Consider the following 72,089-nt stretch of genomic DNA (forward strand, 5'->3'; position numbering starts at 1 on the left):
CATTTACTGTTTTGAGAGTTCAAAATCAGTTTTATTGTCCTCTAGTTCATTTATTTTTTCTTCTGCCTCTTCAAATCTACTGTTTTTTGTCTACAGTGTATTTTTTACTTGGTTTACAGAATCCTTAATCTCTGTGATATCTGCTATTTTTCTATTTATTCTTTCAAATTCCTCTTTATACTCTTCTAGTGTCTTCCTGATCTCCTTTATATCATTATCCATCCCACTGATGTTACTTAGTAGAAGTGCCAGATGTGGGAACAGGGTGCTTGTGCCAAGGGTTTGGGACAAATTTGCACATTTGTGATGCAGGGGGTTGGGGTACAGGAGTCAAGAAGTCTGTGCAGGAATGTGTGGGCATCCAGTGGCAGGAAGGATGTGATTGTGTGGGTGTGCACGTCTTTGGCACATGGCCTTGGCTTGTGTTGGTGTATGGGGAGGGTTCCTCATGTGCACATGTGTAGAGTTCAGGTCAGTGGCCGGTTTTTCACGTAAGTGGGCTTGGGGCAGTTATGGTCGTGCCGCACAGGTCAGCACTTGTCAAGAGCCGGAGGCATGGCTGTGGGCCATGCACATCATGTGCATTTGGGGAGGGCTTTAAATTGAGTACACATGAGAAAAGCTCAGGAGGTCAAGGTGAGGTTGTGTAACTGTGTGGGCTAGGGGTGGGTGTAGCCTCGGTAAGCACTCATAGCCTTTACATGCTGGTGACAACCTCCATGGGTCAGGGAGGGAGAAGTGGGTCTTGGGAGGGGTGGGGTGGTATTGTTCTTACAGAGGAGAGATGGGTTGGGCTTAGCCACGTGTGCATGCACTTGGGATAGTGTGGAATGGATATGCATAGGAGTGGGTGGTAGAACAGGATTTTGGAACTTGTGGAGTCAGATGATGGGGTTCAAGTGCATGGGTATGGGGTAAGTCCTGGGTCATGGGGCTGTGCCAGTGAAGATAGCTTGTTCAAGGAATACAGATTGACTCTCTTCCTATTCCACGTCTCCCTGTCTTTGCAATTCTCAGGACTTTGGGCTTCTGTTGGAATGGGACATCTTAGCCTGTCCCAGCCAGGGTGGTCTCTATTTCTCTGCATCTCAGTTTTTCAGCTTTTGCAACCATGGTTTCCCTTTGTGGTATAGAAGACACTCTCATAACGCTTACATCCTAGAATCACCATCTTAGTCACTTTCTTGTCCCTTCTCTAGCTGTTGCTTGAAGCAATTGTGAACTTAACCTATTCCATTCCATCATCTTCCCAAAATTCTCCATCACCATACTTTTAAGTTCAACCTCATTAAGTGATGGTTTAACCATCTCTAGCTTCTGTATATGCTCTTCTAGGTTCTCTATATTCTGAGATTACATTTATTGGCTTATATTAGCAAAATCATACAGAATCTATCTTTTTGTGTCTAGCTTATTTCACTCAGCATTATGTCCCCAAGTTTTATCCATATTGGCATATGCTTCAGGACCTTATTTCATCTTACTGCTCCCTAATATTCTATTGTGTCTATATATCAAATTTCATTCATCTATTCTTCTGTTGATGGGCACTTGGACTGTTTCCGTCTTTTGGTAATTGTAAATAGTACCACTATGAACATTAGTGTGCAAATGTCTGTTCATGTCACTGCTTTCTGTTCTTCTCAGTATACACCAAGTTGTGGTCTTACCGGTTCTCGGAGCAAATTGATATTTAGTTTTTTGAGGAATTGCCAAACAGTCTTTCACAGTTGCTATGCCATTATATATCCAAGTGAAGTATTCCAAATTCTCCATATCCTCCCCCAAATTTATAGTTTCCTGTTTGTTTAATAGCAGTCATTTTTATAGGTTTGAGATGATATCACAAGTGTAGCTTGATTTGCTTTTCCCTTACGTTAATAAAGATGAACAACTCTTTTTGTGGTTTTTTGGCCATTGGTATTTGCTCTTCAGGAAATTTTCTATGAATATTTTTTGCCTATTTTATAATTGAGTTGCTTGCTCTTTTGTTGTTGAATTTTATGATTTTTAAAATATATACTGGACTTCAAACCTGATTTGATATGTTGTCTCTAAATATTTTCTCCCATTGGTTTGGCTGCCTCTTCACTTTTGTGATAAATCCTTTGAGGTACAGAACATTTGACTTTAAAGAACTCACATTTATCTTTTCTTTCTTTCATTGCTTGTGCATTTGGTTTAAAATTTAAGAAACTACCTCCTATAACTAAGTCTTGAAGATGTTTCTTTATATTTCCTTCTAGGATTTTTATGGCACTGCTCTTATACTTAGGTGTCTGATCCACTTTGAACTAATTTTTGTATAGGGAGTAAGGTGGATGTCCTCTTTCATTCTTTTTGCTTTTGATATTCAGTTCCTTCACACCCATTTATTGAAAAGACTATTCTGTCCAAGTACAGTGGACGAAGGTCTTGGAATATCAATTGAGCATAGATTTGGTGGTCTATATCTGCACTCTTAATTCAAGTCCATTCGTCATATGTCTATCTTTGTGCCAGTATCATGTTGTTTTGAGTACTATGGCTTTATAGTAAACTTTAAAGTCATGAAGTGTTAGTCCATCCACTTCATTCTTCTTTAGGACATTTTTGGCTCTTCAAAGTCACTTTACCTTCCAAATATATTTGATCACTAGCTTTTCTGAGTCTTCAAACTAGGTTCTTGGAATTCTGTTTCCTACTGCATTGAATCCATAGATCAATTTGGGTAGAATTGACATCCTGATGACATTCAACCTTGCTATCTGTACTGATTCAAAAGGCTTATATATCATAGAAAAGCCATGTTATAATCTTGATTCCATCTCATGGAGGCCACTGTTTCTTTTAATCCTTACTCAGTACTGTATGTTGGAAAATTTATTAGGTTTTCCCCAGAGATGTGGCTCACACAATTGTGGGTATTCATTTTTAATAAGAGGGTGATGTGACTCTACCTATTCCAGGTGGGTCTTGATTAGTTTACTGGAATCTTTTAAAAGAAGAAGCATTTTGGAGAAAGCTTCAGAACAATGACAAATAACATGAGAACCAGCAGAATTCATGTAGCCATAGACCTTTGGAGATGAAGAAGGAGCATGCCCCTTGGGGATGCTAATGAAAGAAGCCTTGAGAGAAAGCTAGCAGATGTCACCATGTTCACCATGTGCATCCCAGTTGAGAGAGAAAACCTGAACTTCATCAGCCTTTCCTGAGTGAGGGTAACCTCTTGGTGCCTTAATTTGGATATTTTTATAAACTTGCTTTAATTGGGACATTTTCATGTCCTTAAAACTGTAAACTAGCAAATTAATAAATTCCTCTCTTTCCAAAGCCATTCCAGTTCTGGCATTTAGTAGCTGTGCTAGAGGGCAAACTAAATCATGCTCCTCACTATGATGCCATCTTGCTGTGCATCTCTAGTATATTTTTAAGCTCTAGTATTGTGACTTTCATCTCTATAATTTATTTTTCTCTTTATACCTTCATATTTACTTTTTTGCACATGCATTATATTCTTAATATCCTTTATCTCTTTATGCATATTTTCCATAGATGTCTTGCCAGCCTATTATTTTGGTGTAAATCTTAAAGTCAGTTTCTCTCTCTTCTCTAGTTTCTGTTCTTGATAGGCTTTATGCTTTGGCTCTATTTTGATGCTTCATCCAGCTTATTCTGGAGCTATAGAATATCATGTGTTATATTCAGATTTTCTAAACTCCTCTAAATTTGATTCTTGCCCTGGATTCTTGGTAAAATTTTTAAGGTTGTACTCTATGCACAGTTATCTATGTCCAAGAGAAAGCTTGTTTTCCTCTGTTACTTCTCCAGGAATAATGATTTATTCCATTTGTTACCTGCAGAATTTTCTTTCCAGCTATTATTATTTGTTTAAATTCTCTCACTCACTCAGCGCTCTTTTTTCCTTACACTTTTCAGTTCTGTGCACCATCCTGCCTTATGGGTTTTTTTTTGTTTGTTTGAGGCTTTTCTCCTTCTGGATTATTCCCATTAGAGTTTCCCACCCCAGAGACCCAGATGATGTCCCTCCACATAGCTGGGTCACTGCAGAAGTGTCAGTTGTGTATTTCTATGGTCCAGCTTCCAGAGGCTGACTTGCATATATACACCTCTTGCCAACAGTTCCACTGCAGTCTCTCTTTTTCTGTACTCATTGGTCCTTTTGTAGGCAGCATTCCTCAGTGGTTTACATTCCACCCTACATCTCTGAGGACTTGTGTGACTGTGCCTGTATGTAGTGGGATTCTAACTTGACACTATAAGAAGCTCTATATTGTGTATCTGCAGCAGGAAGGACCCGGGTCATGCTACATCTATGCATCTCCCAAGCTGTGTTTGGACTGAGAGGTCAGATATAGAAATATCCTACCTCATCTTAGAGTTTTTTTTAATTCAGTATTTATGGAGACTTTATCCAGTCTCTGTTGTCCTGCAAAGTTCTAAGAATTGGGAATTTTTCCTCTCATTGATTCTGACAGGTGAAATTCTAGAAGATGTCTCATGTAACCATGTTGAAGATGTCACTCTCCACTACTATATAATTTTATTATTATAAAATTATACCTACATAGGTTTGTATCCTTGGCCAGTTTGTCAACAATATCCTGTAAGTATGATGTGTCCTGAATGCAACATATCAGAAGGCACAGGATTGCAATTTTTCCCATCAGGGGTGACATTAGCTTGATATCATGTGCTTTCTGATATGTTGCACTCATAAGAATGCATCATTACTTTGTTCACTTGGTTAAATACTCTTTACCAGATATCATATCTATAAAGTTAATATATTATTCTCATAATTAACAAGTATCTTGTGAGGATTTATTGAGAGATGTACATAGTCATCGCATTTAATATGAAAATTCTTTTGCTTCCTTTGACTATCTGCACTTGTATTTTGCTTTAGGAAATGAAAACTGTCACTTTCGCTTACTGGAAATAATGATTTTTGCAAGTGGAGGTTCTGAGATAGTTAATTTCAGAACCTCCACCATTACTATAACTATCAATTGAATAGTTAATATTTAATTACAGTACTAAGAATCACCATCTCCTATTTTAGGTTACATTTCCATGCATGCTTATCTGTTTATTGTCTTTAAAAAAGCAAAATAGTGATCTAAAATTTCTACAAAATTGGAAATATGCTTCAAACAACTTCAATATTAATGAAAATTTTCTGCTCAGTCAGAAAATTTAGTTCGCATATTTTGAATGTTTTTATGCATAAAATCACAATGTTATTCTACCAATACAAAAATGTTGTTGCCTTTAAGTGATTTACATTAATCTTCTAGTATGCAAAAACTGCCAAGAATATCCTTTAAGGATTACACCTGTGTATTGTCCTGTGTGTTCTCTTTAAATAAATTCTCAGTCAGATAAACTGGGGTAGAACACAGGTTTTATTTCTGTTGGGCATTTGACAAAATATGCTCATAGAATAGGAGGAATGTCGCTATTGATCTCATAGATTATTTTTGTGGTTCTGTGCACTATTATGAAACACAAATCACATGATATCTAGAATATTACAAATGTATTTAAATTATTGTTTTTTCTGGTCTTATTATATTTGAACCTACCATTTCTGTCAAAATTCACCAGACCAAAGTAATCGTACACTTTTTTTCTCTGTGTTCTAGATCTTTGCTTTTCAAAAGGGTGGCCTGCCATGACTGGGAAGATTGTCAGAATGCAGAAACTCAGGCACCAGTCAAGAAATTCTGAACCTGAATCCACATTTTAACAAGTTCTTCAGTTCATTTTTGTATCACTAAAATTTTAGAAGTACACTTTAATTCAACATGACCGCTCCCATCTGAGAAATAATAATGTGTGAGTTTGAAGGGATTCAGTTACGCTAGAAAAGCCATGTTTTTATCCTAATAAATCTTGAGGAAGAAACCATTTCTTTTAATTCTTATCCAATAATGTAGGTTGGAAACTTGATTAGGTTATCTTCACAGAGATGTGACTTACCCAACTGTAGGTATTAATTTTTGAATAGAGGGAGATGTGTCTCCGCCCATTCTTTGTGGGTATTGGTTAGTTTACTGGAAGCTTATTAAAGAGGAAAGATTTGCAAAGAGTTCCTTTTGAGAATGAGGAGAGAGGTGAAAAACCTCAGCCAATCCATGAGGCTAAAAGTCCACCAGCCAAAGCCCTTTGGAGATGAAGAAGGAATACTTACCCTGGGAGATCTTCATGAAACAAGAAGCCAGGAGAGAAAGCTAACAGATGCGACCAAGTTCACCATATGCCTTCTCAGTTGGGAGAGAAACCTGGAATTTCATTGGTCTTTCTTGAGTGAAGATAACTTCTTGTTGGTGCTTTAATTTGGATATTTTTATAGACTTACTTTAATTGGGACATTTTTCACAGCCTTAGAACTGTAAACTAGCAACTTATTAAGTTCCCCTTTTTAAAAATGATTCTATCTCTGGTATATTGCATTCTGGAAGCTAGAAAACTAGAACAAATGCCAACTAGCTTTTATGATATAAATATAGCATTATATGTATATATATATGTATATATATATACATATGTGTGTAAGGTCTTAGTTATATATTTTATCTTCCACAAAAGTATAGTATCTGTGATTGATTTGTTGTTCGTATGTCATCCTCTTTCTTTAGAGACAGAGGGACACATTAAGAATATCACTGTCTCAAAAATTACCTTATTGGATAAACCACTTCCCTCACCTTACTCAGAACCAGTTCTTTTAGCTGTCTCCTTTTATCTTGGGTCAAATTACAAACTATTCGGATGCCTCTTGGTGAAATGTGTTTAATTTCAAGGACTGTTGATATTTAGAGACAGGGCCATAGACTTCTCCAGGATGAGTGTGAATGCTTGGATCCTAGTCAGAGGAATTTTTACAGGGATGTGATAGTGGAGAACTATAGGAGCTTTGTCTCCCTAGGGATGCATCACATCTCTCCTGAATTCTTAATCTGACCTCGGGGACATATTTCTTTCCTCTGTTGTAAATCACTGCAGAGCTCCAGTTTTCCTTGCCTGTGTCTCAGACCCTGAGTTCAAGGAAAAGATAAGGTTATTATTGATGTAGAATTAAGCATTTTCTTGTTTCATCTGGACTGTAACCTTTCCCTTTCTTCAGATGATTTTCATCTTCCCTTCTAGATTCTTATAATCCTGGAAATTTGTTTCATAAAACCTTGTGACCTACAAGTTAAAACTCCAATTTTGAAGATCTTGGACATTTTTTTCAGTAATTCTTGAAAGTGAAGCTCAGGAGCTGTGAATTTAAAGTGCTTCCTAATTAGTTTAAAGGCATTGTCAGGGAACAGGCTTAGAAACAATGCCCTAGAAACACTGGACATATTCTGTCTTTGTGGAGCACAATTTGGGTTGGAAAGTGGAAAATCCCCAGCTGAATCATGTTTGTTTTTCTAGTAAGCATATCTTTCTATCTCTAAGCTGGTTGTGGTCACATTTCTCAAGCAGAGAAAGAGCCCTGACGACTTTGCTCCTCCAATGCTTTGGGATATCTGGGAAATTTTGTGCATGTTTCTAAGGATTTTTCTGTCAGTTAGGCCATTTCTACAATTTTGCTTTAGTCTCATGGCAGAACTATGCAAGGGTGGTGTTCTAGTTTACTAGCTGCTGGAATGAAAGATATTAGAAATAGAACGGTTTTTAAGAAGGGAAATTTTTTAAGTTACTAGTCTACAGTTCTAAGCCTGTGAGAAATGTCCCAGTAAAAACAATGAGATAGAAATATCCAATCTAAGGCATCAGGGGAAGATACATTGATTCAAGAAGGCCAATGAAGTTCAGGGTTTCTCTCTCCACTGGAAAGTCACATGGCAAAAATGGGAACATTTTCTAGTTTTCTCCAAAGGCTCCTTTTTTTCATGAAACTCCTTGGGAGCATTATCCTTCTTCATTTACAAAAATCTCTGGCAGTGTGGGCTCTTCAAGTTTCCAGCCTACAGTGACTGATGATAGAGATAATAGAATTATATACCATGGTTGCAGAACTACATCAAAAATCTAAATTTTGAATGCTGCAAAGAGCAAAGGTGAAGGTCTAATCAACAGAGTGTTGGCCAAGAACTCATACTGAAGCAAAAACAAGGACAAAATACTCTTGTTGACCCTTCCCATCCCCCCAGTTATTATAAAATTAATAATGTTAGGGTGGGCAAGCCAATGTCAGGGTTTTCTGTACACCAATTAAAAAAGATAAATTTACAGATTGAATGCATCATGGGTTTAATGATTTTAATACTGGACTGATTTAAAAGAGATAATTAACATTCTACAGTTATACTTATGAATACAGTATTTCTGATGATGATTTTGTATGTGTTTAGTATTTCATTGTCAATATAAGTTCCAGGAATTGGGGATTTTATCTCTTTTATTCACCATTGTGTCCAAATACTATGAAACTTGCTGGCATGGAACAGTTGTTCAGTAAATATTTGTTCAATGAATGAATACCATATACGACATACTCAATGAATGCTATTCTCAACAATTTTCCAAGTATTAAATGCCACCATCTGAAAAATATAAACATGCATTGATAGATTGCATTATTTTCAAAATATTGGCAGCACTTCCTGTTCTGGATGTATCTCTGAAGGGAGATCAGACTCTTCACCTTACTGACCTCAGGCTGAGCCATGTGACTGACTAGAAGGAACATGTTCAACCTATGAACAGAAGCTCTAGGAATCATCATGTGGATCCCATTTCTTTTCTCCCCTTTGCTGTGAGACCAGCATTTCCAACATTTCTTCCTTCTGTCTTAATTCCAAAGTGAAGATGGTATAAAAAGAGCCACAGGCTACCTACCAAGGAAAGAAATGTAAGTGAGAATTAAAACTTTGTTAATGTAAGTCGCTAAGATTTGGGAGCTTTTATTCCTCCAGTATAATCTGGCAAAGGCCCAGCGATACAGCACATAGTACATAAAAATATAGAATATCACACACAAAATAAGAATGTAAAAAATGAATTCAATAAGCATTGACTAAATACAGCTGTACACTTTTCATCCCTTAACAGAAAGAAAGAAATTCTAGTTCAAGATCTGCCTCAAATATCACTTAACTTGAGCAAGATTCTCTGACCACCCCTGTAGTAGTCAGGACTTTCTTGATTGCACAAAGCAGAAACACAACTCTAACTAGTTTTCCACCACACCTCAACCTGCCCCTCTTCAGTTTTCCTTGTCTAAGTACATGGTAACTCCATCTTTCTAGTTGATCAGGTCAAAAATGTTTGAGACATCTTTGTTTGTTCTCTCTTTTATGCCATATCCATTCTGAAAACAAATTGGGTCGTCTGAAAATATTTCCAAAATTTGATCATTTCTCAATACTTGCAGGTCCTTCAGTGGTTCAAGCAGTTTGTCATTTCTCAATAGCTTTCTGATAGTCTCCCCATTTCTACCCTTTCCACCTAGAGTCAATTCACTGCAAAGCAGCCAGTTGATGCTTTCAAACATAAAACATGAGTCAGTTCATGTCACTCCTCTGCTATCCTTCTCACTCAGAGTAAAAGATAAAGTCTTAAAAATGGTCAACAAGGCCTTAATGTGATCTGGTCACATTTTCTTACTGATTTCATATCCCAGCTCTTTATAAATTTCTCACTCTGTTTTAACCACATCACTAGTCTCCTTGAAATGTACAAGGAACATTCCTGACTAAAAGCCTTTTACTTGCTGTTCTTGCTGCCTGGAATGCTCTTTTCCTGATATCCATGGCTTGCTCCCTCACTACCTTTTTTGTGCAATCTCCTTATCATATGTAAAATTGTAATAACCCCTCTCCATTCTCTCTTTTCCCTTTCTCAACTTCAGTTTTCTCCATACACTCAAGTCATCTCTATACTATATTTTTGTCTGCACTATAATTAGTTTATTCTCTCTTTTCTCCCACTAAAATTTAAGCTCCATTGGGGCAAGGGTTTATATCTATTTTTGTCACTGGCATATTGTATTAAATTATTGTCATGGTTAGGGACAGGTGTCAACTTGGCCAAGTTGTGGTACCTGTTCATCTGATTGGGCAAGCACTGGCCTGTCTGTTGCAATGAGGACATTTCATAGGATTAGGTCATGATCACGTTAGCTACATCCACAGCTGATTCCATTTGTAATCAGCCAAAGGGGAGTGTCTTCTGCAATTAGTGATGCTAAATGCAATCATGGGAAGCCTTTTAAGGAGGACTCAGAGGAGACAGGTCGCATTCCTGCTTTGGCTGGTGAGCCTCTCCTGTGGAGTTCATCCAGGCCATCCATTGGAGTCATCGGCTTCGCAGCCTGCCCTGTGGATTTTGGACTCTGTGTTCCTACGGTCACGTGAGACACTTTCAGAAATTTTATATTTGCAAGTGTTCCCTGTTGATTCTGTTTCTCTAGAGAACCCTAACTAATACAATTATCTACTATTGCTATTATCTATTGCTATTGTGGCAAAAAATCACCATGAAATTTAATCTTAAAATGACAATAAGGTCATACTATCTTTAATAATTTCTGCATGACAAGAATCTAAGAGCAACTTGATGACTGGTTCTGGCTTGGGGATTCTCGTGTGAGGGCCTGACCAGAAGTGAAGGATTTGCTTCCAAGAGGGCTGTTTCACATAAAAGTCAAGTTGGTATTGGTTGTTGATGGAGGGCCTTATATTTTTTCTTCATAAGGCTGTTCACACGTGGTTCTGGCTTCTCCTAAAATGTCCAGTCTAAGAGAACAAGACAAAAGCTGCAATGTCATAAAGACTTAGCCTTAGAGGTTATACCCTGTCACTTTTGTTATATCTTATGGCACACAAGCCAGCTCTTATTCGGTGTGGGGGGACTATTCAAGGACATGAACACTGAGTGGCAAAGATCATTGGGAATCAATTTGGAGGATGGCTAACATACCTATTTGTCCACAGAGCCCAGAACAATCCCTGGTATAATGTCTATTCAAAAAATATTTGATGAGTGAATGAGTCACTTGATGGTAATTGATGAAATAATAGAAGTAAAGAAAGATTAGAAGAACAAAGTCTTAGAATAGGCAGGATTTACCAGAAATGGAAATTCTAATAAACTCAGAATACTCTCCGTCTCTTAGGATATTGCCAGGATCTCTGCATTTATATACTTAGAGCTGTATAATAAGAGAGGAAAAGATCTATACTTTTCCAGTTCTAATTTGAAAAACCCCAGAGTAAGACTCTGGCAGGTATACCCCCTATAACCAATTGGTATGGCCAGGAGGTTAAGGCAATGTGATTAGATTAGCTGTAGTAAGCACCTATACCTGTTAATAGAAGAAGAATATGGAAGGGCATATAGACAAACAAAAATAATCCAACTTGTTCAGTCAAGTTAAATACTGTCTTTTTTGTATATTCCCTAATATAATAGAACATATCATGTGCTTATTTGTTCATATGTCTGTTTTCTATACCATACCTTAAGTTCCTACAATGAAATCTGAATGCAAGACCATGCTTTTATACACTAAACAACATGAGATTTGTAGTCAAAAGTCATTGATGCTTGCATTTTTGCTTTTTCTTTTATTATCTCTGTGGCTCTGGACCAAACTTAACTTCTTTATTTTTTAAATGGTCCTAATAATGGCCTGTTATTGCCGACACAATATACAAGCTAAAAATATTAGTTAATGTCCTTCCTCTTAGGCAAGTCCTGGACATAATTGTATGCCTTAAAAATGTTTGTGAATGAAAAAAAGAAAGAAAAGACTGCCTCTACAAGATGGATCATGATTAACACACAGCTTTCTAAGATACATAACCCTTTCAAACTAACATATTACACCTTCTGGACCATAAAAAAGTCATGTTTTCTTTCCGTATAGAAAATATTTTCACTCAATCACAATATCAGAGATCCTTAAACCATTTAAGTAACAAAACAAATAGAACACAAGGTTAAGAGCAGTACAAAGTCTCATCAAAGTCTATTACAGGCATGGTATGTTCTAAGGCAAAATTTTCCTTTGGCTCTGGCCCTGTAAAAATCAGAACAAGTTATTTGCTACCAACACACAAAGGAGGGAAAATCATAGGAGAAATATTCCCATTTCCATATGGAGAAATCAGAAGGAACACATGGATCGCTGGACTGAAGCAGTTTTGAAAATCTACAGGGCAAACTCTTTCAGATTTCAAGGTCTGAGAGTTATTTACCCTCAGGGCTTTAGAAAGCAGCAGTCCCAACCTTTCCAAGTGCCTTTGTAACAGCCTGCCTCTCTCTGAGTGCAACCTTGGGGGGACATTCCGGAGACCACATTTTTCTCAGCCACAGTCTTTTCAAGCATTGAGCACCTGGGCTGTCTGTCATATGTGGGACACACCCTCAACCCCTCCATGTGGTGGCAGCCAGGATTTTCCCAATCTTTGAGAAATGTGGCCTACCCTCTCCAAGGTCTAAGGTGGCACAATTCTTCCACTGTAATGAGGTGGAAGGCGCACCATGTGCTCTCAGGGAAACTCACCTTCTCCAAATGATTGGGTGGGTCCACTCTCCTGGGCTGAGTTCTCTTGACTGTAGATTTTGCTTCCATAGTTCTGCTTCTCAAAAGCTCCATTTCCAATCCTGTTTTTTTTTTCTGAAATGACTGAATGCTTCCACAATTGGCCACATATTCACATAAGGTACTATTCTCTGGGATGTCCTTTCCTGGGAGCCTAGAATTTTCCAAAACATCAATTTCTGGTTTCTTTGTACCCAAAAGTTCAATTCTTAGCTTATCTCTTTCCTGTCACATTTTGCTAGAAGTTGAAAGGATAAACCATACTACACTTTTCTCATTTAATTTGAAAATCTCTTCTGCTGAATATCTGCATTCATGGCTTTTAAAATCTGCCTTCCAGCCAAAGCCACTAGTCAACTTTACCAGATTATCTGCTATTTTAAAACATGAATTATCTTCCTTCCAATTTGCAATAACATGTGCCTCATTTCTGTCTAAGCCTTATCAGAAGTATCTTTAAAGTCCCCATTTCAACCTACAGTCTTTTCAAAGAATTCTAGGCCTTCTCTATCAGGTTCCACACAACTCCTCTGAAATCTTTCCCTGATCCATTTAAAAACCTTTTCCAACATGTTCAATATTTTCAAACTGAAGCACCCCACTTCTCTTGTACCAAAATCTGTTCTTGTTTTCTAGCTGCCAGAATGTGATATACCAGAGGCAGAATTGTTTTTAAGAAGGGGAAATTATTAAGTTGTAAGTTTACAACTCTAAGGACAGAAACTGTCCAAATTAATGCAAGTATATTGAAAAGCCCAATCTAAGGCATCCAGGGAAAGGTGCCTTAGTTCAAGAAGGTTGATGATGTTCAGAGGTTCTCCCTCAACTAGAAAGGCATATGGCAAACATGGTGATGTCTGCTACCTTTCTCTCCAGGCTTCTTGCTTCATGAAACTCCCCCAGAGGTGCTCTCCTTTATTTCCAAAAGTCACTGGCTAGTGGACTCTCTTCGTTCTCATGGTTCTCATGGTACTATTGCTCCTTTCAAAAGGATTTTAAAGGATTCTGGTAAACTAATCAAGACCTTTTTTGGAATTGGCAGAGTCACATCTGCCTCAAATCAAAGGATAATACCCACAATTGGGTGTGTGGTATCTCTGTGCAGATAATCTAATCAAGTTTTCAATCTACAGTGCTGAATAGGGATTGTAAGAAATGATGCCTCCACAAGATGAATGAGGATTAAAACATGGCTTTTCTGGGGTACATAATCCTTTCAATCCAGCATAGGTGATGAAGAGTTAGGAATTTTCTTCAACAATCCCAAGGAAACCATGCATATATGTCCTCAGCTTTATAGTTTCCTATCTTATGTAGGTTTCAGATATGGTCCCTCAGAAATTCAGACTCAGTAATTTCATCAGAGCATAAAACACCTTCTTATACACTGAAAAAATATAATCTTCAAATTTTACTTTTTCTTACTGCTAACTAAGACTATAAATATCAACTCTGTATGTCCCATTTTCTCAACTGTAAAATAGTTTGGTGTATTGATTAACCTCATAAAATTCTTACATATTCCAATGCCTCTGGGGATTTTAGAACATTGTTCAGCACATCACAAGCTCACAAATGATATCTATTTCTGAATAAATATAATTTTATCTTTTTCATGTTTAGTATAAAGCTTACTGAAAATCTCTCTTGTGTGTTTTCATTTGTTCTTAGTGGTAAATTGAAAATTTCTGAAATAGCATGTCCAAATTTACAATGCTTTGTAATGCAGTAAGTTAAGTGATTAATACACCCTCTATATTTATTAAACTGTTTTGTTTTTGGTTAAGTTACTACAGGCAAATATATTCATTGGGATTGCCACACATTTCCCTCAAACCATATCTCAAAGATTGTGTAATTGAATCCTAACTGTTTATTACATATATCACTGAGTCTTACCAAATTTTCACCTTTCATGTTTTTCACCCTCCTTTGATTCTTAAGATAGATTACAGCATTTACATTTTGTATAGTAATAACATATTAAGTAACTAATACAAAGACTCCTAAATGTCATTTAAATGTTTATTCATTAAAAAGTTCTCATTATCACTTGTTTCTGACTGTTATGCATTTCCTGTAAAATTTTACTGTCATATGCCACACTTCAATGGTTCAAAATTTAAGTGATTATGGTAGCAAAATAATAGTTTAAAATGTCATTATCTAGAACATTCATTTTTTGAAAGAACATCTTTATTGTGTTCAAGATTTTATGGTATGCAGTTTCTTTCATTCTTGCCTTGCAATCCATATTACTGAGTTTCTCTTATTAGATAGGCTTTCTGTTTAGGATTGAATAATATCCCCTACAAATGTTTTGCCCAGGTTTCAACACCTCATTCTGTGGTATTTAAATGATTTATAAATAGGATTCTGAAGGTGTGCCAAAGCTGAGTGAGACTGGGCCTTTTCCCTATATGACTGAAGTTGTTATAAACAAAGGAATTGGACAGAGAAGGAGAGACCACAGACAGTCAATAGAATCTATAACAGAAAGCAGAAGCTGTCTCCATGCACATTACCATATTCTGTAAAAGCCCCAAGGAACCCTATAGATTGCAAGTCTTCCAGAAGATAGTGAACCTAAGATAACACAGGATTTCTAGACCATAAGTCAGATTTCTGTTATTAAGCTAACCCATTTTTTAGTACTTATTTTAACACTCCCCAACATCAATTCTCTATATTATATTTTGCATGACAATATTCACGTCAGTGAATTTTAAGATACTGTTGGTTTTAAGTCATATATGATCAACCATACAATTATTGTCAATAAATATATGCATGTGCTTATTTATCTCTACTATTATCAAGTCTTACCTTGTGTATTAAATTTGCTGTGTTCACAAATCAGTAGTAGTTTTATCTTGTCTAGGTGTGTAGCTATTTAGAAAGGTTTTTTTGTTTGTTTTTTATTGTTTTGCATGGGAAATGAACCCAGGTCTCTGGCATGTCAGGTGAGAGCTGTGCTTGCTGAGCTACCATGGCCTTCCCAAGAAAGTTTTAATTTCACTATCTATTTGTTGAAGAATATTTATTTTCTTTGAAAGAGAAAAACATTTTGGATTTGAGGGATATTTTTATAGTGTTTGAAACATTTTTTCTCTATCAGTTAATTTTTAATGTTTTTATATTTTGTTGCACTTCAGCTATATCTTCTTAGGACATCCAAGACTTGCTTCCTTGCAATGAATCTACTTGCAGAATGGTAGATTCATTCCAAAAAGTTATATTGGGAAAATTTTCCAGCTGTAGTAGCCTTGAGTATTTACACTTCAGTTAAGATTCTGGAAGTAAGGGTAGTTGTAAAGGGAATAAATCATGTTATGAGGATGCAAACAAACTGTGACAACTGCTAGTAACTAAAACCTCAGTATGAAAAGATATCAAGGACATAAAATGTCTCAGTTCAATCTTATTTTAAATGAGTTACTTTTTTTACAATAAGCAGACAGAAAATTTATTGAGAAAGCATGTAAGAGAATATGCAGGCACTCTCACAAAGACAGTGGTGAAAGAAGTGAGAGGCAATAGACAATGTGGAGACATTAGATTTTATATATTAGCTTTACTTACTCCTTTTACCCTTTCCTTGTTCAGAGCTCTTTCTTCTACCCTCCTTGCTCTTCAGGGCAGTGCTGTAGTAGATAGTGCATTTGGCCCCACTCCTATCTGTAGAGGACTAACTCAGATATGGGTCATTTGGCTCCAGATGGGTTGGTTGCCACAGGATGTTTCCCCTAAGTCAACAGCTCCCAGACATGTTGCCTTTCCAGGACACAGGCTTTCCTGACCTTGATTAACAATCCTTGCTTAAGGGTCCCTTCACACTTTTTTTCCCTTCCACTCTCTCTCTATTCTAGTCTGCCTCAATGTCCCTCTCAGAGAGTTCTTGCCCCTTAATCTTAAGGGGTGATGGGAGACTGGCATTTGTCTTCTCCTTGTCAGAGGTGCAAATCCTGCCTGATGGGGTACAGAGCCTTCTGGTTATCTGTTTTAAGTTGAGAAGGGAAGGGGTCAAAGAGAAATTGGAAAAACTGAAAATCCTTACATCAGCATTGGTTTAGTGTAAAAGATTTCTAGTCTGGAAGAAATAAATTTGGTGAGGAACCTAAAAATGCAAAGACAAATTAATAGCAAGAGGAGGATAGAAGTAAGCAGACTTAGGAGATGTATCAGTCAAGTGAGATTGGGGAAGAGGGAAGGAAATTATCATCTTTCAGGTCAAAGAGAAAACCTTGTGCCTTCTCTCTAAGCCATCTCAGTGGGTGAACTTACAACCTTCCCTCCTACATGGGAAATGACTCCCAGATGTGTAAATCTTTCTGACAACATTGGACAGTACTCCTGAGCATAAGCCTGGAACTAACATCAGAGGATTGAGAAAGCTTCTTGACAAAAAGGGGGAAGAGAAATATGAGACAAAATAAAGTTTCCATTGCTGAGAGATTTCAAACAGAGTTAAGAGGTTATCCTGGAGGTTGTTATGCATTATGTAAATATCTCTTTTTGGTTTATGGTGTATTGGAGTAGCCAGAGGGAGGTACCTGAAACTATTTAACTGTGTCCCAATAACCTTCATTCTTGAAGATGATTGCATAAATATATAGTTTTTACAATGTAACCATGTTATTGTGAAAATCTTCTGCCTGATACTTCTTTTATAAGGGTATGAACAGATGACTAAAAAGATAAGGATTAAAAAATAAATAAATAATAGGGGGGTAAGGGGTAAAAAACTTGAGTACATTGAAATACCAGTGGTCAATGAGAGGAAGTGGTATAAGGTATGGGATGTATGAGTCTTTTTCTATTATAATTATTTTTCTGGAGTGATACAAATGTTCTAAAAATAATCATGGTGAAGAATAGTCAATATATGATGATATTAAGAGACATTGACTGTATACTATTGATCAACAGTATGTGGGTGATTTCCCAATAAAAATATTTTTTTAAAAAACTGAAATATAAACTGCATTAAAGATAGCTATTTGGGACTTACAGATGCCAGCATTATTGTATTATATTGTTTTGTATGTAACTGAACTTTTTACTTTCCACAGGTGGTGAAATGCAAATGCATAAAATGTAATGAGAAATCTACATTTTGGACATATAATGGACAAAGATATAATTGGTGGGGGAACATAAAGTTATAGGAAAACTATATATGCAGGCTATTGAAATTAATTTATCAACATATATAATTGTTATGTATTTAGAAGGTTAAATTTTAACCCTATGGGAACCACAAGGGAAACTATTGGAAAATATATCCAGATAGAATTGAAAAGGCATGCAAAATGATACAACACAAGAAAGCAAATAAACTAAAAAGTAGGCTTTAAAGGAAGAGAAAGATAAAAAGTTATAACTTCCAAGGGCTAAATAGCAAAATGTCAAGATAAAAACCTACATTATCAGCAGTGACTTTAAATTTAAATGGAGTAATCTCTCCAATAAAAAAGCAGAGATTTATAGAATCAATTAAGAAAGACTGGCCCAACTCTATGCTTTTATGAGACTCACTTTAAAGTCAAAGTTACATGGTAGAAAGAATGGAAAACCTATAGCAAGTTATTGGAAACAAAAGGCATCGGGGGCAACAATACTAGTACTGGATAAAATAGATATTAAGTTAAAAACAGTTTCAAGGAACACAGATAGTCATTACATACTGACAAACAGGAAGATGTAACAATTATAAACATATATGCACCTAACAGGAATACCCTAAAATATATGAGGCAAATGCTGACAGATTTGAAGGGAGAAATTGATTGTATACAAATAGTAGTATTTTTTAACACAACATATTCAATAATGATAGCACATCTAGTCATAAGATCAATAATGAAATACAAGATTTGAATGATGCACATATAGAACATTGCACCCAATAAAAACAGAATGCACATCTTTCTTGAATGCACATGGATCACTCTCCAGGAAGACCATACAGTCTTGTTTAGACCAAACAAGTATAAATAAATTTTAAAATTTTGAAAGCATACAATATATGTTCTCTGACCAAAATGGAATGAAGCTAGAGGGAGAAAAAGAAAATTCCCCAATACAGGGACATTAAACAATATACTCTTACACAACCAATGGGTTAAAGAAGAAATCAGAAGCAAAATTAGGAAATGTTCTGAGGTGAATGAAAATGAAAATACAACATACCAAAAATCATGGATGTGGATGCAAGGGTAGGGTAGTGGTAGAATTCTTGTCTGCCATGTGGGAAACCCAAGTTCAATTCCCAGCCCAGGCACTTCCTCAAAACAAACAGACACAAATTCAACAAATGGTGCTGCCATAATGGGATACTCACATGGAAAAATAATGAAATGTGACCCCACAACACAGCATACAAAAAAACTTATGGAAAGCAGTTAAGGCAGAACTAAGAGAGAAATTTACAGCTTAAGTCCTCCATTAAGAAAGAAAAAAAGACTTCCACTCATATATCTAATCTCAAAACTGGAAGAACTAGAAAAAAAGAGCAAACTAGACACAAAGAAAGCAGAAAGATGGAAATAACAAAGATTAGAGTGATGATAAATGAAATATAAACACAACAATCAAACAAAAACAATAATCAACAAAACCAAAAATTCATTATTTGAAAAGATCTACAATATTGACAAACCTTTAGCTAGTCTGACAAGGATAAAAAGAGAAAGGATACAAGTAAATAAAATTAAAATTGAAAAGTACAGAATTATTACAACCTTCGAAAATAAAAGGGATTATAAGTGGATAGTATAAAAAAATGGTATGTCCACAAATGAGCCTACTTTGAAGAAATGGATAAATTCTTTGAAACACACAAATTACCTATATTTACTCAAGATGAAATAGAACAGATCAACAAAAAAACTACTAGAATAGCTCAACAAACAATAATCAAAAACTTCCCACAAAGAAATCCAAGGATCAGGTGGTTTCATGGGGGAATTCTACCAAACATAACAACAACAACAAAATAACTCCAATCTGTTCAAACACTTCCAAAAAATTGAAAAGGAAGAAGCACCCACTTATTCATTCTATTAGGCTCAAATCTCTCTCATACCAAATCCAGTTAAAGATGGTTCAAGAAATAAAAACTACAGACCAAAATTTCTTATGAATATAGATGCAATATTCCTCCACCAAATACTGTGGCTGCTCAAAAGTGAGTCCCTGCAAATGTGCACCAGAGTCAATTAAATGACACCCACATTTTGAGGAATGCAAAAGTTCATTTAGCAAATGCTAGCCTCATGAGGACAGTAGAATGTTTCCTCAAATCTGTCTCCCTGAGCTGGAGAAACATTCAGTGTTTTATAGCATTCAAACAAAATCAGATAGATTTAGATTATGAGGTTGGAGATAGTCTAATCTCTGAGTATGCACAGGTTGATTACTGGCTTTGCTTACTTGAAGTTTAAGGTTTCAACTATTGAATATATCAGTTGCAGGCCAACTCTGATTAGCACTGACTTGGTCAGTTCTGGGCTGACTCATGTTACTTTGTTAATAAACACTGAGAGTATCAAATTTGAGGGTTACAAAAACAAGATAAGGAGACACATGCTTGAAAATTCATGAGTTAACACGTTATTGTCCAGTTACAGAGTAAAGATGATTACAATTATATTGTAAAACATAGCATCATCATCAAAGAAATAAGTCATCTGGGTTACAGTTTAGTGAGTTATAAACAGTTACAGATAATTGCTGCTGGGTACATCAGAGTATATCAGAAAGTAAGAGAGCATTTAGATAACGATTCTATATTTTCTAGCACTTGTCACAATACTAGCAAACCCAAAACAACAGCATTTTATATGATATATAAACAGAGTTATATACCATGATTACTCTAATTTGCTAAAGCTGCTAAATGCAAATACCATAAAAGAGTTGGCTTTTACAATGGGAACTTACTGGTTTACAAGTTTACAGTTCTGAGGCTGTGAAAATGCCCAAATCAAGGCAATGCATTCTTCCTGAAGGCCAGCTGCTGGCTATCCTGGACTCCTCTATTAAATGGCAAGGTGCATGGTGATGTGGCCAGTCTCTCCCCTGTGCTCTGTGTTCTGTTGCTCTCAGTTTCCTGCTTGCATGTCTTTTTTAAAATCATTTTTGTCTTAATTTCCTTCTATTATAAATAATTTCTGTGAAAAGATTAAGATCCACCCTGAATGAGTTGTGTCACATATAAATTTATGATCCTACCCACCAATACATCTTATTTACAATAGGCCCAAATCTATGGTTGGACTCCCTTTAAGTTTGGAAAGAAACCTTATACATCTAGACAAATGTTTCTGACAAATTTTCTGGAAACAATGTCTCTTCAACAAATGGTTCTGGGGAAATTGGGAAGCCACTTGGAAAAGAGTGTAAATGGACCCCTACTTAACACCATATACCTAAAGTAACTGTGCATGCATTAAATCTTGCCCATAAGAACCTAAACCATGAAAACCCTAGGTGAAAATATATTGATAAAATCTATAACCTTGGATTTGGTAGTGATTTCTAAGATATGACAACAAAGCATGAATAAAAAGGAAAAAAGTTGGTAAATGGACCATATCAAAATTTACAACTTTTTTATATCATATGACACTTTCAAGACAGTGAAAGACAAATTAAAGAATGAGAGAAAATAAATGCTATGTATATGATAAGGTTTTAACATCCGTATTATAAAGAATGAAAGAAAAAGACAGATAACTCAATTTAATGATTGAGTAAAGGATTCAAATAGACATTATTCCAAGAAGATATACAATGGACCAATAAGTACAGGAAGAAGATGCTCATCATTATTGGTCATCATGAAGATGAAATAAAAACCACAATGAGATACCACTTCACACCCACTATAATGCCTATTTCTTTCAAAGGGAGTAAATATTTCCATGAGGATTCAGAGAAATTGTAACTTTACACATTGGTGGTGGTATTGTAAAATGTTGTAGTTGATGTGGAAACTTCCTTGATAGTTCCTCTGAATTTTGAAAATTAGAATGCTATACCATATAATCTGGCAATCTTATGCTTGGTACATACCAAAAATAATTGAGAAAAGGGATTGGAACTACATTTATATACCATGTTTAGTACCTGTGCTTGTTTGAAAGAATGTATGTACCCTAGAAAGCCATGTTTTAATCCTAATCCCATTTTGTAAAGGCAGTGATTTCTTCTAATCCCTATTCAGTACTGTAAATTCAAAACCATAATTAGATCATCCCCCTGGAGATGTGATTCAATCAAGAGTGGTTGTTAAACTGGATTAGGTGGAGATGTGTCTCCATCCATTTGGGTGGGTCTTGATTAGTTTATTGGAATCCTATAAAAAAGGAAACATTTTGAAGAAAGCTGAGAGATTCAGAGAGGGCAGAGAAGAATGACATAGTCAAGAGAAGCAGAGAATACACCAGCCAATGACCTTTGGAGATGAAGAAGTTAAACACTTTCCAGGGAGCTGGAAAAAAGCTAGCAGATGATGCCATGTTTGCCATGTGTCCTTCCAGGTGAGAGAGGAACCCTGACTGTGTTTGCCATGTACCTTCTTACTTGTGAGAGAAACCCTGAATTTCATCAGCCTTCTTAAACCAAGGTATCTTTCCCTGGATGCCTTTGATTGGACAATACTATAGACGTGTTTTAGTTGGGACATTTTCTCAGCTTTAGAACTATAAGCTAGCAACTTATTAAATTCCCCTCTTAAAAGGCCATTCTGTTCCTGGTATATTGCATTCCAGAAGCTAGCAAACTAACTTTAATGTTCATCAACAGATGATGGGTAAGGAAGATGTTGTATATAAATTCAATGTTCTGTAGCTGCTCATTGAAGTGTGCTTTCAAAATTATTGATTTTTCTTTATTTATTTCATTTATATATGTTATATTTTACAACAAAAATGGTTAAAAATCTATAAGCAGTAGTATCAGATAAAATAAATTATTAAAATAAAAAATTTGAAAATACTTAGTAACAGGTCACTACTATAGAAAAGTTGATATTTATAATAACTTTTTACTTGGTATTTTGAGAATGCACACAGTTTTGATACTTAATCAAAGGTATTAAGATAGTTTAATAATTATAATTTAAGAAACTCTGGTGTCTGTATCTACAGATTTTTTCCCTCCTTCCTTGCTTCAATTTTAAATTTGTTTATGGAACATTGTACAAACAGGCTTTACAATGATTGCTTGGATTTTTTTAAATATGCCTAAAGATAAGCAAACAAAGATATACATTTTAGGTGGTTAATATTTCCATATGTTAACTATGAAAATATTTGTATCTTCATATCTTCTTGAAGTTAAGAAAATGTTTAGTAACACAGGTCATTACTACAGCACTGCAGTTATTTGTAAGAACTTTTACTTGATATTTTAAGAACACTCAGTTTTGACAGCTAATCAAATGATATCTAAGTTTTTGTTTAATACTTAGAATTTAAGAACATTGCTATCTGAATTTGTAGGTGTTTTGCTTGTTGCCTTAATTTTAAATGGTTTATGAATCTTACAATGCAAACACAGGTGCTACAATTATTATATAGACACTTTACTTAAATGTGCCTATGGTTAAGCCAACTAAGATATCCATTTTTGGTGTTTCTAGGTGTATTGTTTCTTTTTTCTTAAAAAACTGGAAATGAAAATGAACCACTTAAAATTTATAGATACAATAGGACAGAGTTAATCTATTTAATTATTAATTCATCTGATTATTGCTGACTATCAGTACTTAAAATTGTTCAGCAAAGTTCTTTTCATAAATCTGAGAAGTAAGTGTGAGAGAATTTCAGATGTAGATGTGAATTAATGAACAATATAAGACTTTCAGTGTTATAAGAGACCTTGAATGCACCTTAGTCAACCACTAAACTGATGAGTATAAATTGGTGAACAGGAAATGGATGAGAGAACAAACCAAAACAGAGAACATCCAGTCCAAAGGATGAGAAGAGTTCAAATAAAGTCTGCTAAGCACCCATTTACTATGTGCCCAACAAATATTATTTACAAAATCTTCACTGTGGGTATGTGTGTGTTATAAAATCTATTTTTTTAAATTGAGGAAACTGGGGATTAATGTAAAACTTCTAAAGGGCAAAGCTAGGACTGTATGGCCCCCATACTTACATTCTTAACCAGTTGTACAATGTAGTAGTAGCGTCTCTATGAGATATGCATCTTAGTTGGCATGCAAAACAAACTAATGGGATAAGAATAAAATATTCAAACTCCTATTTGGTTTATTTATTATCTAAAAATAAGAAAAATACTAAGCTCTCATAACATTTAATACACTGATGACAGTGAGGTGTACATTCAGTCCTTTTTGTCACATGTATGATGTACCCTGGAGGAAAGATAAGAGACCATAAAAGCAAAGGCACTGCCAGGCATGCACTCAACATTAAGTTTTGCAGCTTGTGTGTTCTTAATTAAAGAACTCTTCGAAATACTTTTGGATGAGCTGTGCAGTGAACTTGAAAATATTTTTTCACCATGGTAAAGTACCCAAAAGAATTATGAGTCCTAAAAATAACTTAAGTCCAAATTTGCTGACCATTTTTTCTAATAGCAAGTGGCTGTCAATAGTATGCTATCAAGAATGTATTTTTAAAAATTTATTACTCAAACATCTGTCTCTTTCAGGCAAAGGCAGTGTTCAACAATGAGTAAGGAAAGTACTGTTACTCTAAAGAAATTATTGGTTTAGAGTGAATATTTAGAAAATTTAACATTTGGAATTATTCCTATCAGTATATGATTTTATTGCCAAAAGAAAGTGCCTATAATAATTTTCAGTTTTCTAAATGGACTAAAAATCTTCCACATATGAAAAAAAGGGAATGATGTTCTGCTACATGCATGTTCCTACATGGATAAGCCTTGGAGATATCTGTTTTTTAACAATCCAGACTCAAAAAGGCAAATAGTATATGATATCTCTTTTATTAAATACCTAGAGTGAGCAGATTTCACAGAGACAAATAAAGATTGCAGGACAGCATAACATGGGAGGAGAGAAAGCAAAGGGGGCATTATTGCTTAATGACTTCGGAGTTCTTTTTTGAAATATCTTGAAAATATTTTGGAACTGGACATTGGTGATTGTAACATGTTATGTTTATAACATTTTCTCAAAGGACTAACTTTTGGTTTTATTTTTTTTCTGTTGTTCTCCCATTAATTTAACTCTGCTTTAAGCTTTGTTATTTCTCTTCTATTTGCTTTGGGGTTTTGTTGTTCTTTCTCGCGTTCCTACAGGTGAGCAATTAAGTCCTCAAATTTTGCTCATTCTTGTTTTTTTAATGTTAAGGTGCTTAGCACAATAAATTTCCCACTCAGCACAGTCTTTACCAATCACATAAGTTCTGATATGTTGTTTCTTCATTTTATTTTATCTCCAGATGGTTACTGATTTCTCTAGCAGTTTCTTCTTTGACCAATTGATTAAAAGTGTGCTATTTATATTTGTGAACATTTTCTTTTGTTGGTGGTTAATATCCAGCTTCATTCCATTGTGATCAGAGAAAGTGCTTTGAATAATTTCATTGTTTTTAAATTTATAAAGACCTGTTTTGTGCCCTCACATATAGTCTAACCAGAGAATGCTCCATGAGCACTACAGAAGAATGTATATCCTGGTGTTTTGGAGTGTAATGGCCTGTATATGTTTTTTAGGCCTAATTTATTTGTCAAGTTATTTAACTTCTCTATTTCCTTATTGATCATCTGTCTCATTGTTTTGTCTATAGAAGAAAGTGGTTTATTGAAATCTCATGCAACCTCTACTCAATGTCATGCCACCTGATGAAACCAAGGTTCAAACCCTGAATACTGCACTCTCCTCACCATAGCTCAGCTCCTTCTCTTCTTGGCAAATGATCCCACATTCCAAGATCATCCATAATAACACACTGCCATTAAGCAGCTTCTCCTAGGCCCTCCCACCTTCTCCTCTAGCCATCCCCCTTTTGCAGTCCTCATTCTCTCCAATCCAGCTCCTCTTACCTTAATGTTCTTAGATGTCTGCACCATTTCTCCCTAAGCATATATGGCTGTAGCCCTCCTACCCAACTCATATATGTATGAAAACATGAATCTAAATTGGAAACCTAGAGCCTTAGATCATTTCCCATTGGAGAGGGGAGACACTAGCCTTAAAGAGGTAGTTATCACACCTCTCTTCCAGAAGTGTCATGAGGGGTAAAAGTGGTAACTCATAGACAGAGCTGAGCACAGTGGTGGGCACAGAGAAAGCACTTGATGCATATGAATTTGAAACAGTTGTTCTCAATCAGTAATTATGCATCAGGGATAATTTTGCCACCTATGTATGGTTGCAAGAGTTAGTAAAAAAAAAGTAAGCAACAAATAATAAATAAATAAAGTCTATTTTGTCTAATATTAGTATAGCTATTCCTGCTTTCTTTTGGTTACAGCTTGCATGGAACATCCTTTTCCATCCTTTCACTTTCTGTCTCTTTGTATCCTTGTTTCTTGTAAGTAGTAAATATCTGGGCTATATTTCTTAATCCATTCTGCAAATCTGTATCTTTTATCTGGTTAGTTGAGTCCATTAACATTAAAAGTTATTACTGAAAAAGCATTTATTGAATCCATGATCTTATCCTTTGGATTTTGTTTGTCAGATCTATATATTCTTTCCCCTCTATCTTTTTGTCCTTTAAGTTACTCTTAATAGTACTCTTCAATTCTGTGCCCTTCACCAGACCTCCCTCTCCTTTTTTTTTCAACTGGCAGAACTTCTTTTAATGTTTCTTGTAGGGCTGTTCTCTTGACAAATTCTTTCAAGATTCACTTGTCTGTGAAAATTTTAATCTCTCCCTCAGTTTTGAAGGAAAATTTGGCTGGGTAAAGAATTATTGGCTGGAAGCCTTTCTCTTTCAGGTTATTAAATATATCATACTACTGAGTTGTTGCCTCCATAGTGCCAGTAGAGTAGTCTGAATTCAGTCTTATTTGATTTCCCTTGTATATATTAGATTGTTTTTCTCTTGCTGCTTTCAGGATTTTCTGCTTCTCTTCAATGTTTGACAGAGTGTTTAGTATGGATCTTGGGGAAGGCCTATTTGAATGTATTCTATTTGGAGTTTATTGGCCTTCTTTGATTTGCATACTTATGTCCTTTATTATGATTGGGAAGTTTTCCTGTTACATCCTCAATTAATGTTCCTAGACTTTTACTCTTCTCTTCTCCTTCAGAGATGTCAGTGATTCTTATATTTGTGTGCTTTGTTTTGTCTGTCATTTCCCTGACATCCAATACAAATTCTTCCATCTTTTTTTCCATTTGCTGTTTTGAATGTTCAAAATCAGTTGTCCAGTCATCTAGTTCACTTATTCTTTCTTCTCTCTCTTCAAGTCAAGCCCCATTTGGAATGGGGCTGCTATCTCTTTAAGGCCAGTGCCTTCCCTCTCCAATGGGAAATGATCTGAGAAACTAGATTCCTATTTAGATTCACATTTTCATACATATATGAGTTGGGTAGGAGGGTTACAGCCATATATGCTTAGGGAGAAATGGTGCAGACATCTAAGACCTTTAAGGTAAGAGGAGCTGGATTGGAGAGAATGAGGACTGCAAGAGGGGGATGGCTAGAGGAGAAGGTGGGAGGACCTAGGAGAAGCTGCTTAATGGCAGTGTGTTATTATGGATGATCTTGGAATGTGGGATCACTTGCCAAGAAGAGAAGGAGCTGAGCTATGGTGGGGAGAGTGCAGTATTCAATATACAAAAGTATATTTGTGTTTCTAATACACTTTTTTTTTGCATGGGCAGGCACTAGGAATTGAACCCAGGTCTCTGGCATAGTAGGCAAGAACTCTGCCTGCTGAACCACCATGGCCTACCTTTAATATACTTTTGACTTGGTCTACAGTATCTTTAATCTCTGTGATACCTGCTATTTTTCTATTTATTCTTTCAAATTCTTCTTTATGCTCTTCTAGTCTCTTCTTGATATCCTTTAGTCATTAGTCATCCTACTGATTTTATTTAGTAGTATTTTATGAATATCTTTGATTAGTTATCCCAAAGTCTGTGTCTCTTCTGGTATTTAAATTTTGTCATTAGGCCAGACTATATCTGCCTGCATCATGATATGCTTAGCGATCTTCTGTTGTCTTCACAGCATGCAAATATCTGGATTGGTCTACTTTGTAAGGTGATTTCTTCCAGTAGTCTAAAGCTTTGTATTTGCAGGATGGATGTAGAGCAAGATGTAGTGGACTGGGTAGGGCACAACAGTGGTGATATTTTGAGGTCAAGAAGTCAGTTCACAAGTGCATGGGCACATGGCAGTGAGGAGAATGTGGCTCCGTGGGTGTATGGTTTTCAGAGCAGGACACTGGTGTGTGCTGGTCTAAGGGGGTCCTTTCAGAGTTCAAGGGCAGAAGACCAGGGTTGCATCTGTGTGGTCTCAGGGCAGGTGTGACTTGACAGAGCAGGTCACCACTTGCCCAGAGCTGGGGAGTGTGACTGAGGACCAAGCACTTGTATGGTTTTGAGAGGACTATAAATTGATGTACACATGTGCAGAGCTCAGTGGTTTGGGTTGGGTTTGTATGACTGTATGGGTTGTTGGTGGGTGTAGCCTGGATATGAAGGTGAGTGCCTGTGGCCTTTATGAGCTGTAACCACCTGCAGGGTGCAGTGAGGAACATGTGGGCCTTTGGAGGGGCATGGTGAGACTATGCTCATGCAGGAGAGATGGGTTGGGCTGGAAGCCATATATGCACTTGGGGTGAGGGTGGGGGATGGGTACAGGTGGGAGGGCACTTGGAGTGGGGAGAGAGGCTTATAGCATTTAGGTGTGTGGGGTGCTTGTAAGTTATGAGTCATGGGGCTACATCAGTAAATGTAGTGCATTGGAGGAATTTCGCTTGGCTTACTTCTTAGTCCTATCTTCCCATCTGTGCACTCCTGAGGAGTTTCAGAATTCCATTTGGAATGGGGCACATTATGCTGTTTGCACTAGCTGGATGGTCTCTGGTTCTCTTTGCCTTAATTCTTCAGCTTTTGCAATGAGGGCCTTCATATGTGGTGTAGAAGACCCTCCCTGGCCACTTACACACTGGTATCACCATCTCAGTCGCCTTCCCATTCTTTCACTAGCTGTTCCTTTGAGCAGGAGTGAACTCAAAATTTCCTATTCTGCCATCTTCACAGAATCTGTCCCTGTAGTTTTATTTAATACCACAGAATTATACACTTGGAAGCAGTTAAAACTGGATATATTGAAAGTTTCATATACAAGTACTATTAAATATATAGCAAATGTAATGAGTAAAGGGTCTGAATAGTTATTTTCACAGGAAGATAAACAAATGAACATTTTACATATGAAAAATGTCTTAACACCATTTCTCATATTGCACATTAAGGAAATGCAAACAAAAACTGCAATGAGATACCTCTTCACAGCCACTAGAATGGCTGGAATAAAAAAGTTATACAATGGCAATTGTCACCATGGATTTTGAGAAATGAGACCCCTTACACATTTCAGTATAGAAAGTAAAATGGTGTGGCTGCTTTGGAAAACACTGGCCATTCCTCAAATAGTAAAACAGAGGTATAATATGACCCTACAATTCCATACCATGATACAAACACAAGAGAAGTTAAAACACATTTCCATGCAAAATCTTGAACATAAATGTCTGTAGAAGCATAATTTATAATTGTTACCACTCATCATCTGGTGAGTGGATAAACAAAATGTGATATAGGTATACATTGAAATATTTATCAACCATAAAAATGAGCAAAGTATTGATAATTTTGCAACAAGAAGAGCCTTGAATACATTATACTATGTGATAGAAACCAGTTACACAAGATCACATATTATAGTTTTCCATTCATAAGAATATTGACAGGGAATCCTGAGAGATGGAAATTATATTAGTGGTTGTTTTGGGTCACACAAGAATGGAGTGGAAAGTGGAAGAGATTGAGGTTTCAATTATATAATTAATAGATTTTATTTTTAGAACAGTTTTAGGTTTACAGAAAAAATAGCATGAAGTGCTGATGATTTGCATATACCTCTTCTTCTCTCACACAATTTCCCTATAATTCTCATCTTGCATTACTTTGGTACATTTGTATAAGGGGTGGACTGATATTAATACATTATTATTAATTAAAGTCCATAGATTACATTGTTTCACTCTTGGTGTTGTAGAGTTCTATGGTTTTTGATAATTGTTTAATGGCATAAATCCACTACTAAATTATCTTCAGAAAAGCTTCATTGCCATAATTTGCAATCCATCTATACATCATTCACTGCCCCAGAGTCCTGGCAACCACTCATCTTTTGTTCTCTTTGTATATTTGCCTTTCACAAAATTTCATATACTTGGAATCATACAGTATGTAGCCTATTTGTACTAGATTTTTTCACTCCACAATATGTATTTAAGATTCCTCCATAACTTTATGTGGCTCAAAAGGTCATTTATTTTCATTGATCAATAATACTCCACTACCATTGTATGGATGTATGAGAGTCTCTGTAAACACTCACCCATTCAAAGACATAATTGTTGCTTCAAATTTCTAAAAATTGGTGATTCAGTTATAAAAATCCATTGTTTAGGCTTCTATATGGTCATAAGTTTTCAGCTTTGGAATATCCCAGGAGCAAGATTCCTGAATTGCATGTTGTTGAGTTTTGTAAGAAACTGCCAAACTCTTCCAAAGTTCCTGGAACATAGATTTTCCCACTGGCAATAAATGAGCATTCCTGTTTCTTCACTTTATTCCCCATAGTTAGTGCTGTCAGTGTCGGGGTTTTAGCCACGCACAGAGATATGTACTTGCATCTGAGTTTTGTTATGAGGAGACAGAATGTTTCAAAATAGACTATGGTGATGATTTCAACTATCTGACAGTATTCCAAAGTCATTGAATAGTTCCTTTTTAAAGTGTGGATCCATCATTTCTGAATTATAACTCAATAAATCTCTCTAATAAAATAATACAATTTTAATATAATGTGATGCAGAGTAAAATTTTTATAAGAGGAAAATCATTGTTAGGGATTATGTGGAGAAATTGGAGCCCTCATATTTGCTGATTGGAAAGTAAAATGATAAAGCCACTTCAGATAACCTTGGTGGTAGCTTATACTTAGCTTTATAATTACTATGTTACTCAGAAATTTTAATCTTGTGTATATACTCCCAAATTATTGAAAACTGATATTCAATAATTTCTTGTATATTTGTATTCATGGAAGAATTATTCGTAATAGCAAAAAAGCATAAACAACCTTAATATCCATTAATGGATGAACAGATAAATGTTTATAACCATGCAATGGAATATTATTCAGCCAGCTAAAACCAAAGAAGTAAGATGAGGGTAAGAAGGCACCTTAGTGAAGTATGGAATTAGTTCATCTTCCAGTTCATCCTCCAGAGCATACAGTAAATAGCCAGGTGCAGTACAGAACAACTCATGGGGCTACATCAGGCCAGACACACAGTGTACACCAATCTGGACAAGCTGGAGAGCCTGAGACCCCACAAAGAACTGTAAGTCCCCAAGCTGTGGAGGCCAGCAACCCCACCACCACTAGCTTGGCACCCTGGTGCTCTGAAGGTAAAGGAAACAGACTTTACTAGCAAAAAGGGCTTAGCTCAACTAAGCTCCACTTGCAGAAATAATTAACGAATTCTGCCTATGAAAATATAGACCCCCAGCCCAGAGAAAACTGTAATAAGTGTTTAAGGTTCTAGGAGATTTTGTCCTGGCAGAGAAGTGGTTGGTTTGATGGGTAAAATAAACAAAACTTTTTGAGTTGGATAGCACAAAGTACTGCCAAAGGGCTGGACCCAGGTTTCTAGGAAGATAGTGGAAGAGAGGGTTCTGTGAAGAAGGTGGGCTATGATAGATCAAGTTCACCCCTGCTCCAAGGAACAGCTGGAGAAGGGATGGGAAGCAACTGAGACAGTGATCCCATGGTGTACATGACCCAAGAGGTTCTTCACACAACATACAAAGGCCCTGGTTTAAAAAATTGAAGAATTGAGAAGCAGAGAACTGGAGATCGTTGAGCTGATGCAAAGAGCCCCAAAGCTCTCAGGAGCATGGATGGGAGATTGGGACTAGATAAGCTCTACTTCTGTGTTCCACATGCTTCACCCTGCTCCTACACTCCAAGATCTGCCTGAGCAGCACCACATGCACACATCCCCTGCACTGCACATTTACAACCCCACAACATGCACCCCATACTCAAAGGCACCAGTATAGTATCATCAAACTGTGTCTATGCCTGCACTGCAACACATCACCAAACAGATATGCACCACCCAGCATCCCACATTCTGCTCCACATACAGCCCACAAATATAAAGTTTTAGACTACTGAAGGAAATCAACTTACAAAACAAACCAATCAAGATATTTACATGACAGTAAACAAAAGAAGATCACTAAGCATATCATGATGCAGAGAGATATAGCTGAGCATAATGATGAAATTAAAACAAAGGAGGAGACACAGGCTTTGGAATAATTAATCAAAGATGATCATATAATTCTACTAAATAATATCAATGGGCTGGCTAATGACATAAAGGAGATCAAGAAGACCCCAGAAGAGCATAAAGGAAAATGTGAAAGAATAAATAGAAAAATAGCATTTATCACAGAGATTAAAGATACTGAAGACCAAGAAAAAAGTATATTCCAGATGCACAACAGAATATTTGAAGAAGCAGAAGGAATAAGTGAACTAGATGACAGGACAACTGATTTCAAATACTCAAGACAGCAAGTAACAAAAAGGATGGAAAATTTTGAACTGGATTTCAAGGAAATGATAACAAAACAAAGTGCACAAATATAAGAATCATTGGTATCTCAGAAGGAGAAAAGAAGTGTAAAGGGCCAGGAAGATTAACTGAGGACCCAACAGGGGGAAACATCGCAACCCTTATAAAGGACAAAATTGTACAAATCAAAGGAACCCAATGAAATCCAAGTATAATAAATCCAGATAAGAATGGCTGTTATTAAACAAACAGGAAAGTACAAATGTTGGGAAGAATGTGAAGAAATTGGGACACTTATCCACTGCTGGTGGGAATGTATAATGGTACAGCCACTATGGAATTCAGTTTTGTGGTTCTGTAGGAAACTAAATACCAAATTTCCCTATGACCCAGCAATAGCATTACTGAGTATATACCTAGAAGAGCTGAAAGCAGTGACACAAAGAGACATTTGCATGTGATGTTCATAGCCACATCATTCACAGTCACCAAAAGACAGAAACAATCCAAGTACCCATCAACAGATGAATGGACAAATAAAATGTGGCATATATATGATGGAATATTATGAAGCAGTAAGAAGAAATGATATCCTGAAGCATATGTGAAGATGGATGAGCCTTGGGGACATAATGTTAGTGACATAAGTCAGACACAAAAGTATAGATACTGTATGACTCCACTTTTATGACCACAGTAAAGATAAAATCAGAGGCTTATAGTATAAATTATAGGTGATTTAGATATACATAGAAGCTAGAAATGGGTGAACAGTTAATGAGGTAGAACTCGAATGTAAGGGAATAGATAGAAGTGAAGGTGGTTCACTAATATGTCTACAAGTAATAGTATCATATTGAAGGCAAACATGATTGAAAATGAATGTATAGACCTATGGGTCCCATTGATTATCACTACAAATATAAAGAAGTTCTTATGTGAACTACTTCAAAGGTATGATTCTCGCACAAAGAGTGTTTATGTTCAGAGTATATGGGGAAAACTGTTATTGCATGTTATGGGTTATGTTTAATAGGGAGACATCAGTAGTACCAACAGCATCACCAGCTGTAAATAATGGTGGGAGGGACAAGAGCTAAGGGGAGGTTTAGATTTCTTATTTGGTGAGGGTGTGTTTGTTGGTTATCCTTATCTTGGGAAAATGAAATTATCTCAAATTAAGAATGGTGATGGATTGTGGACTTTGGACATTACCCATGAGGCCTAATAAATGCAGGTGATTGAATGGTGCACTGACTGAGAAGTAGATTGGTGAGTGATGGTGTATACACATAATTGAATATTGTGCTACCAAAAAAGTGAGGCATGCAGCCTTGTAAGAGAATCTGTGGGACAGATGGTGATGCAAAATAAGCCAGAAACAAAAGAGCAATCATTGCCATTAGAAAATGTTTATAAGAAAATAAGCACCTGGATTGTAAGCTTTTGTAGTAGTCATATTTAGTCCAGAATGGTAACTATAATTTCTTGATTTTGAGAGGCTGTTTTATACATTTATAACCTGGTTTTCAGAGATAAGAACAAAGGTGATCATGTCAGCATTAAGGTAATTCTGAACACAGGGGTATGGAAGACATTGTCTATATTTTAGAAACTCACCTACTTTTTGAGACCAAAGGAAGAAACTTTTATTTTGTTGAGAACCTAAATTTTCTGTGGAACATAATCTAAGTCAACCTGTCTAGATAGCTGACTTAAACAATTGAAACATATGGAGTGCAGAATAAAAATGAGGGCCTTTAATCCTGTATAGCTTAATATAGTTTCTGTATATATCCCAGAATATATTAAACAGATAATCAAAAAGTATTGGCAAAGTTCCTTGAGGGATGGGAGAAAAAATATAGAACTATTGAACTTTACCACCAGAGAAACTACTAATACTGTGTCAAATATTAGGGACACCCAAATCAATAGGCCAAGTTCTTGATCTTGAATCTTGCTCTTGTAAAGTTTATGTATGTAACAGAAGAGCTTAGCTTACCTATATGTGTGCCTAAGAGTCACCTTCAGAGGACCTCTTTTGCTGCTCAGATGTGGCCCCACCCTCTCTGAGCCCAAATTTACAAGTGAAATCATTGCCATCCTCCTTGTGTGGGACATGACATCCAGGGTGAAAGTCTCCCTGGCAGCATGGGAGATGACTTCCAGGGATGAGTCTGGCCCTGGTACCATGGGACCATTAATGTTACACTGCCCAAAAGTGGAAAAAGAAGAGTAAGAAATAAGGTATCAGTGGCTGAGAGAGTTTAAATAGAGTTGAGAGGCTTCTCTGGAAGTTGCTCTAATGCAATCTTCAAATAGATACTGTTACCTATCATAACTTGCCAAACCAAAACCAAAACCATTCCAATCAATCCTGAAGAACATCTAGGGCAAAATATAAGATTCTACAAAGGTTCTGTGCACTTTACAGAAACTTACAGTCTCCAGATGGGTCCCTGGACCAGATAAGTCCTGAAATGCAGAGGTCAAAGCCTCTCCAGAATATCAACTAGTTCCATCCCCATATTCCATATTATTGACAGCCCCTTCCAACATGAAAAATTTAGAATTGCCATAGCTCAAATACCTTGGAGTGGGAGAAAGTTCAAAGGTGATGGTGGAGTTATACAGAGAATGTAGGGTTTAACAAGTGAATACCATTGCTGAAACTCTATATGGACATTTCTTTCAGTTTCCAGTATCTTAGCACAGCTAGGAGTAAAAACCTAAAATTGTGGAACTGTACACCATACCAAACTCTGAAATCTGTTCTATAACTAATTATTGTGCTGTGTTTTGAAATTTATTGATTTTTGGATATGTTATTTTTCACAATAAAGAAAATGAATGATGATAAAAATATATATTCCTTCTATCCTCTAATATTCTGAAGCAGCTAGAAGGAATTATGTGAGATGATGATATGGTAGCCCACAACAAACTCTGGGACTTTTCCTGTAACTACTTGTGGTAGAGTGCTTTGAATACTATTCCTTTTATCTTTCTTCGCTTTGCATATATGTTAATCATACACTGAAAATGTTTAAAAAAACAGTGAAGTACTGATTCATGTTAAACAGATTAACTTTAAAAAAATGATAAATGAAAGGACACTGACTGAAAAGATCACATATTGTGTGGCTCCATTTTTATCAAATATGTCTGAGATAAATATATAAATATTTGCATAAAAAATAAATATGTATATTGAAATATAAATAAATTATGAATAAATCCATAACATAGAAAGCAGATGAGTAGCTGGAATGAGAATTAGGGAATGGCTGCTTAATTGGTACATGGTTACCTTTGACACAATGAAAATATTTTGGAAATATATACAGGTGATAAATTGTGACTATACTAAATGCCACTGAATTGTATGATATATAAAATTATACTGTAATATAGTTTAACATATATTGTGTGTGTCAGTTTACTAGCTACCACAATGAGATATAAAAGAACAGGAATGGCTTTTAAAAAGGAGAATTTTAAAAGTTACAAATTACAGTTCTAAGGAAATGAAAGTGTCCAAACAGAGGCAGCAAGATGAGGTTACCTTAATTCAAGGGAGGTCCACAAGTTAGGAACACTTTTGTCAGCTGTGTAGTCACATGGCTGGCATCTGCCTCTACAGGTTCTGGTTTGCTTAAAATCTCATGACAACATCTGCTGAGTTCCAAGCCTCCACAACTGTCTGTGACTCTGTACTCCATTTGTTGTCATCTGTGTCAGCTCTTCTGTGATGATTCTATTGGCTGTGAGGCTTCTGTCAGTTCTGTCAGTTCTGTAGGCTCTGTCTGCTGTGAGATTTCTCCAAAACTCTGTGCTCTTCTAAAGGATTTCAGTAAGCTAATCAAGACCCATCTGAAATGGCTGGAGTCACATCTCCAGATAATCAAAGTTAATAACCAAAATTGGGTGTGTCACATCTCCATGGAGAAAATCTTATCAAAAGATTCCAACCTACAGTAATGAATAGGGATTAAAAGAAATGATTGCTTCCACAAGATTGGATCAGGATTAAAATATTTTTAAAGCCAATTTTTCATAACAATATATTTTCTTCAACAACTATGTAAAAGTGACCTAAAGCAGAGAACTGTGAAATAATATATATTTAAAAATTATTATGAGGGCTACCTCATGTTTTCTTATTTTATAAATCACCATTTGTAACACCTAGAATTCGTTATGGTACAGTTCTGCAGTCCATAATTCCTAATTGGATTGGTCTGAGACCAATGTGTCTGCATGTTCCCTCTGGAGACTCTAAGGAAGAATCCATATCCTTACTTTTTCTGGCCTCTAAAGCTTCATTTCTTCCCTTTTTAAGTTCTGGTAGCTGCTAGCATTCCTTGCCTATTGGTCTCTTTCATCATCAAATCCTACAGCATGACATGCTGAAATGTCTCCATCAGCCTTGGTTGCCATATCATGTTCTCTATTCTGTGTTGTAAGAAAATTTGTATTTTACTGGTATCGTCCAGAATAACATCAGTTCTCCACACCTTTATCTTAATCACATGCGAAGAGACACCTTTTTTATTTTAGATAACATTCAAGGCTGCAAGGATTAAGACTTGGATATCTTTGGGGGTTATAGGACCATTATTTAGTCTATTACATTATAAGTATCATTTTAACCCTGAAAACTGTAACTCAGTTTTCTAAGATAAGTTGATAAAATGAAAACAACCTGGCTTTAGGCCTGTAACCTTATTTACTTTTCATATTTAAATTAATATATAAATAATTAATATTAATAATTCCTATTTAAATTAATTTAAATTCCATTTAACTCATAGCAATAATGACATTTTAAATGGAAATGTATACACCATCACACTTTATCAAGTTATCTATTTATTTATCTGTTCCATTAGTCACATCTATACATATACATTTCAACCATATGTAATAGATATAGCACATCATTTTGTACTTTACACATTTCAGTTTCATTCAATGTTACTTTCTGATACACCCCAGTAATTATAACTTCAATCAGTGTTGAAGAAAATATAAGAACTGGACCATTTAATAGAAATTTCAGAAGCAACATTCACTTCCCATAATTTTGCAGGTACTAATCTATTTGGGGAAAAATTTAATTTTCTGTCCTACTAGTTGTTATAAAATTCTGCATTCAACATTGCCATGTATCTTTTCTTCAAAATCCTACTTATGCCATATTCTGGGTTCATGATTGGATTATGTGGTGGAGAATTCTTGTTATAGATCTATTCCCCATCTGGTGATTCTGATGTGAACACTAACTGAATAATTTTCAATTGATTTTGCATTGGAATTTTTTCTGCATGAAAGCCTTCATGCTGATGGAGGAATTTGAAATCACTAAATATTTCCTTCATTCATTAAACTGAGATTTAATAATTTTTCATGTTAATTTCATTAAAAATTTCTCCAGATATCTTCTCCAACATTAATTATTTGTTGTTCCTCTAGTGTCTTTTCCTCCTGTTAAGTACTTTTCTGTTATATTTTCAGTTTTAGGAATTATTATTACTCTGTATTTTTCTTATCTGCACCTAGGCTGATGTTCAGCTGACATGACCTCCAGGTCATTACAGACAGAGTTCTTCAAACTGTAGTTCACTCATGTTTTTAAAGGATAAATGACAAATGAAGGCATTATCACATTGATTACATTGGCACAGAATTATATTCCTGTGTAGGTTCTCTCATTTATTTGAACATTAGAGCTGTGGCTGAAGCTCCTCTGTATTCATTACATTCATAGGTGAGTTCTCTCATGTTGTCTAAATTTGGAATATTAACTGACGGCTTTCCTACATATTTGTCACCCATATTTGTTTGTTTCTAAAGAGTGATCTTTCATGTCTTCTAAAGTTAGAACTTTTTCTGAATGGTTTCCACATAAATGGCATTCTTATGGCTTATCTCCAATGCGAGTTTTTTCATGTTGTCTAAAAGGAAGAATTTTGACTGAAGGCTTTCCCACATATTTAACACCCATATTGTTGATTTCTAATGTGAGTTCTCTCACATATTCTAAAGTTAAAACTTTTTCTGAATGCTTTCCCACATAAATGACAGTTATACTGCTACTCTATAGTGTGAATTTTCTCATGTCATCTATATTTATATATTCAACTTAAGACTTTTCCACATAGATAAAATTCATATGGTTTCTCTCCAGTGTGGCTTTTTTCACGTTGTCTAAGGGCATAATTCAATTGAAGGCATTTCCACACAGATAACATTCAAATGGTTTCTCTCTAATGTGAATTTTTTCATGTCATTTGAGGGTACATATTAGACTTAAGGCTTTTCCACATAGATGACAATCATAAGATTTCTCTCCAGTGTGAATTTTTTCATGTTTTCTGAGGCTGGAAGATGTACTTAAGGGTTTCCCACATAAATGGCATTTGCTGGTTTCTCTTCAGTGTGAATTTTCTCATGTCTAAGGGTAGATATTTGACTCAAGGTTTTCCCACATAGATGACATTCATATGGTTTCTCTCCAGTGTGAGTTTTCTCATGTTGTCTAAGGGTAAATGTTTGATTGAAGGTTTTCCCACATAGATGTCTGTACATTGTGAGTTTCTGTACATTGTGAGTTCTTTCTTGTCATCTGAGGTTGGAAGATTTACTGAAGGGTTTCCCACATATTTGGCACCCATACTTTTTTCTTACAGTGTGTGTTTTCTCATATTGCCTATGATCAGAACTTTTTATGAAGGTTTCCCCACATATATGACTGTTATGTGATTTACTTATAGTGTTAATTTACTTACATTGATTGAGGGGTGCCTGCTCACCAAGAACTTCTTGAAGTATTTTGATGATATAGGATTTCACTCCACCTTGAGTTGACACATATTGAGTCAATATAGAGTTGTGAATGAATTCTTCCAAATTATTTCATTCAAAGTTATCCCCTTGAATGTGAGGCCTCTGCTGCTGTGAAAGAGAGGAGAGATGTTTAAAAGTTTGCTCACACATATTCATTAATTCAATGATCTATGTATCAATTCTATGCTAATTATTTTGGGAGCCACTTAAAATTTTTCACATTAGTTACATTACATAGTTTGCTGAAACAGATTTTATCCCCTATAGCATCCTAATTTAAGGGCTATCTAATAAATTTTGAAGACTCCACTGTTTCAAAAATTACATATACACATGGTATTTCAGCAATTGTACTTGTATAAGACCTCATGTTATTGTTTTGAGTTCATGTTAACTGTCCCAAACTTTTACTGGTACAGTGCTTAACTGCACCTTAAATTGAAGTCAGGGAATTCTGTTGAATTCACGATTTATTCCATTCTAAGGTCTCTATTTGAATGACCAGTGTTCATACCCAAGAAATGTAGCTTTGAGAAAATGGTAGTAGATGTGTCATTCCTGAGGATATGTTGCACAGATATCTTTTCTTGTATTCTAAGGTCACATTCTCTGCCTGAAATAATTGCAAACAAATATGTTAGAGTGTCAATAGCAGATTGAAAAAATTTAAAACTGCCAAAACTCATGTGATATATCTCAAACATAGTTTCTTAGAAGGGGGAAGGAATGCAAAATTAAGGAACAACCTAGTAAGTAAAAACATTTTTTCAAAAATTTGACAATTAAAAATATGTTAAAAATTAAAATAAGAGGAAAATAAAATGAAGATTGGATTTTGGGAAGTAAAGGGAGGGGAATCCTCAAAGAAGATGGTGGTGACAAAGGCCATTATGTTAAAGGTTAACTGCAATAAGTATATTAATAAAATTCAAAGACAATGGGAGATGGATACTTGAATAGAGATTGGTACATGAGAAGAATAATGATTCATTTGAGATTTTCTTGCCATTATTCTTGCCTACATTTAAGAGAATATCACCCACTTAAAGAAAATTTCAGTTAATATTTCCAAGAATCTACTAATTCATTGACGAAGTATCTCTTGCATTGAAGGACATGTTCTTGGAGTTCAACCTAAACCCTGGCCTGTGTGTGGAAAATCCTAACACTTCTTTCCACAGTTCCTCAACTTGTTCCAATTTGAAAACCAGATCCAATTCACATAGCTGATACCTGTTTATGGGAAAGAAATACAAGGGTTTTTGATATATCTGTTGATTACTGGGCATTAGTATTAAGGTCATGGCAGGCTATGAGAAAAGTTAACATTGAAGATCACATAGGGAAGCACAACTTGAACACAGGATATTGACAATCCTTCAACGACAAAGGGATGTTAGACATTGTACCAAATGACATTAGAGATCTGTGGTTTTTGATACCAGTGTCTGAATTCAAAGACTGTAGTCACTATACTTTCCATAAAAGGAGAAATTATGTTTCCACAGTGGTTAAACAGTAATTTTTAAAAGAATCCAGTAAACATAAGATCCACCAGAAAGAAGATGTTATATATGGAAAAATGCATGCTTTTTTCTGCAGTTTTGCATAGCATAATAATTATTTAGATGATATTCAATCAATTTATATATCATTTAAATAAAATTTATTGCCTTCTCAGTATAGCTCTGAATACTGGAGATTAAGTATTAAAAAACAAATTAAACTTTAGTCATGGAATTTAGATTCCAGTGATGTGAAAAATGAGAATTAAGTAAAAATTGAAGAACAAAATTTCTTGCAAGTAGTTTTAAGTTTTATGAAAGAATGGCAGAGGTTGTTGTGGCATATGGGGAAGCTCTTCCAGATACTTGTTAAATAGGTAAAAGATAGATTAAATTGATTAGAGAGACAGACAGATAAATACACCAAGAAAAATAAACTTCTGAAATACCTGTGGACAGGAACATTGAATCTATGAACACCTTTCTCTGGAGTGGGTCCATCAGGTCCCACTCTTCTTGGGTGAAGTCTATCTTTGAAGGTCACTGGTTCCTAAAACATCACACATACAGATTCCAACAGCACCATCCACACTAATTTTATAGTAAGATGACTTAGATCACAGCATTGATGAATGGAGAGCCTGCCTATATAGAAATTCAAGTTCTATTTGGGATTCCAGTCAGATCATTCTCAGTGTTGGCTTGGCATCTTGTACGTAAGATACACTTACAAAGATTTTCACACAGTGAAAAGTTTCATTATAAATTAATATCACAGGAGTTGTGATGTAGTATAAACTGGATATTGACTAAAAACCTGGTATTAATGATTTCCAGGTAGTGATCATACATTTTGCACTTGGAAAAGTATACATGAAACACTCTTCTCTACCAATTTCAAATAAATCTTCAGACTTACAACAATAGAAGCAATGTCCTTGATCTATCACATTTCAACAATGACCAGAGTTTGATTATTCTACCTGCCCCTTAAATGACCTTGGTTTTCTCATCTATGAAACAGTTTAACAAAGTTTTATCAATTAAGAAAGATCTTATGTCTTATGTATAAAGTACTTCCTACCAACAAATACTTATCAGTCTCTCCAGTTCTCTTAAAAAAATTAACCATAATTACTACAGTCCTTCTTGCATATGAACAGGCAAAATCAATATTCCCTATTAATTAATATTCCCTATTAATTGCTCCCTCTTTTCAAATTTACATAAAGTTTACTTATAAAGAAGGAAAATCATTGACTAGGTATAAGGTGGTAATGAGAATTTCAAACATCTGTACAAAATCTGAAGATATATTCTATCTATATGCACTTTAAGATGCTTACTATTGCAGAAAAATAATTTCTCATAGTATTTTTTTGGCCTAATCTCTCTTGTGCTTTCCTGAAGACCACAAACTCCTCATCTCAACACCTTTAACACTAGAATGACTGAAATAATCAGTCTTTATTCAAACACTAGCCTCTCCATTGAACTTTTAAGTTGTGTTCTCACTCATCTGTATCACATATTGTCACCACAGTCTGAAGCCCATCACTTTTACTAACAGGGCTAATGAGGGAATCAGTTACCTATCAAGGCCATGAGTTACATCTCTTCTCTGAATAGGCAGCCTTAATTGAGGCTGGAACAAATTATTGTAAATGTTGGAAAGGAGATTATTTCTTAGTCCCTGACCTGTTGTGATTATCCCAGAGACCTTGGGTCAGTTAAGTAGATCTCAGATCCTTGAATATCTTCTGAATGCACTTAGAAAATTAAGGCATATTGGATAATTCTGCCCATATTTTGTCAAATGGGATGTGGTTTCAGTAGAGATAGCAATGCCCTACTCACCAAATGTTGCATTGTCAATAGTTTGACTTTTCTCTCTTTTTGTGTGGTTTTTCACAGTCAGACAGGATAATCACAATCATGCAATGCTGAAAATGGATGAAGAATCCATGAGACTCAAGATATGTGCACAATTTCCAGAGCCATCTCTCATGAATTCCAAAACCTTCACTGGGAATATCCCAGGAGCCAAACAATAGAAACAGGCAGAGTGCCAAAGAAAAACAAGAGTAAGAGTCTCATCTCCCAGTGCTACAAGTAAGCCCATGGCTACAGTTTCTATGAAACAAAATATGAACTCAAATTTCTTACAGATATGAACATGAAAACCATTGAGTTTTGTGTGCTAATTAGCCCACAATGTTCAGAACTTTATATTCTCTCCCTGATTCCAAAACATAGTGCAGATTTAGATTACGTACAGTCAAACATGGAATTTCTCAGAATCAGGTTTTCTTGGTTTATGAACTAACATTGATTAATCAGTATCTCCCATCCTCTGGATACTGACTCCATTCGTGCTCTACAAAGCTTGCACCCTTTAATATACACCTGACCTAAGTCATTATTGTTTCCCCACATGGATTTCTAGATATATCACTCCTTCAACTTTGGTTTTCAGATACTTTCCTTGTACATTTGGGTACCTGTCATGAAAATTAAAATCTCCTTCATGATGGAGTTAATAAACTTGAGGTACTATTTCACTTGGGGTAATCAATGCCACCCATCCTCAAAATCTAGCCCTTAATATACCCTTCAACAGAAAGTAGCAGGGGTACAGAGGTGTGCTGGTTAGAAACTGTTGTGTACCCCAGGAAAGCCATGTTATTTAATCTGTTCCAATATTTCTGGGTGAGATCTTTTTAATTAAGATGTTTCCACAGAGATGTAACCTACCCAGTTGTGGGTGGGACCTGTTGATCAGGTGGCTTCCATGTATATGTGTCCCCACCCATTCAAGATGGGGTAACTTACTGGAGTTCTTTAAGAGGGAATCGTTTTGGAAAAAGTTTCAGAGGCCACACAGCCAGAGATTTTTGGAGATGAAGAAAGAAAACACCCCCAGGAAGCCTTATGAAATCAGGAGAGAAAACTAACAGACTTAGCCACATGTCTTCTCAAATAACAGGTTTCCCACATGGCATCAGCCCTTCTTGAGTGAAAGTAATCTCTTCTTGGTGCCTTAATTTGGATATTTTCATGGCCTTAGAACTGCAAACTTGCAATTTAATAAAGTCCCTTTTCAAAAGCTGTTCCATTTCTGGTATATTCCATTCCAGTAACTTTAGCAAACCTAAACAAGGGCTACAATGTTTTTTCTATTTGTCAAAATTCTTCTAAAATAAATAGGCTGTGAAAATATAAGATGGATGTGTCAGAGGATATATGTTTGCTCCATCTGATATTTTAAGAAAATGCTTACTGAAATTATGTCTTATATTTATCATCATTAGCTGGAATACCCTTACATAAAATATATTTGTGTGAAGGCATTAATCATTTATGAACTGTAAATTATCTCCCTAAACTTGGTTAATAATAAATTTTATTTCTTTTACAAATGATGAAGGGTGTAATAAATAGAAGTAAACATCATTTGTACACAAAGTCAAGAAAAATGTATTAAAAGTGACTTTGAAAGTTTACATAGATTCATTTATTTTGTAATCATCTTAGTCCTCATGATTATAGTTTATTTATCAAGTTAACATAGGACATGATCAGAACTTCAGAAAAGTTTGGTAACATGAATAAATTACATGGCTGGAAAATTATATAGCTACAATTATATATTGCTTGTCCACCAAACTTAAATTTCCACGGTGCTATGCACCACATCAAAATTTTACCCAGAATATCCCATCTCATATCAATCAGAAGCCACAACCTGTGATCACAATCATGTCTCTTTTGCTTGTCCACATTATTACTCCCCCTGTATTGATCACTGTTCTAGTGTGCTAGCTGCTGGAATGCAATAAAGCAGAAACAGAATGGCTTTTAAAAAGGGGAAATTCATTAAGCTGAAATTTTATAGTTCTAAGGCTGTGAAAATGTCCCAATTAAAACAAGTCTGTATAAATGAAGGCAACTAACTCAAATGCTGATGAAGCTCAGGGTTTCTCTCTCTCTCAACTGGAAAAGCATGTGCTCAACATGGCAAAGTCTGCTAGATGTATCTCCAGGCTTCTTGTTTCATGAAGCTCCCTGTGGGCATTTTCCAAAGGTCCCTGGCTGTGTGGGTTCTCATGGTTCTCATGGATCTAAAAATAGGGCTTTCTCCAAAATGTTTCCTCTTTTAAAGGATTCCAGAAACTAATCAAGACCCACCTGGAATGGGTGGAGTCACAATTCCCTCTAATGAAAGATTAATACCAACAGTTGGCTGTGTCACATCTCCGTGGAGATAATCTAATCAAGTTTCCAAACTATAGTACTGAAAAGGGATTAAAAGATCCTGCTGAGTGGTGTGAGGGTAGTTCAGTGGTATAATTCTCACCTCTCATGAAGGATACCTGGGTTCAGTTTCAAGCCCATGCACTTCCCAAACAAATAAGCAAAACAAACAAATGAAAAACACAAACAACAATTCAACAAATGCTGCGGCAATAAGGGGATACTCACATGGAAAAGAGTGAAAGAGTGTGTGCATGTGACCCCTGCCACACAGCATACAAAAAAAGATCCCACTGCTCCCACAAGAATAGATCAGCATTAAAATGGGGCTTTTCCAGGGTACATAATCCTTTCAAATAAACACAATGCCTCTTGCCAAACATCAGCCCTTTCTCATATTTCTCCTCATCTTTATTGACCACTGTAATCCACATTTACCCATTTCAATAAATACTTACTAAGTTTAACATTTTATTTTTATGTCTCTCTTACTATTTGTTATATCTACTGATAAAGACCCAAATAGGAGGTGACTCCAAATACCTGCATTCCACAATTGCCACTAACACAGTACATGAGTAAAATGTTTTTGGTATAAAAACAGAATCACAACTTCTAGTGGCTATTGAATACATTTTGCAACTTTAGTTTCTTGGCAAATTTTTCTTCCATCCTCCAAAAATACTTAAGTCTTCTCCATACCCTTTGATTCTCACTCATTCTCATATTTCCCATCATGTTCAACAGATAAAACCAATTCCTAATTAACAGATGGGTCATGTAGTTTTGAAAATTACCATTACTACTTTAAAATCTCCAAACATTTATTGCATTCATAGGCAATTGATACTTCTCTCTTACTAACTTGAAAATTTGTATTGCTTCTGGCTGAATCCATTGTCTCCAAATTAACTCTTCCTTTCCTATTTTGTTAGCAACCATATCATTGATTATAAATTCAGCCTCCTTTACCAGAAACTCCTTTCTCCTTACAATCCGCATGATCACTTAAGCTCATTTGTCTCTTCCATATTAGAATCTTTACCTCCTCTTTACCTATTTATCCCTCAAGATGCTGCTTTCTCCTTAGCAAAATCTAAAGTGCTATTACTCTTTACTCACACCCCACTCACCCTTTGACTTTCAAAGATCACCAACAATTCCTGAAAGGTAAATCTTGCTAATGGAATAATCAATGATCTCCCCATAAACAAATCCTAACTTGGAACCAAAGAAGAATTCAACCATGCTCTTCATTTGAGAACTTTATTTTTCCTTGATTTATCTGATCTCTTAGTCTCTTAACTGTTTTCAAAATACTCTAATCACTCCTTCCACTTCCTCTCTGCAAAGAACAACTCAAAAAACTATTGGAGGGGTACCTGGGTGGTTCAGTGGTAGAATGCTTACCTTCCATGTGGGATACCCAGGTTCAAATCCTTGATCATGCACATTCCCACACAAAAAGCCATTTCTGGAACATCTGAAAACTAAATCCTTTTCCCTCTTCACTCCTTCTTTTACACAGTATCCTAACATGCTCATAAATTTATTTGATTGTTTTTTAATTTCTTCCATCTTTATCTCTGAATTGAAAGTGACAAAACATTTGTTGGATTTTTTGCTGATTCATCATGGCTATTTGTTTCATTACATGCACCCAAAATGGAATATATTTCAGAACATAGCCTCTCACCCGCAAAAGAAACATTTTTAAAAATATTTATAGTTTCTCTTTTAGTCTTCATCTTAATTAATGGTTCCACCAGAAATCCAGAGATTGCTCCTTTACATGTCCACTCATAATGACTCAAGACAATAAAACAGTGCCATGATGTCTACAGTGAACACATTTTTACCCTGTATTAGCTAGCATTCTCTAGAGAAACAGAATCAGTAGGAGATAAATGTAAATATAAAATTTATAAAAGTGTATCACATAACCATGGGGATGTACAGTCAAAGGTCTGTACGACAGGCCACCAACTGGCAGCTCCAGTGAAGGTTCTAAATGAACTCCCAGGAGAGGCTGGCTTGACAACTATGAGTTTGTAAGAATCCAAGATTTGTAGGGCAGGCCAGAAGCAGCAGCTCCAATGAAGCTCCTCAAAGATCTCTCAGGAGAGGCTGGCTAGCTGAAGTAGGAAGAGTGATTGTGTCTTCTGAATCTTCTTTAAAAGCCTTCCAGTGATTAGATTAAGTGTCATTCATGGAAGGACACTCCCTTTAGCTGAAATGCAATCAGCTGGGGATGCAGCCAATGTGGTCATGATTTAAGTCCATGAAATGTCCTCATTGCAACAAACAGGCCACCACTTGCCCAACCACACAACTGGGGAACCACCACCTGACCAACTTGACACATGAACCTGACCATGACATACCCCAATCCACAAAATCACCTTCCCACCCCATACTCATTTTTTTTGCATTCTTAGTTTAAATATTAATTCCTCAGAAATCCTATCACTAATTCCCACTGATATTTCCTTCCACTTTGATTTAGTTAAAACTTTAATATTCCTGTTTTTCTGTCTTCATATAAGTAAGTATGGTATGCCTCCCTCTTTGGTTTCCCTTTTTGGTCTAAACACAGAAAAATTAACTCCTGAATACTAAGATGAGAGAAGTTTTCATTAGAACATTATGTGTGCATTTCAAATTAGGAGAAATGTGTTTAACCTAACATACCCTCTGAAGACCTAACTAAAATGTCTGTAGTGAAATGAAGCAATTGTATTCTGATTACAGATACATCTAGAAAATAAAAGAAGTCATGGTGAATATTATCTCCAGTACTCAACAGAACCAAAATAGATTGGAAAACCCAGAGAAATCATGTCTTCATTGACGATACTGTCATTACACTCAAGATCTCACAGCTTATTCATCTAGAATAAGGCTGATTTGTTGGTAAACTCTTTTTATGCAGGTGATGTTCTCATGAGTCATATAATCCAAAGAATGCAACCTGATTAATTGGATGCTGATTAAAATAAGTCTAATCAAGAAATATCTCTTATAACAAAATGTTTTTCCTTCAATTAGAAAAACACATTAGATGGAATTATAGAAAACAGATTATGCCCTTTAATTCTGCCATCCTTCTGAACATCTCAAAAGCATCTCTCCTGCTTTTCTGGAGATTCCTCACTCTTTTATGATTTTTTTTCATTCTGGGATGTACTGTAGAGCAATTTCAAGTGAATCCTTAATGGTCTCTATTTCTAAGAGGACTTATGAGTTACCAACGTTTTCTCAAGGTGCATGTTCAGTGTGATCTATATTTAAATATATTTGTGATGAAATTTTATATTCATATAAAGGAAAAAAGTATGTTCCTTGATTCTTCAAGGTGCATATTTCACTATCACAAAAGGGAAAGGCCATCCAGAGGAGGTCATCTCAAATAAGATTTATATGGTGTTATAAGGATTGTGAGACACTAAAACCATCAAGAGATTAGTGATCACCAAAATAAATTAAGTAATTTCATTATTGGTTTTCCTAAAAGTAAGATGGATTTAGCTAGTCTTTAATGAATAGGATTTTTAGTATCAAGACTTGATTTATGTATAAATCTGTAGATGAGAAAGCTCTCTTGGAAAATATATCTCATTTAGCTGTATTTATTTCAGACTTTAAAAATATTGACTTGGAAAAGTCTTTGAAACCTTTTTGGAGATTAGAAATAATTTGTGATTTTCTTTTTGTGCTTAAGAGTATGAACGTATCCCAGAGATATAAGAGAAACTATAGTGCTTTCAGGAAGTGAGAGCAGATATGATGGCAGTTGAGTGGCCTGAAACAGAGGGGACAGCCAGCTGGATTTCAGGACTTGAATGTGTGGTAAATACAAATGTCCTTCTAATGCTGGCAGAAACCCACTGAAAAATGTTAAGGAGTAAAGAATATCATCATATATATTTGTGAAAGAGTCTTTGTAGAATAAGTGAAATAATTAAGAAGGAGATCTGTTAGACTTTTAAGAATTAAATGATAATTTCCTGTTTTAGTAGTTTGGCAGTGAAAATGGGGAGTTCAGGAAAGAAGTATATAAACAAACTCAATTGCTTATTTATTTTTAAATATAATTATGTTTTAATGATATATCAGGCTTTTTGCCAAAAGCCTGAGCAGGCAATTGCTGTATTTTTTAAAATTTCTGCCCTCAATAGATAAAAATCTAATAAAAAATCATGATTACAATGCAACGTTTTAGTACATAAGCCTAATAGAGAAGTTCTTAACAGAGAACTTACTTTATATTTGGTTTTGGACAGTGTAGAGAACACTTGCATAAGGAAGCATTATTTAAAATTTTTCAGAATGCTAATAACCAGGAAATAGGCTAAAAATCAGCAATGGATAATAAAGAGGTAGAGGGAGAAGAAGTAAGAATATTCCAAATAGAAAGGGGAACATTTATTGATAATTTGATTAGGATGCTGTTTAATTACAGGCAATTGTCCAAGGAAAAAAGAAGACAGAGGCACCAAGAGAATCATTCCAGGTTTTTAGGCCCTGCTGTGGCATTTAAGGCCACTCTTTATGGTTCAGATTTTTACAGAAGAGCAATTTGGGCAAAAGTCCATGAGAGCAGCTGATGACACACATCTCAGATATCTTGGTGGGGAATTTTGCATTCCAATCTGTGGCTCAGTTGTGTGATACAGAATGCAGCATTGTGTTTCTGAACAGTTGCTATACTAAAAGATTGAAAGAGATTGCTTAGGTAGGGAGGAGAGAGGGAGAAGGAAGAGAATGGTGGGGACTGACTCCTGAGGATTTACACATTTAATATTTGAGGAAGATTCTTCAAATGTCAAGAAAGCTGATCAGAGAAATGGAAAGAAACCCAAAAGATTGTTACAACATAGAGATGGATGACTTGTAGATGAAACTGTTGAATTTGTTGAGGGATCATATAGGATGAAGAAATATTCAGTGGATTTAGAGATATTTAGAAACCTTGACTATCAATATTAACAACTATTAAGTGAAAAATGTGTAAACCTAAATGGAGGGTATTGAGGAGCAGTGAGATGTTAAGATAGAAATTTAAATGCATTTCTTTGAATTGTACAAGATAGATAAAGTAAATGCTGAAATAAAAGTACACACTAATAAAATTTAAAGATTTTACATATTTCTGTCACAGAAAAAATCTAAGAACACCTGATTTTAAGGTTTACTTACCAGATCTGAAATTGTAGAAGATAGAGATTCCAACTAGACTCTGAAGCCAGTTTCACAGGAAAGCTTGCCCTTTTCCAAAGATGAACTGTCCAGCATTGTCTTCTCTTATCAAATGCCTCCTCTATTTTTTCTCACATTTATATAGGGGAAAAAACAGTTAATAAACCTATCAGTGCCACATTCCAGGAGACACACCCACACTACACATACACTTAACCTTATCAGGACTCAGATGCTCTGAATGGATTTGCCAGATGCAATTTTAAACCCTCATAAAATGCTGAAGAATGAAGAGATATTATTTCACATTCTGAAAGTGCATAATCCTTTATTTATTCAGCAAATATTTTTGAAGGAATTCTTAAAACCAAGAAATACATAGTTCCTCGAGAAGGGAGGGACTCAGGCTTACCCATTATGGAAAAAGACCTAGAATTTTCTACAGGAAACCTGGAATTAAAACTAAGGTAAAATTATCAAATATGAAAATTTATATGGATATAAATGATAGGATGAAAGGTGGTCATATTACTAAGAAGGAATATCAAAATAGAAGTGGTAGAGTAGAAACCACATAGTACTCTCCAAGACAGGTTAATGATCCTAAAAACTCTGAAAGGAAACAGGAAGCCACTTTTTAATTTATTTTTTCTTGTTTTGCAGGGAGAAAATAAATAAAAATTTAAGGCATCCAAAAATGTACTTGATAATTTTATCATGTCCTCAATCAAAATTAAAACCTTTGAGTGGAAATGAACAATTTTCCTGTTTACAACTCCCCAATTTTAGTTTTATTTTGTCTGAATATTATTGTATAAATTTATTTGAAAAAATAAATGTGAGAGAAACAAACCTTTGAGGGAAAAGAGCAATTGTTTATGTCTTTTTAAGACTTGTATTTCTAGGCCCAGCAAAATGTTGGGTTTCTGATGTCTTTCTCCAGCATTTTAACATAGAAAACAGAAAAAATTGAAGAGTACAGAAAAGAAAAGTAGCTTTATTTTATTAAAATATATGGAAATTTTGTGTTTGTACTACCCCCACATTTGCAAAGGTAGATGTTTCCCACATCGAATCACAAAATCTAAGGTAGTGGCTATCGCTCCCCTCTGTACTTTGAAATTATCTGGGGGGAGTAAAAATTCTGATTAGAAAATGATTTAATTCTTCTTGTTTTGCTCTTTGCCTTCACTGTTTTAAAATGTCCTCAGGTGATACCAATAGGTATCAGTTTTGGGGAACCCATTCTCTAATCAATATAGTCCTGCCTTAGGACCTTGCTATTCACAGTGAAGGGTCATGGGCCAGGAACATCAATTAATCCTGGGAGCTCAGCAGCAAAGTGCAATCAAAGGCTTCATCAGAGCAATGTGGAATGAGGGTCCTTATTCTAAGAAGATCTCTAGGAAAACATAGGCCCACATAAAGCATGAGGAACACTGGTTCTGAACTGCCTTTTAGATTCAACACCATGAATGAAATCCATGCCAAAAAATTTCCATACTACCACTGCCTTACTCAGTTCATAAAAAAATACATCTCTACAGAAAAAAGAGAACAGACATTGTCAGCAAAGGTTATCCTTTTTCTACATTTTAAGATTTGAAGTTCCTGACTCCTATGTTCTAAGCAACTCATTTCCCAAAAGTGTTACCTTGTTTTCTTTACTGGCTCAAAAATGAAGTGATCTTAGCTGAAAATACTGAATAATATAGCCAATCTTAGGGTGACAAGCTTCAATGTGCTGCCTGTTCACATTTTCACTCCCACTTTTTTTTTTAATTTTTTTTATTAATCAAAAAAAAGAAAAGAAATTAACACAACATTTAGAAATCATTCCACTCTACAAATGCACTCAGTAATTCTTAGTTTCATCACATAGTTGCATGATCATCATTTCCCAGTACATTTGCATCGATTTAGGAAAAGTACTAGCAAAACAGCAGAAAAAGATATAGAATGCCAATATAGAGAAGAGAATTAAAATAATAATACTAATAATATATATATATATAAAAAGGAAAAAGAAAAAAAACAAAAACAAAAGATACAAACACACAAACAAACAAACAAAAAACCATATTTCAGGTGCAGCTTCATTCAGTGTTCCAACCTAGTTACATTACATTTAGGTATTATTGTGCTGTCCATTTTTGAGTTTTTGTATCTAGTCCTGTTGCACAGTCTGTATCCCTTCAGCTCCAATTACCCATTATCTTACCCTGTTTCTAACTCCTGCTGGTCTCTGTTACCAATGATATATTCCAAGCTGATTCTCAAATGTCGGTTCACATCAGTGGGACCTTACAGTATTTGTCCTTTAGTTTTGGGCTAGACTCACTCAGCATAATGTTCTCTAGGTCCATCCATGTTATTACATGCTTCATAAGTTTAGTCTGTCTTAAAGCTGCATAATATTCCATCGTAGGTATACGCCACAGTTTGTTTAGCCACTCGTCTGTTGATGAACATTTTGGCTGTTTCCATCTCTTTGCAATTGTAGATAATGCTGCTATAAACACTGGTGTGCAAATGTCCGTCTGTGTCTTTGCCCTTAAGTCCTTTGAGTAGATACCTAGCAGTGGTATTGCTGGGTCGTAATCCATTCTGCCATTCTATGTCTTTTGATTGGGAAATTCAGTCCATTAACTTTTAGTATTATTACTGTTTGGATAATATTTTCCTCTACCATTTTGGCTTTTGTATTATATATATCATATCTGATTTTCCTTCTTTCTACACTTTACTCCATACCTCTCTCTTCTGTCTTTTCGTATCTGACTCTAGTGCTCCCTTTAGTATTTCTTGCAGAGCTGGTCTCTTGGTCACAAATTCTCTCAGTGACTTTTTGTCTATAAATGTTTTAATTTCTCCTTCATTTTTGAAGGACAATTTTGCTGGATATAGGAGTCTTGGTTGGCAGTTTTTCTCTTTTAGTATTTTAAATATATCATCCCACTGTCTTCTAGCTTCCATGGTTTCTGCTGAGAAATCTACACATAGTCTTATTGGGTTTCCCTTGTATGTGACAGATTGTTTTTCTCTTGCTGCTTTCAAGATCCTCTCTTTCTCTTTGACCTCTGACATTCTAACTAGTAAGTGTCTTGGAGAACGCCTATTTGGGTCTATTCTCTTTGGGGTGCGCTGCACTTCTTGGATCTGCAAATTTAGGTCTTTCATAAGAGTTGGGAAATTTTCAGTGATAATTTCTTCCATTAGTTTTTCTCCTCCTTTTCCCTTCTCTTCTCCTTCTGGGACACCCACAACACGTATATTTGTGCGCTTCATATTGTCATTCAGTTCCCTGATCCCCTGCTCAAGTTTTTCCATTCTTTTCCCTATAGTTTCTGTTTCTTTTTGGAATTCAGATGTTCCATCCTCCAGTTCACTAATTGTAGCTTCTGTCTCTTTAGATCTACCATTGTAGGTATCCATTGTTTTTTCCATTTTTTCTTCTTTGTCCTTCACTCCCATAAGTTCTGTGATTTGTTTTTTCAGATTTTCTATTTCTTCTTTTTGTTCAGCCCATGTCTTCTTCATGTCCTCCCTCAATTTATTGATTTGGTTTTTGAAGAGTTTTTCCATTTCTGTTCGTATATTCAGCATTAGTTGTCTCATCTCCTGTATCTCATTTGAACTATTGGTTTGTTCCTTTGACTGGGCCATATCTTCAATTTTCCGAGCGTCATCCATTATTTTCTGCTGGTGTCTGGGCATTTGATCAGATTTCCCTGGGTGTGGGACCCAGCTGGTTGAAAGGTTTTTCTGTGAAATCTCTGGGCTCTGTTTTTCTTTTCCTGCCCAGTAGATGGCGCTCGTGGCGCTCGTCTGTCTGCACGGCAGTTGGCCCGGGAAACCGCGCGTGGAGGGGGGGTCGCTGGCCGCTGCGGCTTGGGAGAGTGCCGGTCCTAATTGCCCAGCTGGCCCGAAACGCCAAGCATGACGGGAGGGCCCCGCTATCCAAGTTCCCAGTCAGATCGGGGAGCCACGTGCGTGGAGGGGACCCCAGTCGCCAGCCGCCCCGGCCGGGAAAACACGCGCCCCTCGGGTATCTCACTGCAGCAGATTCTCCCTGCCCGTTCAGCTGTTCCAGAATGGGGTACGCTGTCTTTTTGGTCTCTGTCGTGACTCTGGGAGCTGTTTCGTATTGTTTCTATTTCTTTAGTTGCTTTTCTGGAGGAGGAACTAAGACCCGCGCGTCTTACTAAGCCGCCATCTTCTTCCACTCCCACTTTTTGAAGGTAACTCTTTCTCATTAATTACTTCTATTGATGTATATCTAGAGATGTTGATTGTGCAATTTCATGCAAAAATTTTCTATTTCCCAATTTTTATTCAACTTCTTGCCAAAGAAGGCACTCCCACAAAATATCTGTCCACTTCTGAACCCCACAATATTCCAAAACTATTATATCACAAATTAAATTAATTGTTTACATATTTATCAAAATAGTATTATTGTTAAGTTTGTCTTTGTAAAATTTCTTTCTTATGTTATTATTTTCTTGGAAATAATAACGCACTATATTGACATTTGCTTCATTTATTTATATTGACTATTTATGATCCTAATCTTCCAAAATGCTCCTAAAATCATTCTTGTTTTAAAATATCATGTAGGTTAACATACCTCCAATCTATTATGACCAAATTCTACCCCTGAATATGTCTTCTGAGACATGAGTCATGGCCAAACCTCAGCTTCACATGGTTTTTATCACCAAGAAACAGGGGGGTTGATTTTCACCTACATTTCTCTTTTCACTTTTCTCAGTTTTCACTGCCCTCCTCTTGGGATTGAAAGATATATTTTTAATTACCATAAAAACCTAAATATGAGAAACAAATTTGTAAACCTACATATGCATTCCATACACATAGAAAATGATTTCATGTTTTAAGTCAATTATCTATTTATACAACAAAATCATATTAAAATTTCCATCAGCTGTCCTGAGGAAATTGCCAATCTTGTTCTAAAATTTTTTGAAAGAAAAAATTCCAACCATTTTTTGGTGTATACTCCCAAGTAGAATTTCATGGTCATAAACTAATTCAATATTTAACTTATTGAGGAACTGCTAAACATTTTACATTCTGTTTTTGTTTCCTAAAGTTGATGAAATGTAATATACAGAAATGGGTTGGCCTTTACAATGGGGATTTATTAATTTACTTAAGTTTACTGTTCTGAGGCTGTGAAAGAAATCTAAATCAGGGCAGCAACAGGGCTTCTTCCAGAAGGCAGCAATTTGGAAATCTACTTCACTGAGGAAGGCACATAAAAGTGTCTGCTGGTCCTTATCTCCTGGGTTTCATTACCTTCTGCCTCTGTTTTTTCTCTCTCAGTTTCTCTTTGTTTTCTGTCTTTTACCCTGTTATAAAGGACTCCAATAAGAGAATTAAGACTGAATGAATGGGCCACATCTCAACTTAAGGTTCTACTCACCAAAAGATCTTACTTAAAATGGATCCACATAACGGATCCCACAGGATGGGGATCCTAAACCCACAGGAATGAACTAGGTAATCTTTTTGGAGCATGATTGTGTCCGGGGTGTTATACAACTTCAAACCATCACAATTCCCACCAACATTTTACAAGGGTTCCAGTATCTCTGCAACTCTGCCAACATTTATTTTCTTATTATTGTATTATTATTATTATTATTATTATTATTATTATTATTATTATTATTTTAGTAACAGAAATCCTAGTAGGTGTGAAGTAGTTTCTCATGTGGTTGTGATTAGCATTTCCCTAGTTACTAATGATGCTGAGCAGCTGTGCACAGATTTATTGTTCATGTGTATATCTTCTTTGAATGAATGTCTAATCAAATCCTTTGCTCATTTATAAATTGAGTTTTCTTTATTTTTCAAGTTGTTAGTGTTCTTTATATATTCTGGATATTAAACTTTTATTGGATATGTGGTTTCCAAATATTTTAATCACTTTGTAGATGGTCTTTTCAATTTCTTGCTAATGTCTTTTGATACATAAAAGTTTTTTGTTTTGATGAAGTCCAATTTATCCACTTTTCCTTTGTCCCTGTTCTTTTAGTGCTATATCTAAGAATTCATTGCCAAATAATAAGTCTTGAAATTTCCCCTAGGCTTTATTTGAAGAATTTTATTATTTTAGCTTTTATATTTAGGTCATTGTCCTTTTTTGAGTTAGTGTTTTTGTATATAGTGTCACAGATAAGGCCAAATTCGTTCTTTTTAACTTGAATATCTAGTTTTCCTAGCACAATTTGTTGAAAAGAATATTTTCCCCATTGAATGGACCTAGCACCCTTTGTCAAAAATCAACTGGCCTTGGGCAAGCAATGCTGGCTCAGTGGCAGTGTTCTCACCTGTCATGCTGGTGACCTGGGTTCAATTCCCAGTGCCTGCCCATGCAAAAAAAAAAAAAAAAAAACAACTGGCCTTATTTCTGGACTCTCAATTCTATTCAACTGCTGAGAGTTACATCTTTATGCCAATACTTCACTGTTTTATTCGTGTATCATTAAGTTTTGAAATCAGGGAGTATGAGTCCTACAACATTTTTTCAAGTTGATTTTGGCTGTATGGGGCTGCATAATTTCATAGCATCTTAATATCTGAAAAATATCTCTTATAATATTGATAGAGATTGAATTTGGGGAGTTCTCTCATATTAACAATATTAGGTCTTTCAATCCTAATATAATTCCATTATTTACATCTTCTTTTATTTCTTCAGTAGTTTGTTTTTTGGGGTGGTGATTTCCACGCAAAAATCTTTCACCCAACTGCCTAAGGATACTCTAAGATATTTTTCTTCTTATAAATACTATTGTAAATTGAATTGTTTCAAAATGGCCTGTTTAGTTTTTGAATGTTAATTTTATACCCTGAGTGTTTTCTGAATCAGTAGCTTTCTGGTACATTCTTTGGTACTATCTACCTGTAGGATCAAATCATCTGCAATTAGAGTTAATTTTATTTTTTCCTTTCTGTGATGGTCAGGTATTGGTGTCAACTTGACCAGGTGGTGTGCCCAGTTCTGTAGTCAGGTAAGCACTCCCTGACCATTGCTGAAAGGATACTTTATGGCTGGCTGATATATTGGAAAGCTGAATTATTAAATCATCAGTCAGTTGATTGCATCTGCAGCTGATTATATTTACAATCAACTAAAGTGTGTCTCCCTCAATGAGATAATTCAATCAGTTGAAATCCTTTAAGGAAGAAGAGAAAGTCTTTAACTGCTTCTTCAGCCAGTGATCCTCTCCTATGGAGTTCATCCAGACCCTTCATCAGAGCCACCAGCTTCACAGCCTGCCCTGCAGATTTTGGACTCTTCCATTTCCACGGTTGCATTAGGCACCTTTATAAATCTCATATTTAAAGATCTGTCCTGCTGGTTGTTTCTGCAGAGAACCATGACTAATACACTTTCCAATTTGGATGATATATTACTATTTTCTTTCCAATTGCTTTGGCTAGTCTTCCATATAATGTTGAACAGTGTTGATCAAAGTACCATCCTTGTCTTGCTCCTGATTTTAGTAGGAGGGACTTCAATCTCTTACAATCAATTAAGATGGTAGTGTATGTTCTTCATAAATGTCCTTCATCCTTTTGAATAAGTGAACTTCTGTACTTTTTTAGTGTGTTCTAATCATGAAAGGTGGTGAACTTTTTCAAGTTACTTTCAATTCAGCTAAGATAATATTTTTTCTTTTCATTCTATTAATGTGGTGTATTATATCTGTTGAATTTCACACATTGAATCACCCTTCCATTCTTCAAATATATAAATCCTGTTCATTTTGTAAACTACTTTTAATATGCTGTTTGATTTATTTTGCTAATATTTTGCTGAGGATTTTTGTAACCATAATCATACAGAACATTAGTTTATAGTTTAGTTGTGATGTAATTATCAGGCTTGGTATCAAGGTAGTGCTGATATATAAGAATCATTTAGGAATTATTCTGTTTATTCAATTTTTGGAAGAATTTGACAGGAGTTGGTGTTAATTTTCTCTGAATTTTTGTACATTTCATCAGTGAATCTGATTGTTCCTGTACTTTTCTTTGTTGAGAGTTTTTTTTAAAGATGGGCAGGCACTGGGAATGAAACCCGGGTCTCCCACATGGCAGGCAAGAACTTTGCCAGTGAGCCACTGTGGCCTGCCTGGTTGGGAGTTTTTGATTGCCTATTCACTGTTCTGTTAAAGATCTGGTGAAATGTTCCATTTTATCTTGAACCAATTTTGATAATTTACATGTTTCCACAAATGAATCCATTCCATCTAGATTATCCAGACATTTAAATACAACTGTTCACAATATTTAAGTACAACTGTTCACAGTATATTCTTGTAATAATTGTTATTTCTGCAAGGTGCTAATAGTGTTCCCACTTTGATTTCTTATTTGCTTTTGGTATTCCCTCATTGCATAAATTTTGTAAGTCTGGTAAAATTCTATCAATTTTATTGATTTTCTTCACCCCAAAACATGTGAGTTTGTGGTTTATTTGGTTTTATTCTATATTCTATTTATCTCAACTCTATTATTTATGATTTCCTTCTTCCTTCTCTAAATAGGACTACATATTTCATCTATTCTATATAATTAAGGTGAAAATTTATTACTTTTACTGATTTCATAACTTTCTGTTTAAATGCCAGCATTTACACTTATAAATATGTCTCTTAATAATGCCTTCACCACAACCCATGAGTTTTGACATGTTTTTTATCTTCATCCACTTTCACTAATATTTAAATTTTTATTGTGATTTATCTTTTTATCTATTATTGTTTAAGAATGTGTGTTTAATTTATACATGTTTATAAGTTTTATTTGACTTCTGTTATTGATTTCTAGCATCTTTTTACTATTGCTATAAAATGTATTTTGTGCAGTTTCAATCCTTAAAATTTGTTTATAGGACTTCCGGAGAAGATGGCGGCTTAGTAAGACGCGCGGATCTTAGTTTCTCCTCCAGGACAGCTACTAGGGGAGTAGAAACAATATAGAACAGCTCCCAAAGCCACGACAGAGATAAAAAAGACAGCGTACCCCATCCTGGAATGGCTGGCTGGCTGAGAGAACCCTCTCTGGTGAGATCGCCGAGGGGCGCAGGCTTCACCGGGTGGGCCGGCAAGTGGCCAGAGACACTCCCTTCCCCCTTCCCGGGCCGGCTGGGAGAATTGGACAGGCGGTCCCCTCAAACTGTGGTGGCTGGCGCCCACACCACGCGCAGCCCCCGGACCAACTGAGAGAATAGGATCAGAAATCCCCAGGCCGCGGAGAACGGTGACGGGGGGGGCCCCTTCCAAACCCATGACTCCCTGGGAACGTGCACTCTCCTGGGTGGGCCGCTGTGGCTGGTGCCCTCCCGCTATGCTTGGCACCCTGGGCCGACTAGGAAACTCAGACAGGCGCTTTCCCGGGCTGCGGTGGCCAGCGACCCTCCCCGCGTTCGGACCCCGGGCCAGCTGGCACTCTTCCAAGCCGCTTCGGCTAGCGAACCTCCCAGACGGTGAGAGTTTTCCAAAGTTAAAGGACCCAGAGCACCTTTTACTGGTGGGACCCACAGACAAACGTGTGCCACGAGCGACACCTACTGGGCAGGATAAGAAAAACAGAACCCAGAGATTTCACAGAAAAATCTTACAACCTTGTTGGGTCCGACACCCAGGGAAATCTGACTAAATGCCCAGACGCCAGCAGCAGAAGATAACTGTCCACGCTCAGAAGATTGAGAATATGGCCCAGTCAAAGGAACAAACCAATAGTTCAAATGAGATACAGGAGCTGAGACAACTAATGCTGAATATATGAACAGAAATGGAAAACCTCTTCAAAAACGAAATTGATAAATTGAGGGAGGACATGAAGAAGACATGGGCTGAACAAAAAGAAGAAATAGAAAAACTGAAAAAACAAATCACAGAGCTTATGGAAGTGAAGGATAAAGTAGAAAAGATGGAAAAAACAATGGATACCTACAATGATAGATTTAAAGAGACAGAAGATAGAATTAGTGATTTGGAGGATGGAACATCTGAATTCCAAAAACAAACAGAAACTATCGGGAAAAGAATGGAAAAATTTGAACAGGGTATCAGGGAACTCAAGGACAATATGAACCACACAAATATACGTGTTGTGGGTGTCCGAGAAGGAGAAGAGAAGGGAAAAGGAGGAGAAAAACTTATGGAAGAAATTATCACTGAAAATTTCCCAACTCTTATGAAAGACCTAAAATTACAGATCCAAGAACTGCAGCACACCCCAAAGAAATTAGACCCAAATAGGCGTTCTCCAAGACACTTACTACTTAGAATGTCAGAGGTCAAAGAGAAAGAGAGGATCTTGAAAGCAGCAAGAGAAAAACAATCCATCACATACAAGGGAAACCCAATAAGACTATGTGTAGATTTCTCAGCAGAAACAATGGAAGCTATAAGACAGTGGGATGATATATTTAAATTACTAAAAGAGAGAAACTGCCAACCAAGACTCCTATATCCAGCAAAATTATCCTTCAAAAATGAGGGAGAAATTAAAACATTCTCAGACAAAATGTCACTGAGAGAATTTGTGACCAAGAGACCAGCTCTGCAAGAAATACTAAAGGGAGCACTAGAGTCAGATATGAAAAGACAGAAGAGAGAGGTATGGAGAAGAGTGTAGAAAGAAGGAAAATCAGATATGATATATATAATACAAAAGGCAAAATGGTAGAGGAAAATATTATCCAAACAGTAATAACACTAAATGTTAATGGACTGAATTCCCCAATCAAAAGACATAGATTGGCAGAATGGATTAAAAAACAGGATCCTTCGATATGCTGTCTACAGGAAACACATCTTAGACCCAAAGATAAACATAGGTTGAAAGTGAAAGGTTGGGAAAAGATATTTCATGCAAACAACAACCAGAAAAGAGCAGGAGTGGCTACACTAATATCCAACAAATTAGACTTCAAATGTAAAGCAGTTAAAAGAGACAAAGAAGGACACTATATACTAATAAAAGGAACAATTAAACAAGAAGACATAACAATCATAAATATTTACGCACAGAATCAGAATGCCCCAAAATACATGAGGAATATACTGCAAACACTGAAAAGGGAAATAGACTCATATACCATAATAGTTGGAGACTTCAACTCACCACTCTCATCAAGGGACAGAACATCTAGACAGAGGATCAACAAAGAAGTAGAGAATCTGAATATTACTATAAATGAGCTATACTGAACAGTCATTTATAGGACATTACATCCCACAACAGCAGGATACACCTTTTTCTCAAGTGCTCATGGATCATTCTCAAAGATAGACCATATGCTGGGTCACAAAGCAAGTCTTAACAAATTTCAGAAGATTGAAATCATGCACAACACTTTCTCGGATCATAAAGGAATGAAGTTGGAAATCAATAATAGGCAGAGTGCCAGAAAATTCACAAATACGTGGAGGCTCAACAACACACTCCTAAACAACGAGTGGGTCAAAGAAGAAATTGCAAGAGAAATTAGCAAATACCTCGAGGCGAATGAAAATGAAAACACAACATAGCAAAACTTATGGGACGCAGCAAAGGCAGTGCTAAGAGGGAAATTTATTGCCCTAAATGCCTATATCAGAAAAGAAGAAAAGGCAAAAATTCAGGAATTAACTATCCATTTGGAAGAACTGGAGAAAGACAGCAAGCTAACCCCAAACAAGCAAAAGGAAAGAAATAACAAAGATTAGAGCACAAATAAATGAAATTGAAAACATGAAAACAATAGAGAAAATCAATAAGGCCAGAAGTTGGTTCTATGAGAAAATCAATAAGATTGATGGGCCCTTAGCAAGATTGACAAAAAGAAGAAGAGAGAGGATGCAAATAAATAAGATCAGAAATGGAAGAGGACACATAACTACTGACCTCATAGAAATAAAGGAGGTAATAACAAGATACTATGAACAACTTTACGCTAATAAATACAAAAATTTAGAGGAAATGGATGGGTTCCTGGAAAGACATGAACAACCAACTTTGACTCAAGAAGACATAGATGACCTCAACAAACCAATCACAAGTAAAGAAATTGAATCAGTCATTCAAAAGCTTCCTAAAAGGAAAAGTCCAGGACCAGACGGCTTCACTTCTGAATTCTATCAAACATTCCAGAAAGAATTAGTACCAACTCTCCTCAAACTCTTCAAAAAAATCGAAGTGGAGGGAAAACTACCTAATTAATTCTATGAAGCCAACATCACCCTCATACCAAAACCAGGCAAAGATATTACAAAAAAAGAAAACTACAGGCCAATCTCTCTAATGAATATAGATGCAAAAATCCTCAATAAAATTCTAGCAAATTGTATCCAACAACACATTAAAAGAATTATACATCATGACCAAGTAGGATTCATCCCAGGTATGCAAGGATGGTTCAACATAAGAAAATCAATTAATGTAATACACCATATCAACAAATCAAAGCAGAAAAACCACATGATCATCTCAATTGATGCACAGAAGGCATTGGACAAGATTCAACATCCTTTCCTGTTGAAAACACTTCAAAAGATAGGAATACAAGGGAACTTCCTTAAAATGATAGAGGGAATATATGAAAAACCCACAGCTAATATCATCCTCAATGGGGAAAAATTGAAAACTTTCCCCCTAAGATCAGGAACAAGACAAGGATGTCCACTATCACCACTATTATTCAACATTGTGTTGGAGGTTCTAGCCAGAGCAATTAGACAAGAAAAAGAAATACAAGGCATCAAAATTGGAAAGGAAGAACTAAAACTATCACTGTTTGCAGACGATATACTATACGTCGAAAACCCGGAAAAATCCACAACAAAACTACTAGAGCTAATAAATGAGTACAGCAAAGTAGCAGGTTATAAGATCAACATTCAAAAATCTGTAGCATTTCTATACAGTAGCAATGAACAAGTGGAGGGGGAAATCAAGAAACGAATCCCATTCACAATTGCAACTAAAAGAATAAAATACCTAGGAATAAATTTAACTAAAGAGACAAAAAGCCTATATAAAGAAAACTACAAAAAACTGCTAAAAGAAATCACAGAAGACCTAAATAGATGGAAGGGCATACCGTGTTCATGGATTGGAAGACTAAATATAGTTAAGATGTCAATCCTACCTAAATTGATTTACAGATTCAATGCAATACTAATCAAAATCCCAAAAACTTACTTTTCAGAATTAGAAAAACCAATAAGCAAATTTATCTGGAAGGGCAGCGTGCTCCGAATTGCTGAAAACACCTTGAGGAAAAAAAACGAAGCTGGAGGTCTCACACTGCCTGACTTTAAGGCATATTATGAAGCCACAGTGGTCAAAACAGCATGGTATTGGCATAAAGATAGATATATCGACCAATGGAATCGAATAGAGTGCTCAGGTATAGACCCTCTCATCTATGGACATATGATCTTTGATAAGGCAGTCAAGCCAACTCACCTGGGACAGAACAGTCTCTTAATAAATGGTGCCTAGAGAACTGGATATCCATATGCAAAAGAATGAAAGAAGACCCATATCTCACACCCTACACAAAAGTTAACTCAAAATGGATCAAAGGTCTAAACATTAGGTCTAAGACCATAAAACAGTTAGAGGAAAATGTAGGGAGATATCTTATGAATCTTGCAATTGGAGGCAGTTTTATGGACCTTAAACCTAAAGCAAGAGCACTGAAGAAGGAAATAAATAAATGGGAACTCCTCAAAATTAAACACTTTTGTGCATCAAAGAACTTCATCAAGAAAGTAGAAAGACAGCCTACACAATGGGAATCAATATTTGGAAATGACAGATAAAGGTCTAGTATCCAGAATTTATAATGAGATTGTTCAACTCAACAACAAAAAGACAGCCAACCCAATTACAATATGGGAAAAAGACTTGAATAGACAGCTCTCAGAGGAGGAAATACAAATGACCAAAAGGCACATGAAGAGATGCTCAATGTCCCTGGCCATTAGAGAAATGCAAATCAAAACCACAATGAGATATCATCTCACACCCACCAGAATGGCCATTATCAACAAAACAGAAAATGACAAGTGCTGGAGAGGATGCGGAGAAAGAGGCACACTTATCCACTGTTGGTGGGAATGTCAAATGGTGCAACCACTGTGGAAAGCAGTTTGGCGGTTCCTCAAAAAGCTGAATATAGAATTGCCATACGATCCAGCAATACCATTGCTGGGAATCTACTCAAAGGAATTAAGGGCAAAAACTCAAATGGACATTAGCACACCAATGTTTATAGCAGCGTTACTTACAATTGCAAAGAGATGGAAACAGCCAAAATGTCCATCAACAGACAAGTGGCTAAACAAACTGTGGTATATACATACAATGGAATATTATGCAGCTTTAAGACAGGATAAACTTATGAAGCATGTAATAACATGGATGGACCTAGAGAACATTATGCTGAGTGAGTCTAGCCAAAAACTAAAAGACAAATACTGTATGGTCCCAATGATGTGAATCGACACTCGAGAATAAACTTGGAATATGTCATTGGTAACAGAGTTCAGCAGGAGTTAGAAACAGGGTAAGATAATGGGTAATTGGAGCTGATGGGATACAGACTGCAATAGGACTAGATACAAAAACTCAAAAATGGACAGCACAATAATACCTAATTGTAAAGTAATCATGTTAAAACACTGAATGAAGCTTCATCCGAGCTATAGGTTTTTGTTTTGTTTTGTTCTGTTCTTACTATTATTACTTTTTTTTTCTCTATATTAACATTCTTTATCTTTTTCGGTTATATTGCTAGTTCTTCTAAACCGATGCAAATGTACTAAGAAACGATGATCATGCATCTATGTGATGATGTTAAGAATTACTGATTGCATATGTAGAATGGTATGATTTCTAAAAATAAAAAAATGGACAGCACAATACTACCTAATTGTAATGTAATTATGTTAAAACACTGAATGAAGCTGCATCTGAGCTATATATATATTTTTTTCTTATATATTTTTGTATTTTTTATTTTTATTTTTATTTTTTCTCTATATTATCATTTTATTTCTTTTTCTGTTGTCTTGCTATTTCTTTTTCTAAATCGATGCATATGTACTAAGAAATGATCATCATACATCTATGTGATGATATTAAGAATTACTGATTGCATATGTAGAATGGAATGATTTCTAAATGTTGTGTTAGTTAATTTTTTTAATTAATAAAAAAATTTGTTTATACATTTTCATGACTTAACAAATGGTCTCATCTTTAGAAATTTCCCTGTGTACCTCAGAAAAAGGTGCACTTCTGTTGGACAGAAATTGTTGCTATATATCTGTTAAGTCCTATTGGTTGTATTTTTGTTCACATCTTCTATTTCTTTAATGGTCTTCTGTCCAGGGGGTCCACCATCATTGAAATTGCTGTATGGCTGAATAATCTAATTCTTCATTTACTTCTTTCCATATTTGTTTCACATATTTAAGGGCTCTTTTGTTCAGTTCATAAGTATATATAATTGCTAAATATTCCTGATCAATTTAAACTGTTATCAATAAAAATTTCCTACTTTGTTTTGTATCAGTATTTGGTTTGTCTTTGAGTTTGTTTGCCTGATATTAGTACAGCCACTTCAGCTACCTTTTAATGACTTTATTTTTCATATGGTAAAATATTTTTAATGTAAAAATGATTTTAATCATTTAAATGGTATCATGGTCAGGTTCATGTATCAATTTGGCCAGGTGGTGGTGCCCACTTCTCTCATCAGGGAAGTGCTGGTCTGTCCATTGCTATGAGGACATTTCATAGACTTAAATCCTGAACATATTGTCTGAATCCACAGCTGATTACAAGTGTATTCTGCAATGAGTGATACTTTATCTAGTTGCCAGAGACTTTTAAGGAGGATTCAGAATATCCAATCACCTTTCCTGTTTCAGCCAGCCAGCCTCTCCTGAGAGTTCATTGAGGCCCTTCATTGGAGCTGCCAGCTTGTGGACTTCCCAACAGATCTTGGACACTTATATTCCACAGTTACCCAACTAGCTTCTCCTAAGCATTTGTTGAGGACCTTCATTGGAGCTGCCAGCTCGCAGCCTGTCCTACTGATCTTGGACTCTTACATCCCCATGGTTCATATGACACTTTTAAATTTTATATTTACATATATCTCCTGCTGGTTCTGTTTCTCTAGAGAACCCTAGCTAATATGAATGGATAATTTTCTGACACTAAATATATAGAAAATATTGTGTAACCCTCACCACTACTTCCTACTATCTTTACTTAAAACCTAAGCTCATATTCATTTAGCAATAATTCCCTATCCCCCCATCCATTTGTAATCACTATTCTGCCTTCTGCCTTTGTGAGTTTGCTATTCTAAGTATTTCATATAATAGAAATCATACAATATTTGTCCCTTTATGTCTCTCATATTTCATTCACCATGATATATTCAAGGTTCATACATGTTGTAGCTAATATCTGCACTTCATTTTTTAAGGCTTAATAATATTCCATTTAATGGGTATGATACATTTAATTTATCCACTCATCTGTTTATGAATGCATGGGAGTCCACCATATTTTGGTAAATTAATGAATCCCCTTTGTGAAAGCCAGTCCATTTCTGGTATATTGCTTTCTGGCATATTGTTTCTCTGGCAGATTTAGCAAACTGAAACAAGGGGCTTGACCAAAGATTTTACATTCATTCACCACTGAAAGTCTTGTGTTTTATCATCAATTTCATGGGCTCACTAAAGCTCAAGATTTTATTTGTCCAGCTGGTTTTGTATACTAGGTTTTATAATGTTAGTGGTGGTGAATCATTTAAGGGTTGAGAAATCAGATGAATGGGGATATTATATTTAAAAGGAAAGTGAGTGCTGTTAGGACATCTCTGAGCCAATGTTCCCATGACTCCAGAAGTCAAACAAAAAAAGATACCTGAACAATCAGAATTGAGAGGTGTGTAAGCTGCTTTGGAGGCTTCTCTATCTTGGGTTTCTGCTGCCTGCCATTAACTCTTGGCAAATATCTACTTGATTGTCATTTACAAATTCACAACACTGGGCTCTCCACTAATGCTCACACTTCTTTAGGGCTGCTCAATCAATTTTGTAGTCATTTTGTGCCATTTCCAACCAGCTAATGGGTTGACAGCCTGCTCTTGGTGGGAGATGAATTTTTCTGACTCTGAAGTTACCTTTTCTAATATCACTTGTAATTTTAGTGTATTTACCAACACAGGTGATAGCTGTCCCAGTGACAAGCATGCTACCAAGAACCATAGTGTTTGGCATGGATTGAGGGCTTTTCTATGATCCATTTGGAGCCACCTCTATCCTGACAATGATCTTCTCATGAGTTTTTGCAATATGGAAAGAGGTCATTTAGCTTATTTTCTGTTGGAAGCTTATTATAAATAACTATCTGGGGAACAGCATAGCTGTATAATAGGAACCAACCCAATTTACAGGTAGTACTTTGTATGCGGTGTATCTGCGTACAAAATAAAATCCTTGAAAAGCTTAATAAGTGTTCTCTTGAAGTAACAGGTTGTTGGCTTCTAGAACTAAATTGAGTGTAAACTTCCAAAGAAGACTAATAACCATCATCTTGGCATTGTTATCTGATATCTTAGTCTCATTTAACCCACAAATTTCTTTGCTTGGCTTTTCAGCCCAGCAGAAGTTTCTGTCTTGGATGGAGTAAACTATGTTGATTAAAGTGCTGACTTTAAAGTGGGTCTGGCCCCTACAGTATGCTGCAGTACACTCCTGTCTCATGGAAACTGGATGCTCACTATGCCTTATGAGGTAGACATTTTTATCTGTCTGGATTTTAGTAAAACACCACATTACAGTCAACATTATAAACCCAATTTTGGAGGCTCTGGAGGGGCAGCCCAGAGTCCTTTGGTAAAGGAGATCACTCTAATTGATTATATCTGATGTCTCCTGTCAGGGCCAAGTCTACACATGTAAATGGGATGGTCATTAGAGGAATACCTGTTAGGACTAATTGGGGGATGGGTACAGACCCAGAAGTGACTCTGGTTTTGTTTTCATTTGCTATATGTTAAAGGAAAAATGAATAGTGCTCAAAGCAAGAGTATATCAGGCATAAGGAGGGTAAAGAAATGATAGTATAACAGCCTAGGGAAGGTATGCTACTATTGGGAGAGAAATGGACAGCGTGAGATTTATAAGATGAATGTTCAGAAATACAGTGAAGAGAAACAAGAGACTAAGAGAAGGAAATTCCAGTACATCTTGTTCTGTGATATAAGGCATCATTTACTTATTTCAATATATTGGATAGAAGCTGTCTACACCAGATGCCACCTGATTCTGGAATCCTCTTGACATGTTTTGGCTTGAGATTCAAAATGGTAGTGACCACTAAAGAAGGGCTTTGATCACATTTTAGTTATGACATTGGAACCAGAGGTCAAATCCTTGTCTTTCTACTGCTGTATTGGTGATCAATAATCCTTCATAAAGTCCTTTCCAACTAGGTCTTGAACCAGTATTTCATTGATGTCCCTTTGAGGATATCAAGTCTCTGCGTTGAAGGTCATGTAGAGTTCACTATATAGAAGTCTCAGGAAAAGGCAGCCAGATCTGTGAATGATGGAAATGGGTATATACAATTGGTCCCTGGCATTAGTTATCAATTTCACATTGTAATATTCTGGAGTCTAGTAAAGTAGAAGAAATAATGAGCCTTATGTGTCTTTCCATTATGACTTCACAGAAGGTTACCTGGGGGGTTCCCAGTGAGCTGGATCTTATGATTTCTAGATTACAGGAAGAACCCTAGGCTAAGGGTGAGAGAGGGTTTCAAATAATTCAGCCAATTTAAGTTTTAAGACATTTTTTGTTCATCCTAACTTTCCTGACAACTAAGGATGGAAGGGACAGTGAAGCTTTTAGTTGATTGTTGAGAGCTTGCACAGTTCCTTGATTACAGTTGCAAGAAATTGGGATCCTCTTTCACTGGAAAGATTAGCAAGAATTCCCCTGGTGGGGCAAAAAAAAATCTCTAGTAGATTTTAGCTACTGTGAAGGTGGTTGCCTTGTGACAAGGAAAAGACTCTATCCATCCAGAAAAGAGACATAGGGAAACAAGAATATATTTGTGTCCCTTAGAAGTTGGTAGCTGGGTAAAGTCCATTTGAAGATGTCCAAAAATGCCTGGTCAATTGGGGATCTGGCCCTGTCTCACCTTTACAGTTTTCTCAGGATTATACTGACAGGTATAACATAATTTATGTACTTGCATTGCTTCTCATTTAAAGTCCACTCCTGCTTTTTTTCATCTGAAGATGATGCTCTAGCTGATTGCAAGCACTTTCAGAAATGCCTCAGATTGAAATAATGCAATTTACAAAGAAGTTTGGTTATTTTATGGCAGGTAGCATTTTTTTAAAATCATCTTCAAGCTGACATCATATAAAACACAATTACTCTTAAAATAAAATCTCTCAGAATAACTCATTTGGGTTAGACACAAATTTGTATTTTCATTATTTTAAACACTTGGTAGTATAATGCTAACTTATTTGATAAGTAAACCTCTATAAATTTAGGAAGAACATAACCAAGTAGAACAAAATTATATGGATTATATGGATATGTTGTACTTGACATTGATAACTCAGAAGACAGTGTTGTTTTATTCAAATAACAATATTAAATTTTTTTCCTTTTTTTAACTTTTTTTATTAATTAAAAAAATTAACAAACAAAACATTTAGAAATCATTCCATTCTACATATATAATCAGTAATTCTTAATATCATCACATAGTTGCATATTCATCATTTCTTAGTACATTTGCATCGATTCAGAAAATCAATCTCAGGAATCTCAGGTAGCACATGAGATTTTGTTGGTTTGTCCAGAGTGATCCCCCAATGAATCCCAGAATGATTTGATCAGTGACTGGAAAAGTATTTGCAAGCCCCCCTCGGGGAATGGTGAGAGTGGGGAGAAATTCAACTTCCCCAAGTTGAATTCTTGATATTCTCACAAGCAGAATATTCTTTTTTCTGTTGAAAAAAATATAAAAAGAAATAAAATGAAAATAGAGAAAAAAACAGAAAAAGAAATAAAATGATAATAGAGAAAAAAAACTATATGTACCATACCCCTTACTCCTCGCTTTTATTTACCACTATTTCAAATTGAATTTATTTTAACATTTGTTCGCCCTATTATTTTTATTCCACATGTTCTACACTTCTGTTGATATAGTTGCTAAAAGGAGCATCAGACATAAGGTTTTCACATTCACAGTCTCATTGTGAAAGCTATATCATTGTGCAATCATCATCAAGAAACATGGCTACTGGAACACAGCACTACATTTTCAGGAAATTCCCTCCAGCCCCTCCACTACATCTTGAACAACAAGGTGATATCTACTTAATGCGTAAGAATAACCTCCAGGATAACCTCTCGACTCTGTTTGAAATCTCTCAGCCACTGACACTTTGTCTCATTTTACTCTTCCCCCTTTTGGTCGAGAAGGTTCTCTCAATCTCTTGATGTTAATTCTCAGCTCATTCTAGGGTTTTTCTCAGTCCCTTGATGCTGAGTCTCAGCTCATTCCAGGATCTTTGTCCCACGTTGTCAGGAAGGTCCACACCCCTGGGAGTCATGTCCCATGCAGAGAGGGGGAGGGTGGTGAGACTGCTCGTCATATTGGCTGGAGACAGAGACCACATCTGAGCAACAAAAGAGGCTCTCTTGGGGGTGACTCTTAGGCCTAAATTTTAAGTAGACTTGATCTATCTTTTGTGGGGTTAAGTTTCATGTGAACAAACCCCAAGACTGGGGGCTCAGCCTATAGCTTTGGTTGTCCACACTGCTTGTGAGAATATCAAGAATTCAACTTGGGGAAGTTGAATTTCTCCCCACTCTCACCATTCCCCGAGGGGGGCTTGCAAATACTTTTCCAGTCACTGATCAAATCATTCTGGGATTCATTGGGGGATCACTCTGGACAAACCAACAAAATCTCATGTGCTACCTGAGATTCCAAGTACTTATGACATTCAATCAAACTATCTACATGAGTTATATTAGGAAATTCTCTAGTCAAAATCTAAATTTTGTAACAAATAAACATTATTTTGCTTTAGTCTCACACATAATGTGACATTTTAAAGTATTAGTTATCATCTATTTTTAGCACCCTGCAATAATGACAATCCTTTGTTCTTCCTCATGCAAAAACATTTTTAAAATTTGTACATTGTACATTTCAGTATTATTATACACTCTAGGCATTCCTAGATTATACCATCTCAATCTTTAACATCTATCTTTCTTTCTGATTTCATTTATGTCCCCAGCCCTCCTTCCTCTATCATTCTCACATGCAACTTCATTCAGTGTTTTAACATAATTACATTACACTTAAGTAGTATTGTGCTGTCCATTTCTGAGTTTTTGTATCCAGTCCTGTTGCACAGTCCATATCCCTTTAGCTCCAATTACCCACTATCTTACCCTATTTCTATCTCCTGATGGTCTCTGTTACCAATGACATACAATATTAAATTTTGCCAAAAGTTTACTTACATTATGTGCACTTGAGTTTTTCATGAAACATCTGGGTTTAGCTCAATGAATACTCTCTTTACATGGGAAATATTAGATATTCAGCTTCCTTAATTTCTGTGGCTTTGAGTGTTAATTTAGATATAAGTGCTTAATTTATCTTTAGGTGATTTGAATAGAACTCTTTTAAAGGGTTTTATTTGTACTATATATGGAGGTAGGAAAATGTACATCAACACACTGACAGACACAAATACAGAGCTA

At 35.8% G+C, this 72,089-nt stretch overlaps 1 long non-coding RNA gene across 7 annotated transcripts; it reads right to left on the minus strand.

Moving 5' to 3' along the window:
* Nucleotides 1-6,570: 6,570 nt before the first annotated feature.
* LOC143681171 (uncharacterized) lies at nt 6,571-50,538 on the minus strand. Of its 7 annotated transcripts, XR_013174432.1 has the most exons (8): nt 50,218-50,538; nt 41,214-41,314; nt 39,774-39,872; nt 39,202-39,367; nt 35,976-36,382; nt 12,512-12,704; nt 8,657-8,837; nt 6,571-8,546 (listed from the first exon to the last, which is right to left on the minus strand). It is a non-coding gene; the product is annotated as an uncharacterized LOC143681171 (long non-coding RNA). The 7 variants fall into 7 exon arrangements; XR_013174435.1 differs by having other exon boundaries at nt 6,571-8,837; nt 39,202-39,364; XR_013174431.1 differs by having other exon boundaries at nt 6,571-8,837.
* Nucleotides 50,539-72,089: the final 21,551 nt, after the last annotated feature.

Source organism: Tamandua tetradactyla, chromosome 4 (assembly GCF_023851605.1).
Source record: "Tamandua tetradactyla isolate mTamTet1 chromosome 4, mTamTet1.pri, whole genome shotgun sequence".
Lineage (NCBI taxonomy): Eukaryota > Metazoa > Chordata > Mammalia > Pilosa > Myrmecophagidae > Tamandua > Tamandua tetradactyla.